At 43.4% G+C, this 61,963-nt stretch overlaps 1 protein-coding gene across 1 annotated transcript; it reads right to left on the reverse strand.

The window, feature by feature from the left end:
* Positions 1-44,139: 44,139 nt before the first annotated feature.
* Positions 44,140-60,534, reverse strand: LOC141108704 (uncharacterized). The gene is made up of 10 exons (XM_073600573.1): positions 60,336-60,534; positions 57,987-59,423; positions 56,236-56,328; positions 54,830-54,934; positions 52,593-52,702; positions 51,726-51,917; positions 49,203-49,365; positions 45,696-45,861; positions 45,292-45,386; positions 44,140-44,796 (listed from the first exon to the last, which is right to left on the reverse strand). Exons 1-10 carry the CDS (start codon positions 60,481-60,483, stop codon positions 44,702-44,704), a joined length of 2,604 nt encoding a protein of 867 aa, XP_073456674.1. The 5' UTR covers positions 60,484-60,534; the 3' UTR covers positions 44,140-44,701.
* Positions 60,535-61,963: the final 1,429 nt, after the last annotated feature.

The raw sequence follows: 61,963 nt of genomic DNA on the forward strand, positions 1-61,963 counted from the left end.
CTCCAAATTATATGGAGCTAATTTTCCGATGTTATTAGAAACATTCCACAAAGACTTACAGAATTTTCAGAAAACACAACTCTCATGGGTAGGTAAAATAGCGGCATTCAAAATGGTAACACTACCCAAAACCTTATATTACTTCCGTACCCTCCCTATCTTAATCCCTAACAATTTTTTTTACGCAAATTGACACTAAACTCTAAGGATCCATATGGAATGGGAAGAAACCTAGAGTGGCGTTTTCTGTATTGATTTCCTCCAAGTTAGTAGGTGGAATGGGTTTACCAAACATAAGAAACTCTTATTGTGCGTCCTTAATGGACCAGCAGTGGCGGCCGGTGCTCAAAATTTTTAGGGGGGCGCAAACAAACTGAAAAAAAAAACCACCCATCAATTGCAGCCTCACTGTGCCCATCAAACGCAGCTACTGTGCCCATCAATCGCCGTCACTGTGCCCATCAAACGCAGCCACTGCCATCAAACGCAGCCACTGTATGCATAAATTGCCACCACGGTGCCTATTAAACGCTGCCACTATGCAATCAAGCAGAGCCACTGTGCCCATCAAATGCAGCCACTGTACCCATCAGTTGCCGCCACTGTGCCCATCAAACGCAGCCACTGTGCCATCAAACGCAGCCACTGTGCCATCAAAAGCAGCCACTGTACCCATAAATTGCCACCACTGCGCCTATTAAACGCTGCCACTGTGCAATCAAGCACAGCGACTGTGCCCATCAAGCGCAGACACTGTGCCATCAAACACAGCCACTGCACCCATAAATTGCCGCCACTGTGCCATCAAACGCAGCTACTGTAACCATCAATTGCTGCCAGTGTGCCCCATCAATTGCCACCAGTTTGCCCCATCAATTGCCACCAGTTTGCCCCACCAATTGCTGCCAGTGTGCCCCCCTCCCTCTCGGCACTTACCTGTTTTGGGTCAGCGCTGTCCTGCACGCTCCCTCAGAGTCCTCGATGTCTTCTCCCGTCCTCTTCTGCTATGATTGGACGCCTGGCATCCAATCACAGCATCTGTTGCTTCAGCCAATCAGGTGACAGGTAACCAGACCCGGTGCACCTGAGTGGCTGAGAGGTGGGTCAGTGTTAGGGAAGCGATTTATTTGATTTGGTAACACAGCATTACGTAAACAGCGAATGCACAGCAGTGCGCCCGCTGTTTACCAATTTGGAAGCCTTAATGGACCAGCAGAAAAAAAAACATCAATTACAGCCACACTGTGCCCATCAAACGCAGCTACTGTGCCCATCAATTGCCGCCACTGTGCCCATCAAACGCAGCCACTGTGCCATCAAACGCAGCCACTGTACCCATATATTGCCACCACTGTGCCTATTAAACGCTACCACTGTGCCATCAAACGCAGCCACTGCACCCATAAATCGCCGCCACTGTGCCATTAAACGCAGCTACTGTAACCATCAATTGCTGCCAGTGTGCCCCATCAATTGCCCCTGGTTTGCGCCATCAATTGCTGCCAGTTTGCCCCATCAATTGCCGCCAGTTTGCCCCATCAATTGCCACCAGTTTGCCCCATCAATTGCCACCAGTTTGCCCCATCAATTGCTGCCAGTGTGCCCCCCCACCCGACCCAGGTGAACCAGACCCGGTTCACCTGATTGGCTGAGAGGCAGGTCAGTGTTAGGAAAGCTATTTATTTGATTCCCTAACACAGCACTACGTAAACAGCGAACGCACAGAAGTGCACCCGCTGTTTACCAATTTGGAAGCCTATTAGAGCCCACGGCTTTAATCAGGCACTTCCAAAACACCCCCGCCGCTGTAATTCAGATGCACGGCGCCCGACAAGGGGCCAGACACCTAAATAGGGGGCGGCAGCGGCGACAATAGATAGATTCATGCAATGCATGAATCTATCTATTGGAGATTGACGGGTGCAGGAGAGAGGGGGCAGCGCTCCTGCGCCCTCTATGGACGCACCGCCACTGTGGATCAGATGAAGCATTGGTTACCCTCTTCGGAGGACAAATTATGGGCCGATATCGAACGAGAAGTAACTTTGGGACACGATATGTATGCGTTATTGCTGGCTTCCTATTCTCTAAAAAAAATTGATATTCCCAACTTAGTATTAAAGCCACTTTAATGGCATGGAAACATATCCTGTCCAAAACTAAAAGTTGGAGTGATAAATCTTTATTATATCTCCCTGCGAGAATAGTAAATTATTGTAAAATCCACGTTAAGACAAGAGATTGGATTATACATGGTTACAATATGTATAAGGATTTACCCTCAAATTATAAAACAATAGTATCGAGTAAAATTGAAAAATGCTCCCGCTTAAAAAACTTTAATCCAAATGATAAGATAAGAAATTTTTTCAACTGTCTGGGAATTTCTATCCAACCATAGGAATCAAAAGAGGAAAGGAGCCGGACCCCATCACCATGCCAGGAGAACAATTCCAGAAGAGGGTGATGGTGGCCACCTCAGAACAGATGAACATGGCGAAGCTGCCGCTGGCTCAGCGGGACTACTGCGCCCATCATCTCAGCAAACTCATGAAGTGTAAGAGGGACATGTGGCCCAATATCTTCGCCTGTAAGGACGAGCGCCACGAGTGGGAGTACTGCCAGCACCTGGATTACGTCCAGCGAATGAAGCAGTACGAGTGGGAACGGCGCCTCCTAGGCAAGCCTGGATTGCTCACCCTAGAGCCTCTCATTATTTACAAACCTGTAATCTTTAATTAATTAATTGTAGATATTATAACATAACCTTCGAATTTATCCTGAAGTTCAAGAATACGTTACCTCTAAATTATTCACTATAAATGTTTAACAGCTTGAACCCGCTTGGGGTAAGCGAAGATTGATATCTTGTAATTAATCTTGTATTGTTGACTTATTACCATTATACCTTTAGATATGATTCGATACACGGAAGTATCTTGTTTTGTTTTATTTTTCTGTTTCTTTTAACCAAATGATTTGTTTAGCACAAATGTTATTGAATGACTGATGCTATATTTACATGAATTTGTATTCTATTACTTGGGAAAATTAAATAAAAGATTAATGATTAAAAAAAAAATGCACATAGACATCAAACAAAAAATAGAGAGAAAAAGTTTCTCCTGCATTCTATAGACGTCTGAGTTAAAGGAAATACTGTAAGCTAGACATAAAACAAAAAGAAGAAAAGAAAAAAAATGTCACCTGCACTTTATAGATGTCATCTGGCATTAGGGGAATCGATGCTCCCCCAAATCCTTTTTTTCCTGAAAGACTCCATGGCAGCCTACGTATGGGTTAATCCCGCCCCCTCATACCTCATAGGACCCCTCTCCCATAAATCTTTGTTCTGGACCAGAGGCTGTGTTCCTTTTTTGTCCTCCTCCTAGGACCAAGCAGTGGCATCTCCAGCTTTCATATTTGGGGGGGGGGGCACATGGGGGGACAAGGACAAAAGTAGGGGGGCAACTATAGAATGCAATTATATATATATATATATATATATATTTATATATATATATATATATCCTGGTCCCCTTTACTACAATCCCACAACGGCCCTTTCACATGTTCTACAGTGAGCTCCCTTCCTACTGTATTGGGGCCCCCCAGGGTGGCAGAAAACAAGTGATATATGTCACCAGCATACCAAGAAAATATAAGGGTCCAAAGCAGTGGGAGAACTATTAGGGTTGCAAAGGTTGTCTTGCCACCGGGCCCTGGTGTTCTGCCACTGTGGGGTTCCCCAGCCTCCTCTTGCTGTCCTGCCCCTGCTATTGACAGCGCTGGTCTGGCATCTCTTGGAATTTACAGGCTGGTTCTAATGTGCTAAGGATGGGAGAAATCAGTCTGATTTTTCAGTAACTGAGAGTCCTGGTGGAGTCCTTCCTGCAACTCGTTCTTCTCCCTGCCAATGAGGATGCCGGGGAAGGAGCAGATCGGGCGGCCATGGTTGTGTGAGTGCTCGCATTATGCAGTGGCAGCGAGCAGAGGGAGGGGGGAGGAATCACCCGCAGGAGCTGACTGGGGACACTCTCCCTCTTAGACATTGCCTTTTTGTAAAAAAAAAAATATTTTTTTTTTTTAAATTGGGGGGCACATGGTGAGGCACAGCATAATGTTGGGGAGGTCAGGGCCCCCTCTGCCCCCCCCCAGGGACGCCATTGGGACCAAGGTGAAGTCTTACCTTTTGTAAATATTTCTGCTATTCAGGCCTGGTGGTGAAGGCGATGTTGTGGATTGAGGCGGTGTTTCTCTGGAGTCCAGCAATCTCCAGCTATTAGCAGGGTGCACCTGGAGGATAAATGCGGTGTCATAAAGAGCTTACTAGCCTGGCCATTGGCAAAGATCCCAGCTATAAGCGGGAGGCCCCTTTCGAAATGCCCTGGTCGTGCAGTGGGTACAGCAGCAGCTCCCAGTTCCAGGTCTGGTCGTACTCGTGCCATGGTGGTAACGTATGAAATTTCATGGCAGCTGTGTATCTGTGTTGTCTGTGTCTTTCTCTAGCTCCTGTGTCCATAGCTATGGTGGCTGGAATGCATCTGTGCTCCACTCCGCCGCTTCAATGTCCTCAGAGCCCTCTGTGCAGCTGCGGGCCCCAAGTGAGACTAAGGCTTGGTCTGCGCGTGGGCAGTTCCAGCACAATGGCGGCGGTCGCGCATGTACACGACCACTGCCGGGCGGTGACGGTCCCAGCACCACTGCACTGCGGTGTCCGGCGACATCATCAACAGGCAGCAGATTTAAACAGCTGTCGGAGCAGCTGATCATGGGATACACTGCGGGCTTAGGCGGCGGTTTCCCCGAGCACTTCTGTCTTTCGACTGAGGTAGTTACTCAGGCTGCAGGCTCTGGCTACTGGCTGCCTGTCCTTATCATGCTCTATCTTATGGCTATCTTGATGGTTACCTTACAGTAACTGAGCTATTCTGCCATGGATGTGTCACCGCCCCCCCCCCCCCTGTGGCCAACCTTTACGCTGCAGGTAGGATTGGGGTTTTTCCTTTCTTTCTGTCTGATTTGAGTTATTCAAACAGAGGCTGTTAACTCTTTCCTTTCCTCTCAGCCCTTCTAGGTCTGAACACCAACATACGGCAGAAGATAAAGACCATCCTAGGTCACAACACCGTCATTCTTCTTCAAGTTCCAGATGCGATAGATCGCCCTGTAGGTCTAGGCGTCACAGAGGAGAGCCCAAAGCCACGTCTGAGTACCGCTCTCACCACCATTCCAGCCGCTCTGAAAAGAAAGCTTGCTGGGGATGTGGGGCTCAGGTCCCTGAGGTGAGCCATGCTATATCCAAGGTGTGAGTGAAAGAGAAGGTGGAGACCAACAGGTGGAATCGCTGGTCAGATGGGTGGTCCAAGGATCCTTAGGTAAATTGGACTCCGGCGTTAACTACAACCCTTCTGTCGACACAGTATCAGCCATTGTGGGGGATGATCTTGAAGCTCCGGGTCCCTCTCAACCGAACGCCTCTTCAATTGAAACCAGCCATCAGGCCAAAAGTTTTCAAAGGGAGTGTCTTCCAGTGGATGAGAAGCCTCTAAGTCCTTTGGATATTGGGCTGCCCAGGCGGAGCAGGTTGGGGCTCGCTTACTCCGCTTTCAGCAAGTCTGTGCAGCCTTGCTCAAGGATTACTGGATTTTCAAAAAAGGTCTCCTCAGGCCATGCCTGGACATTCAGCAGCCCACCCACACTCCGGTTTGTACCAACATCCTTGCCTCACTCGGAAGGGAAAAAGCAAGTTATTCTGTCCAATGCGGGCTCTTCAGAGGCTCAGGGCGCTTTCCATCAGAATCTCCGTCACACAAAATTTGAAAGCTGGTTCTCAAATTTTCTGACAACAAAATCCGTTGTCGTAAATTCCGAACATGTGTACAAAATTCCGATGCACAAAGTTCCACGCATGCTCGGAATCAAGCAGAAGAGCCGCACTGGCTATTGAACTTCATTTTTCTCGGCTCGTCGTACGTGTTGTACGTCACTGCGTTCTTGACGTTCAGAATTTCCGACAAGATTTGTGTGACAGTGTGTATGCAAGACAAGTTTGAGCCAACATCCGTCGGAAAAAATCCATGGATTTTGTAGTCGGAATGTCTGATCATGTGTACGCGGCATAATAGGTGTTCAGCACCTGTAGGTATTTTTTAAGTTTTTTTTTTTATTGAAAAAAAAGAAAGAAAATGTTTCCAAAACCAGCAAAAAACCTGGCAAAACCAAACACAATACATTGTCATTGTTTTTTCCCATCTAAACCCTGACATTATATTTAATTCACCTGCACTCTATAGATGTCGTCTGGGATAAGGAGAATTAATGCTCCCCCCCTCCCCATCCTCCTTTTTTGCTTATTTTTGTTTGATTTCTATGTGTAATTTTGAGTATTTTTTTTTCAGTTCATTTTATTTTATTTTTAAAAATAAAAAGAGAAATTTTTTTTCAAAACCTGAACCTGAAAAAAATGTCACCTGCACTCTATAGCTGTCATCTGGGATTAGGGGAATCAACGCTCTTCTCCTCCCCCTTTCTCTTCCTTATCCTCTTTTTTGTTTCCTTTGAAAGCGTTTCCTTTTTGTTTGTTTTTTATTTGAAACCTTTTTTTTTTCTCCTTTTCCTCTTTTTGTTTGATATCTACTGTATGTGGAATTTTGAGTAGTTCTTTTTTTTTTTCCGTTCATTATATATTTTTTCTTTCATTTTATTTTTTTAAATAAGAAAAATCAAAACAAAAAAAAAAAAAAACAAGAGAAAATGTTTACAAAACCAGCTAATCTGAATCGAGACATTATTGTTCAACTAGACATCAAACAAAAAAAAAAAAAGAGAAAACAGACATGTGCACACTAAAATATTTCGTTTCGGAATTTCGTTTTCGTCCAAAAAATACATTTATTTAGTTACTCCCTAAATTCGTTTTTATTCATTTCGGTTTTCGTTAAAAATTGCATTCGTCCGAAAATCCTAATTAAGGTCGAATCTGTCATTGAAGGCTTATGGTGTCTGTCGAATGTTCAAAGAAGATTCGACGGAGCAGCTAAACTGTACAACGCCGTATACTTTACCTGCTCCGTCTAATCTTCTTAGAACTTTCAACAGACACCATAAGCCAAAGTACTGTGTACTTAGTTCTAGCTATTTTACTGCTCCTCCTCTTTGGTTACAATCAGCCAATAACATTCATCATCATCATTATTTTTATTTATCTTTCCTCCCCTACATCGAATCTTTCCTCCCCTACGTCGAATCTTTCCTCTCTATGTAGAATAATCTTGGACTAATAGAGTTAAGGTTAGGCACATTCGACCACAGGTTTGATGGACACAAATTGTTATTGTCATCATCATGTCGAATCTCCTATCTATATCGAACTGTTGTAGCAACGAAAACGAAAATAAAGCATTTGTTTATGTTGGATCTTTCGTTTTTTCAGACTCTGCACTTTCGTTATCGTTTGTTAAAACAATAACGAAAATACCTGAAATTTGGACGAAAATGCATTCGGACGAAAACGAATGCACATGTCTAGAAAACATTTCATCTGCACTCTATAGACGTTGTTTGGGATTAGGGAACACTCCTCTTTCCCCCCCCCCCATCTTTTCCTTTTTTTCTTTTTTTTTTTTTTACTTTGAAACCTTTTTCTTTCTTTTCTTTTTTTTTACTGTAAAACCTTTTCCTCTTTTCTTTCTTTTTTTTTCTTTACTGTGAAACCTTTTCCTCCTCTTTTTTTTTTTACTTTGAAACCTTTTCCTCTTTTCTTTTTCTTTTTTTTTTTCTTTTTTTTTTTTAACTGTGAAACCTTTTCCTCTTTTATTATTAGTATTTTTTTTTCCTTTTCTTCTTTTTGTTGATGTCTATATGCAATTTTGAGTAGTCCAATGCCTGTAGGTATTTTTCAAGGTAAAATAAAAGTTGTACTACAATTTTTTCTCCTACTCAAATGTGATATTTTGTTCTCCTCATAGAACTTCCGATCACCTCCCGGCACACCAAGGTGACATTTCATAGAGTGATAATATTACTGGATTGACCTTCTCGGGGGTAGGATAGCACTCCGCTGCCCTCTAGGGGGTGTGACATCACTTAGTGATGTCATAGGAAATTCCACAACAACGGTGACATTCCTGGGTGTGGAATCTTTCTCTTCCTTATAGATCTTCTTATCGTCTTCTGATGACTCCTAAGAAGAGGAGAGGTTTCATAGCTCTAATTAAAGTAGATGTAATCCCTAATTGCATGGTGTGTAGTTTACTCTGTGCATTGTGAATCCAAAATCTTTGTTTTCACTTTTTTTAAATTCTTGAATGCACATCAGTGCTGCTGATCTCCTGCAGCTGCTTTGCTACCATTTCCCCCTCTACATGCACTCCAGCGGTGGCTCCATGGCATTCCCCAGGGCGGGTTTCCTGATGGTGGGAACAGTGGGCAATGTCTGTGTAATGTGTGCTGAAACGGTCTCCATTGAAAGCCCTTGTGATGGGGTGACAACACAGAAGCCCCATTGGGAGACAGGGACTGAGCATTGTCACCTTATAACAGGAAGTGCCTGAACAAGGACCACCATGACAGGATCACCGGGATTGTTATAATGAAAGCTGCAGGTTTTGGGAAGACTGATAATGACTTTTAAAATGTTAACATGTTAAGATTTGTGAGATTTTAGTAGAGATTATTATAATGAAAGCTGCAGAATTACAAATATTGAAAATCTTCAGCTTAAAAAAATAATCCCTGGTGATCCTGCCATGGAAGGTCCTTGTTCCTGCACTTCCTGTTATAAGGTGTCAACCTTCTGTCTCTGTCTCCCAGTTGTGCTCCTGAGTTGTCACCCTGTCACTTGGGCTTCCAATGGGGACTACAAGTGACCATTTAAACACCCTGGTGATCCTGCCATGTTTAGGCACTTCCTCTATAGGGTGGCAACGCTCTATCCCTGTCTCCCAACTGTGCCCCCCCCCCGCCCGTTGTCACCCTGTTCCATGGGCTTCCAATGGGGACTAGAAATGGGATTTCAACACCCTGGTGATCCTGCCATGATAGGTCCTTGTTCAGGCACTTCCTGTTATAGGGTGACAACGGTCTGTTCCTGTCCCCCAATGGAGCTCCTGAGTTGTCACTCTGTCCCATGGGTTTCCGATGGAGACTACAAGTGGCAATTTCAAAATCCTGGTGATCCCGCCATGTTCAGGTACTTCCTGTTATAGGACAAAGTAGCAAAAAACTCAGCCAAGCTCTACCGCTATATAGTATAGTTGGTGTGTAGAGTAGTTGGTTCTCTGGGTAATTAAGCTCACAAAAGATCTATAGAAAATACAAACCGGCAACTCGACAGCTTCTCCATAGAAAATATTTATTTAAGCATTACAGCAATAACATCATCTAAAAATTCTGACACGTTTCGGCCTTAGACTTTCATCAAAATGCTTTTGATGAAGGATTAGGGCCAAAACGCGTCAGTATTTTTGGATGATGTTATTGCTGTAATGCTTAAATAAATATTTTCTATGGAGAAGCTGTTGAGTTGCCGGCCTGTACTTTCTATGGGACTTCCTGTTATAGGGTGACAACACTCTGTCCCTGTCTCCCAGTTGTGCTCCTGTGTTGTCACCCCATCACTTGGGCTTCCAATGGAGACTACAAGTGGCTGTGTCACTGTCAACGCCCTAGCGATCCTGCCATCAAAGGTCTTTGTGCAGGAACGTCCTTCTACAAAGTGACAACGCTCTGTCCTTGTCTCCCAATGGTGCTCCTGTGTTGTCACCCTGTCCCATGGGCTTCCGGAAGAGACTACAAGTGGCCATTTCAACACCCTGGTGATCCTGCCATGGAAGATCCTTGTTCAGGCACTTCCTGTTATAAGGTGACAACGCTCTGTCTCCCAATGGTGTTCCTGCATTGTCACCCCGTCCCATAGATGCTGCAATTTTTTTCCAATAAATATACAATTAAAAACATATCGCTATACCTGTGTGATAAACACAAAAGAAGAAAAAAAAACCTCTGTTGATCCTGCCAGAAATCCAGTGCTGTCCTTTTCATTCCGCAGTCATATTTAAGCATTTTGTTTTCAGCCGTGCTGGGTTCACCTGTGTGAATTACAGAACACTTACCAGTAATATTATGGAGTAGAGGATAAGGGGAGGTGTTCTGTAGTCTCGTCACACTTCCTGTTCTAAGGTGACAACCCTGCTCCTTTTTAGATACAGTGTAGTGAGTGTTGTCATCCTGGGACAGGAAGTGTCCTACTGGCAGGATCACCTGGGGAGAATAAAAGAAAAATCCAGACAATGCTTCAATTTTATTCCAATAAATATGCAATTAAAAGCATTTTGATATATCTGTTTGATAAACACAAAAGAGAAAACAAATATCTGTTGATCCTGCCAGAAATCCAGTCATATCTAAAGCAGTTATTTTTCAGCCCTGGCTAGTTCACTTGTTTGAATTACAGAATGCTTATCCCCAAAATTATGGAGTGGAGAAGAAGGGGGTGTTCTGTAGTCCCAACACACTTCCTGTTTAGGGTGACAACCCTGCTCCTTTATAGATGCAGTGTAGTGAGTGTTGTCACCCTAGGACAGGAAGTCTTACTGCCAAAGTAAAGATAAACAAATGCATGAAAAAAAAAGAAAACAAAAGCAGCCACCACACCCAATGTCCCATTCATACCTGAAATGCACACAGAAAACCTGCGTTTCTCCTTGAAAAAAATGTGTGCAAAAGACCAATTGCGCTTTTAGTTGCATTTATTATTAATTGCACCCCAAATCTCAGTGGCATTATAATAATTGCACCCTAAATTGCAGTGGCATTAATTATTAGCTGCACCCCAAATGTTTGTGGCATTAATTATTAAAGACACCCCAAATCTCAGTGGCATTATTTATTCATTGCACCCCTATACATGATGTGTGGGAACACACAAAAAAAAAAGAAGAAACCCCCCCCCCAAAAAAAGCGTGGGGAACGCGTTCCTGCTACACCTAGTGTGAATGAGGCCTCAGGACTGGAAAGTGGCAATATATGGCATTTTTCTTCCTGGGTTTAGATACACGTACCCGGTATGTCACTTTGCTCAAGTGGTTGTACCGGGGTGATGCCCCCCTCCCCTCTCCGTGGGTAGAAAAACACCCAGACAGGGTTTGGGGAGAAGAGCAGTGCGGTGGGTGGGGGGACACTGAAACGGGGTTCAGCAGGAGTGGGGACAGAAGAGGAGGTAGTTGGGGGAACACAGATATGGGGTTCAGAAAGGGGGGGAGGTGAAGCCTGGGTGGGTACGGCAACACCAAAAAGGGGTTGGGGGGGATGTGTGTCCCTTTTCATCATTACTAAATTTTCCCTAGACCATCGGGCAGCACTTTTACATCCAGACTTGATCAACGAAGGGGCAGGAACTTAGACGCTGCCATACCGAGGTCTCTGGGGCCAAACCTGGGATGGTGCCAATGACCGTGCAGGGGTAGAGAGGGAGCTGGTTGAGAGATTTGAAGACGAGAGGAAATGGGAGAAATGAATACGTCAGCATAAAATTGCACACTGGACAGAAACCCTTTAGACTTGGTGTTTTGAGCGGGGTCGCCAGAAGATTAATTTCCGGACCAATAAGGCCCCTCCCATTTAAAGGACTTGAGTTAAGCATAGCTCGTGTAGTGTGTGTCGAAAATGAAAACTCATCTCCCCATCAGGGAAACGAACTCCGGTCTCCTGCGTGGCAGGCGGAAATACTCACCACTATACTAACGGGGAACACATGGTTGAGTGGCCACTGTTGCCGTCTTCCTGCAGTAGAGTATATGGCTGTGGCTCTTCTCTTCTTTATGGAGAGATCTAGGGTGTATTAAAATCCTTTGGTATAGAGTAGAAAGTTACTATGTCTGATATGGCCTTATTTTTGCCCCTGATAGCCTTCCCTATTTGCCACACCCACCTCTAGCTTAGGCATGCACCCCCCCCCCATTACACTTTCCATGGAGCAGCCCAACCTTGGTTGCACCAAACACTCCATCTTTGCAGAACTGTGTTTCCTATCCAACCCCCCTGCCCTACTAATTTCACTTCCTCCAGTGCCTCTTGGCCCAACAACCCACTCCACAAAGGATACTTTCCTCCGTCGGGGTCTCCTTTGATCACCACATGTACCAGCCAGCTTCCTTGCTCATTTTTTTGAGCCTGCACTCTAGTGAACCCGAATTACATTCTCTCACATACCGGTTCCAGGGATCCAAACTAGCAACCTCTTGCTTACAAGCCCGGTGCTCTATTATTTGTGCCACTGTCCAAGGTGCTTGTGATGCTTCTGAAAATGCTGGGGCCTTATCAAGTGTTTTTGAGGCAGCCTATCTTAACCACCTGCTGTATTTGAAGTTGTGGAAAGGTATTGAATTGCTTGAGTTCAGTAATATGAGGATCACCTATCTAGCCCAGTGTGGGCAGATGAAAAAAACAAAAATTAGCATTTGCATAAAAATTACTTAGAACCGCCAAACACCATATCTTTTTTTTATCAAATGCCCTGGAGAAAAAAATAATGTTTTTAAATTATCCATAGGTAAAACTTCAGAGGCTACCAGTTTAAAGTTACACAGGAGGTCCAGTGGCAGAATTATTATTGCAATACACGTTAATGCATTTCATTCATCAAACCCAATCTAATCCCGAATTTTTGGCTAAAATATAAAAGATGATATTGCGCATATTAAATAGATACCTACCATGTGATGCGTTAACATGCCCATGCTTCTTTACAGGCTGCCAGTTTAACGTTACACTGGAGGTCTGGTGCTAGAATTATTGCTGGATTATTAGTGCGCTCGGTCTGACGTTTGCGGTGATACCTCAGATGTGTGGTGCGATTACTGTTAACATATGCGTGCTGGACCTACGTATGTGTTTGCACGTCAATGTTTTGTTTAAATTAGATAAGGTGTTTCTTTGTTTTCATTTATGTAATTTGAATCAACTTTTTTGCGATCACAAGGGATGAACAGCAAAACTGGGGGTAGGTGGGCGAGCACTTAAAAGGGCTTCAGGAAGGACGCTGCCATACCGAGGTCTCTGGGGCCAAACCTGGGATGGTGCCAATGACCGTGCAGGGGTAGAGAGGGAGCTGGTTGAGAGATTTGAAGATGAGAGGAAATGGGAGAAATGAATACGCCAGCGTAAAATTGCGCACATGCTTTAAAGCATCTCTGTCCTCCTTCTGTAGTGTCAAATTTGACACTGAACAGAAACTCTTTAGACTTGGTGTTTTGAGCGGGGTCGCCAGAAGATTAATTTCCAGACCAATAAAGCCCCTCCTAAAAGATCATTTAAAGGACTTGAGTTAAGCATAGCTCGTGTAGTGTGTGTCAAAATTGAAAACTCATCTCATTGTTGGGGAATTGAACTCTGGTCTCCCACGTGACAGGCGGGGACACTCACCACTATACTAACAAAGAACACATGGTGGACTGGCCACTGTTGCCATCTTCCTGCAGTAGAGCATATGGCTGTGGCTTTTCTCTTCTCTTCTTTATGGAGAGATCTAGGGTGTATTAAAATCCCTTGGTATAGAGTAGACAGTTACTATGTCTATGGCCATGGTTTTTAGAGACCTTTGCAAACACTGCCAGTGTTGGTGCAATGGGTAGAGCACCTGATGTGTTATCGCGAGGTTGTAAGTTCAAATCCCTGCTGTGGCATGTTGAATTTCAGGAGGGGGGGGGAAGGTATTGACTTAGTTGTGTAACAAGGATCACCTATCTAGCCCAATGTGGGCCAGATAAACTGGGTGGTATGAGGTGGAGTATAGATGGGGGAAGTGACTGGTAAAAAGGGGAGATGGAGTCAGGATTGTTGGGGAACCTTGACGGAATGGGACGGATTGTGAAGAAGGAAAATCATGGGTGTGCAACCCCAAAAAAGGGGAGGAGGAAGGTCAAAGTGGTTGTGGGAATACAGAATAAAGATAAGCATGTGCGCCCTGAGATAAATTGAGAGTAGGGAGGTCGTTTGGAAAACACCAAAACAGGGTTCAGGTCAGAAGAGGAGGTTGGTGTTGGACCATCAATAGGGGGTAAGAAGTGTATAGGGGAACACCAAAGCAGGGTTCAGAATAGGAGGTCAGTGTTGCAGCACTGTAAGGAGGTGGGGGTGGTTACTGTGTTCAGAAAAGGGGTCTGGTGGTGGTTTGTGTTGGACTGTGGGTAGGAGGGAGAAGAGTATAGCAGAACACCAAGAGAGGGTGGCTCAGAAGAGGGGGATGGGGGAGAACAGTATTGGGGAACACCAAAACAGGGTTAAGAGGAGGATGGTGTTACAGCTTTGTAAAGAGATGGGGTTCAGAAAAGGAGTCTGGAGAGGTTTAGTGAGCTTATGCACCCTTTTTTGAAAACAAAAATTAGCATTTGCATAAATGAACAGCAAAACTGGAGGTAGGTGGGTGAGCACTTAAAAGGGCTTCAGGAAGGGTGAGTGGAGAATAGATGGGTACAGGGCCGACCTTAATATTGATTGGACCCTGGACAGAAATTTTCTTGAGGCCCCCCCCCCATGCAGTTTTGCTCTCCACCTGCTCTGAGACATACAATAAATAGCAGATAGACTCAAAATCAGTTTACTGAATCCGATCAGACAGGGATTGCGATTGGTTGCCAGAGGTTACAGTGTATCATTACCGCTCACTGACTGGTTGCTAAAGGTTACTGTACATCAATACTTGTTTATTGGTTGCTAGAGATTACTGTACATCAATACTGCTCACTGATTGGTTACTGCACATCATTACTGCTTACTGATTGGTTGCTAGAGGTTACAGCACATCATCTCCTCACTGGCTGCACACCATGGACTGGACCTTGCTCACCTGTGCACCCCAAACTGTAATTCCTTCTCTGCCTACCTCTGCACACCACACACTACCCTCCCCCCCACTAATTTGCTTATCTTTGCAGAACAGGCTGATGGTTTGTTTAATGACCACAGTTGTAGGCAGGACTTTCAAACATGCCCCTTTATCTCCCCAGTGGGTAGCATTCAGTATAGGTGATGGTGGATATGACCTCAGGGGGGCATGATATACATACGAATACCACCTCTGTTTACATAGAATGCTGCCGGTCTGCCACTATTTACATATAAATGCCGGTATTTACATGTAAACACAGGGTCTGCAGGTAAGTCATCTGTACACAACAAGGCAGAGCTGGGCAGCATTAATAACAGAACTTCACGCTGAGATATTAGGACACAGCATGAGACTAAAACCTCAAGGGACGAGGGAATTTAAACTGGGAAAGTTGGCAAGTATGAGGCAGCTGCTTTGGGCCCCACAACAATGACAGGGCCCTGGGCAGCTGCCCCTTTTGCCCTGCTTTTAAGGCGGCTCTGCCCCTTCCGCTGGTCTCCAGCCACCAGCCAACATGTCCGCCGGCTGGCCAGGATCCTGAAAAGAATCGTCTTTGATTGGGTCTCCGATGTAGTCACCCGGAAGCGACGCCATGATGTCACAACGTCACTTCCAGTTTACTCGGCAGCCAACGGCGCCATTTAAAAAAAATCCAAAGTATTAAAAAATGCAGATTTTGGCGTTTGGAATGCTTTCAAGTGCAGTGGAGCAGTTTGGGGTCTTATATCCTTCCATAAAGAGGACCGGTCACTGACTATTACTGTCATAAGGGATGTTTACATTTCTTCTGACAGCAATAAAAGTGAACAGAATTGTTTTTTGCAAAAAAAAAAAAAAAAGTGTAAAAAAAAAAAAAGTAAGAATTGTTTTTTTTTAAGTGTCCCGTTCCTCCGTGTTTGCGCGCCAAAGAAAAAGCATATGTAAATCACGCTCAGAAATGTAAACAGTGTTAAAAATAACACATGTGAGGTATCACAGCGATCAATAGAGTGAGAGCAATAATTCTAGCACCAGACCTCCTCTGTAACTCTAAACATGTAACCGTAAAAAAATGTTTTAAAGCGCCACCTATGGAGATTTTTAAGTATCGTAGTTTGCCGCCATTCCACAAATTTTACAGCGTGACGTGTTTGGTATCTATTTACTCGACGTAACATCATCTTTCACTTTAGACAAAAAAAATTGGGCTAACTTTACTTTTTAGTTTTTTTTTTTTTCACTGAAGTGTATTTTTTTACAAAAAAATTGTGTTTTAAAAAACCGCTGTGACATAAAACATTGCAACATCCACCATTTTATTCTCTAAGGGTCTCTGCTAATATACAGTGGGGATGGAAAGTATTCAGACCCCCTTAAATGTTTCACTCTTTGTTATATTGCAGCCATTTGCTAAAATCATTTAAGTTCATTTTTTCCTCATTAATGTACACACAGCACCCCATATTGACAGAAAAACACAGAATTGTTGACATTTTTGCAGATTTATTAAAAAAGAAAAACTGAAATATCACATGGTCCTAAGTATTCAGACCCTTTGCTGTGACACTCATATATATAACTCAGGTGCTGTCCATTTCTTCGGATCATCCTTGAGATGGTTCTACACCTTCATTTGAGTCCAGCTGTGTTTGATTATACTTATTGGACTTGATTAGGAAAGCCACACACCTGTCTATATAAGACCTTACAGCTCACAGTGCATGTCAGAGCAAATGAGAATCATGAGGTCAAAGGAATTGCCTGAAGAGCTCAGAGACAGAATTGTGGCAAGGCACAGATCTGGCCAAGGTTACAAAAAAAAATTCTGCTGCACTTAAGGTTCCTAAGAGCACAGTGGCCTCCATAATCCTTAAATGGAAGACGTTTGGGATGACCAGAACCCTTCCTAGAGCTGGCCGTCCGGCCAAACTGAGCTATCAGGGGAGAAGAGCCTTGGTGAGAGAGATAAACAAGAACCCAAAGATCACTGTGGCTGAGCTCCAGAGATGCAGTCGGGAGATGGGAGAGAGTTGTAGAAAGTCAACCATCACTGCAGCCCTCCACCAGTCGGGGCTTTATGGCAGAGTGGCCCGACGGAAGCCTCTCCTCAGTGCAAGACACATGAAAGCCCGCATGGAGTTTGCTAAAAAAACACCTGAAGGACTCCAAGATGGTGAGAAATAAGATTCTCTGGTCTGATGAGACCAAGAGAGAACTTTTTGGCCTTAATTCTAAGCGGTATGTGTGGAGAAAACCAGGCACTGCTAATCACCTGTCCAATACAGTCCCAACAGTGAAGCATGGTGGTGGCAGCATCATGCTGTGGGGGTGTTTTTCAGCTGCAGGGACAGGACGACTGGTTGCAATTGAGGGAAAGATGAATGCGGCCAAGTACATCCTGGATGAAAACCTTCTCCGGAGTGCTCAGGACCTCAGACTGGGCCGAGGGTTTACCTTCCAACAAGACAATGACCCTAAGCACACAGCTAAAATAATGAAGGAGTGGCTTCACAACAACTCCGTGACTGTTCTTGAATGGCCCAGTCAGAGCCCTGACTTAAACCCAATTGAGCATCTCTGGAGAGACCTAAAAATGGCCGTCCACCAACGTTTACCATCCAACCTGACAGAACTGGAGAGGATCTGCAAGGAGGAATGGCAGAGGATCCCCAAATCCAAGTGTGAAAAACTTGTTGCATCTTTCCCAAAAAGACTCATGGCTGTATTAGATCAAAAGGAGCTTCTACTAAATACTGAGCAAAGGGTCTGAATACTTAGGACCATGTGATATTTCAGTTTTTCTTTTTTAATAAATCTGCAAAAATGTCAACAATTCTGTGTTTTTCTGTCAATATGGGGTGCTGTGTGTACATTAATGAGGAAAAAAATGAACTTAAATGATTTTAGCAAATGGCTGCAATATAACAAAGAGTGAAAAATGTAAGGGGGGCTGAATACTTTCTGTCCCCGCTATATAAATATATATATATCATGCCGTATCTAAAAATAGTAATAAAGGAATGTGGGCTTTTTATAGCGTATTTGCATGGTTGATTTAAAGGCACAGTCCATGTTCTGAAGACCTCTCCCTGGAAATCTCCAACGTTTTCATTGCTGAGACATAAAACCTGAAATCCGGGGAAGGAGACAATCTTGTTACTTTTCCTATTGGGAAATGATTTACAAACAAATGAACAAAGTATTTATAATTAGATAACAATGATTAATACAATTCTTCGAAGGAGCTATTTTTGCATCACCAAGACCGACTGCTTAGGAATGCGATTAACCCAAATAATTGGAACAATTAAGCAATGCAGTTTCCTTTTTTATAAACTGCAGTTCCAGCCTACAGCTGTGTTCACACCTGCGCTTATTATTGTGCCGCAAATCACACTTGTGCGAATCCAAAGTCATTCAATTACCACTATAACTTTGACACCCCATTCTCACTTGTGCGACTCGTCAGGACACTTTGGGCAAGTTGTGCCCCGTGTTTTCCAAGGATAACCATCCATATATACGCGACTTAAAGTCGCATGCACTACTTTGCGCCAACTTTTATTAAACTTGAGGGCCACAGACTTCAACGTTAACCCTTGAAAGTTGTATGAAAGTTGTACCTGAATGTTTTCCATGCGACAGTGGGTCCAACTTTGCAGAGGGACAAGAAATGACATCCAAGTCGCACCCCTCCAAAGTTGCATCAAAGTTGTGCTGAAGTCGCATCAAAGTTGCACGACTTAGGAGTCCTACAAGTGTGAGTGGAGCTTGATGCAACTTTGAAGCATATTTGATGCAACTTTGACTCTTGGATGGGTGCGACTAGGGTTGCCACTTCATCCCTTTAAACCCGAACACGTATTACTTACACATGTTCTGTGACTAATTAACCCTTTCAATACCGGACACATTCCCCCCTTTCTGCCCAGGCCAATTTTCAGCTTTCAGCGATGTTGCACTTTGAATGACAATTGCGCGGTCATGCCACACTGTACTCCTATGAGATTTTTCATCTTTTTTTCCCCACAAATAGAGCTTTCTTTTGGTGATATTTGATCACCTCTGGTTTGTTTTATTTTTTGCACTACAAATAAAGAAAAAACTTTTTCTTTGTTTCTGTTATAAAACTTTCAAAATATGTACATTTTCTCCTTCACTGACGAGCACTAGGGATGAGAAGGCACTAATATGCGGCACTGATAGGCGGCATTGACAGGCACTGATGAGAAGGCCCTAATATGTGGCACTGATAGGCGGACATTGACAAGCACTGATGAGAAGGCCCTAATATGCAGTACTGATAGGCGGACATTGACAGGCACTAATGAGGAGGCACTAATATGCGGCACTGATAGGCGGACATTGACAGGCACTGATGAGAAGGCACTAATATGCGGCACTGATAGGCGGGCATTGACAGGCACTGACGAGGAGGCACTAATATGCAGCACATATAATTGCGACACTAATCATATTGTAATTGAATGTTATTAAAAATTACCTTTCCTTTTCAATCTGCAGCCGCTGTAATTTTATGAGAATACAAAGCAATATGGCCACCTGGAGTTGTTCTGTACACAGAATGTATACTGACCACTCCCCAGAAACATAATTTCCTGCTTGTGTGATTGGCTCCCTGATTTTCCCAGAAGTCTACCTAAGATACAAGTCAGATTTCAGGCATCCCCTGCAACAAAACTATTTTTAGAGAGATACTTTCAATAGGAACACGTATAAAGGGATGCAGGCCCAGCAGATATCCTCATTAGTGCCCTGCAGCTGCACACCTGACAGATAATTATGAAGCCACACCCATTACGCTCACTTTTGAATTTTTGAATTTTAACATAGATATATGTGTAAATCAAATTATTGCAGCACACTGTGTCCGCAATGGGTGAGCTTGTCCTTATCTTTATATGTTTTGTATGAAGTGTTTTGATAATTTGTTAATAACTGTGCTGCAATAATTTGATTTACACATATATCTATGTTAAAATTAAAACTACTTTATGTCATATTGTAGATATGGTTCTCCTGAAGAAGCGGTGCTAACTGCGAAACCGGTCGAGAATAAAAGTTGACACACACTCGCCATTTAAAACTGTGTGGAACCCACTGGCTTAGACTATGTGGTATCTCCTTTTTTATGGTTATATGGAGTGTTGTTGTGTATAATCGCAATTGTATGCAGAATTGTATTTTTATAAACATTTTTTCTATTAAAAGTAACTTTTATAAAATATTTTATATTTCTTCCTGTCTTATACCTACCAATGTATACTGATATCAAGTACCGTAATAGTCCCCCTGTTTTCCTATTGTGGGGGTGGAGATACTAGCTGACAGTAGCAGCAACTGCGGCCACCTCTCTGCCCTCTCACCTCTTTTGATCTTGATAATTTGGGATGATGGTACTACTAGTACCCTTTAAATTCTCTTGGTAAATATAGGCTACGCACTTTATATTATAACAGGAAGTGCTTGAACAAGGACCACCATGGCAGGATCACCAGGGATTGTTATAATGAAAGCTGCAGATTTTAGGAAGACTGATAATGACTTTAATAATGTTAAGATTTGTAAAATTTTAATTGAGATTATTATAATGAAAGCTGCAGAATTACAAATATTGAAAATCCTCAGCTTAAAAAAATAATCCCTGGTGATCCTGCCATGGAAGGTCCTTGTTGCGGCACTTCCTGTTATAAGGTGACAACGTTTGGTCTCTGTCTCCCAGTTGTGCTCCTGAGTTGTCACCCTGTCACTTGGGCCTCCAATGGGGACTACAAGTGGCAATTTAAACACCCTGGTGATCCTGTTAGTTTAGGCACTTCCTTTATAGGGTGACAACGCCCTGTCTCCCAACTGTGCTCCCCCCGTTGTCATCCTGTTCCATGGGCTTCCAAAGGGGACTAGAAATGGCATTTCAACATCCTGGTGATCCTGCCATGGAAGGTCCTTGTTCAGGCACTTCCTGTTAGAGGGTGACAACGGTCTGTTCCTGTCCCCCAATGGAGCTCCTGAGTTGTCACCCTGTCCCACGGGTTTCCGATGGAGACTACAAGTGGCAATTTCAAAATCCTGGTGATCTCGCCATGTTCAGGTACTTCCTGTTATAGGATAAAGTAGCAAGAGAAAAACTCACCCAAGCTCTACCGCTATATAGTATAGTTGGTGTGTAGAGTAGTTGGTTCTCTGGCTAATTAAGCTCACAAAAGATCTATAGAAAGTACAAACTCAACAGCTTCTCCATAGAAAAAAATTATTTAAGCATTACAGCAATAACATCATCCAAAAATGCCGATGCGTTTCGGCCTTAGGCCTTCATCAAAAAGCTTTTGAGAAAGGCCTAAGGCCGAAACGCGTCAGTATTTTTGGATGATGTTATTGCTGTAATGCTTAAATATATATTTTCTATGGAGAAGCTGTCAAGTTGCCGGCCTGTACTTTCTATGGGACTTCCTGTTATAAGGTGACAACACTCTGTCCCTGTATCCCAGTTGTGCTCCTGTGTTGTCACCCCGTCACTTGGGCTTCCAATGGAGACTACAAGTGGCTGTGTCACTGTCAACACCCTGGAGATCCTGCCATCAAAGGTCTTTGTGCAGGAACGTCCTGTTACAGGGTGACAACGCTCTGTCCTTGTCTCCCAATGGTGCTCCTGTGTTGTCACCCTGTCCCATGGGCTTCCGGAGGAGACTACAAGTGGCCATTTCAACACCCTGGTGATCCTGCCATGGAAGGTTCTTGTTCAGGCACTTCCTGTTATAAGGTGACAACGCTCTGTCTCCCAATGGTGTTCCTGCGTTGTCACCCATGTCCCATAGATGCTGCAATTTTTTTCCAATAAATATACAATTAAAAACATTTCACTATACCTGTGTGATAAACACAAAAGAAGAAAAAAAAAACCTCTGTTGATCCTGCCAGAAATCCAGTGCTGTCCTTTTCATTCCGCAGTCATATTTAAGCATTTTGTTTTCAGCCCTGCTGGGTTCACCTGTGTGAATTACAGAACACTTACCAGTAATATTATGGAGTAGAGGATAAGGGGAGGTGTTCTGTAGTCTCGTCACACTTCCTGTTCTAAGGTGACAACCCTGCTCCTTTTTAGATACAGTGTAGTGAGTGTTGTCATCCTGGGACAGGAAGTGTCCTACTGGCAGGATCACCTGGGATGGATGAAAAAAAAAAAATCCAGACAATGCTTCAATTTTATTCCAATAAATATGCAATTTTAAACATTTTGAAATATCTGTTTGATAAACACAACAGAGAAAAAAAAATATCTGTTGATCCTGCCAGAAATCCAGTCATATCTAAAGCAGTTATTTTTCAGCCCTGGCTAGTTCACTTGTTTGAATTACAGAATGCTTATCCCCAAAATTATGGAGTGAAGGAGAAGGGGGTGTTCTGTAGTCCCAACACACTTCCTGTTTAGGGTGACAACCCTGCTCCTTTATAGATGCAGTGTAGTGAGTGTTGTCACCCTAGGACAGGAAGTGTTACTGCCAGGTAAACATAAACAAATCCAGAAAAAAAAAAGAAAACAAAAGCAGCCACCTCACCCAATGCCCCATTCATACCTGAAATGCGCAACAGAAAACCTGCGTTTCTCCTTGAAAAAAATGCAACACTTTGCGCTTTCAGTGGCATTAATTATTAATTCCACCCCAAATTTTAATGCCATTAATTATTAAATACACCCAATTCTCAGTGACAATAATAATAAATTGCACCCCAAATCTCAGTGGCATTATATTTGTTATATAATATATATGTTATAATTAATTGTACCCCAAATTTCAGTGTCATTGATTTTTTAGCTGCACCCCAAATCTCAGTGGCATTATTTATTAATTGCATCCCAAATTTCAGTAGCATTAATTGCACCCCAAATCTCATTGGCATTATATTAATCGCACCCCAAATTTCACTGCCATTTATTAATTGCACCCCAAATTTCAGTGGCATTAATTAATTGCACCCCAAATCTCAGTGGCATTATATTAATTGCACCCCAAATCTCAGTGACAATAATAATTCATTGCACCCCAAATTTCAGAGGCATTAATAAATTGCACCCCAAATCTCAGTGCTATTAATTGCACCCCAAATGTCAGTGGCATTATATTAATTGCACCCCAAATGTCAGTGGCATTAATTATTAGCTGCACCCCAAATTTTTGTGGCATTAATTATTAAATACACCCCAAATCTCAGTGCCATTAATTCTTAATTGCATCCCAAATCTCAGTGGCATTAAATTAATTGCAACCCAAATTTCAGTGGCATTAATTATTAGCTGCACCCCAAATTTCAGTGGCATTAATTATTAATTGCACCCCAAATCTCAATACCATTAATTGGACCCCAAATCTCAGTGGCATTATATTAATTGTAGCCCAAATTTCACTACCATTTATTAATTGCACCCCAAACTGGGCTAACAGACTGGCTTTTTTTCGCATGACAAAATGAGCTAAAAATGCGCAAAGCCCAAAGTGGTGCGGGAGCTTCTTTGTCGCATTTTTCGGGCATAAGGCAGCCCCCTGTGCATGATGTGTGGAAAAAAAACCCCCAAAAAAACCAAACAAAAGAATCGCGGGGAACGCGTTCCTGCTACACCTAGTGTGAATGAGGCCTCAGGACTGGAAAGCAGCAATATATGGCATTTTCCTCCCTGGGTTTAGATACACTTACCCGGTATGTCACTTTGCTCAAGTGGTTGTACCGGGGTGATGCCCCCCTCCCCTCCCCGTGGGTAGGAAAACACCAAGAAAGGGTTTGGGTAAAAGAGCAGTGCGGTGGGTGGGGGGAACACTGAAATAGGGTTCAGCAAGAGTGGGGGGAGAAGAGGAGGTAGTTGGGGGAACACAGATAAGGGGTTCAGAAAGGGGGGGGGGGGGGGGTAAAGCCTGGGTGGGTACAACAACACCAAAAAGGGGTTGGGGGGGATGTGTGTCCCTTTTCATCTCTACTACATTTTCCCTAGACCATTTGGTAGCACTTTTACATCCAGAATTGACCAACGAAGGGGCAGGAACTTAGACGCTGCCATACCGAGGTCTCTGGGGCCAAACCTGGGACGGTGCCAATGACTGTGCAGGGGTAGAGAGGGAGCTGGATGAGAGATTTGAAGATGAGAGGAAATGGGAGAAATGAATACGCCAGCGTAAAATTGCGCACATGCTTTAAAGCATCTCTGTCCTCCTTCTGTAGTGTCAAATTTGAAACTGGACAGAAACCCTTTAGACTTGGTGTTTTGAGCGGGGTCGCCAGAAGATTAATTTCCAGACCAATAAGGCCCCTCCCATTTAAAGGTTAAGCATAGCTTGTGCAGTGTGTGTCGAAAATGAAAACTCATCTCCCCTTCGGGGTATCGAACCCCAGTCTCCCGCGTGAAAGGCGGGGAAACTCACCACTACACTAACGAGGACCACATGGTAGACAGGCCACTGTCGCCCTCTTCCTGTAGTAGAGCATATGGCTGTGGCTCTTCTCTTCTTTATGGAGAGATCTAGGGTGTATTAAAATCCCTTGGTATAGAGTAGACAGTCACCATGTCTGATATGGCCCTGTTTTTTATAGGACTTTGCAAGCATTTCCAGTGGTGGTGCAATGGGTAGAGCGCCTGATGTGTTATCATGAGGTTGTGAGTTCAAATCCCTGCTGTGGCATGTTGAATTTCAGGAGGAGGGAGAAGGTATTGGGTGCCAAGGATTGCCTATCTAGCCCAGTGTGGGCCAGATAAAATGGGTGGTATGAGTTGGGGAAGGGGTAGTGGAGTATAGATGGGGGAAGTGACTGATAAAAAGGGGAGATGGAGTCAGGATTGTTGGGTAACCTTGAACAGGGGAGGGATTGTGAAGAAGGAACATCATGAGTGGGTGTGGAAAGGGCAAAGTGGTTGTGGGAACGCAGAAAAAGGATAAGTACGTGTACCCTGAGAGAAAGAAATTGGGAGTAGGGAGGTCCTTTGGAAAACACCAAAAACAGGGATCAGGAGAGGGGGAGATCAGAAGAGCAAGTCAGTGTTGGGGGAGAGAAGTGCTTCAGAATAGGGGTCTGGTGGAGAAGAGGAGGTTGGTGTTGGACTGTAGGTAGGAGGGAGAAGAGGGTTCAAAGGAGAGAGTGGATCAGAAGAGGGGGTTGGTGTTGGACCATGGGTAGGGGGGAGAAGTGTATAGGGGAACACCAAAACAGGGTTAAGAGGAGGATGTTGTTACATCACTGTAAAGAGAAGGGGTCTGGAGAGATTTAGTTTGCATGCACCCCAATGTTACTATGCCAAACTTTTGCCATGGGGCACCCCCAACCTTGCCTGCACCAAACACTCCATGCTTGCGGAACTGTGTATCCAAAATGACGGGCACTGAGGGGGCGTCAATGATGGGCGGCACTGGTGGGCACTGATAGGTGGGCATTACTTAGAACCGCCAAACACCATATCTTTTTTTTATCAAAGGCCCTGGAGAAAAAAAATTGTGTTTTTAAATTATCCATAGGTAAAACTTTAGAGGCTACCAGTTTAACTACACACAGGAGGTCCAGTGGCAGAATTATTATTGCAATACACGTCAATGCATTTCATTCATTAAACCCAATCTAATCCTGAATTTTTGGCTAAAATATAAAAGATGATATTGCACCGATTAAATAGATACCTACCATGTGATGCGTTAACATGCCCATGCTTCTTTACAGGCTGCCAGTTTTACGTTACACTGGAGGTCTGGTGCTAGAATTATTGCTGGATTATTAGTGCCCTCGGTCTGACGTTTGCGGCGATACCTCAGATGGTGCGATTACTATTAACGTATGTGTGCTGGACCTACGTATGTGTTTGCACGACAATGTTTTGTTTAAATTAGATACGGTGTTTCTTTGTTTTTATTTATGTAATTTGAATCAACTTTTTTGCTATCACAAGGGATGAACATCAAAACTGGAGGTAGGTGGGCGAGCACTTAAAAGGGCTTCAAGAAGGGTGGGGAGCATAGGTGGGGGGGCCCTTCCGCCGCTCCACCCGGGTCTCCAGCCACCAGCCGACACGTCCGCCGGCTGGCCAGGATCCTGAAAAAAGCCGGAATCGTCTTTGATCGGGTCTCCGATTTAATCATGACATCACAACGCCACTTCCGGTTTACTCGGCCGCCAACGGCGCCATTTAAAAAAAATCCAAAGTATTAAAAAACCGCCGATTTTGGCGTTTGGAATGCTTTCAAGTGCAGTGGAGGAGTTTGGGGTCTTATAGACCTCCGATCCCTCCATAAAGAGGACCGGTCACTGACTATTACTGTCATAAGGTTGTTTACATGTTTACATTCCTTCTGACAGCAATAAAAATGAACAGATTTTTTTTTTTTTAAAGGAACAGTGTAAAAAAAAAAAAAAAAAGTAAGATTTTTTTTTTTTTTAAGTGTCCCGTTCCTCCGTGTTTGCGCGCCAAAGAGAAAGCATATGTAAGTCACGCTCAGAAATGTAAACAGTGTTAAAAATAACACATGTGAGGTATCACAGCGATCAATAGAGTGAGAGCAATAATTCTAGCACCAGACCTCCTCTGTAACTCTAAACATGTAACCGTAAAAAATGTTTCAAAGCGCCGCCTATGGAGATTTTTAAGTATCGTAGTTTGTCGCCATTCCACGAGCGTGCGCAATTTTACAGCGTGACGTGTTTGGTATCTATTTACTCGGCGTAACATCATCTTTCACATTATACAAAAAAAATTGGGCTAACTTTACTTTTTAGGTTTTTTTTTATTCATTGAAGTGGTTTTTTTACAAAAAAATTGTGCAATATGGTGACATTTCTATGGCGTGAATGGGCTCCGATTCATGCCGTATCTAAAAATAGTAATAAAGGAATGTGGGCTTTTTATAGCGTATTTGCATGGTTGATTTAAAGGCACAGTCCATGTTCTGAAGACTTCTCCCTGGAAATCTCCAATGTTTTCATTGCTGAGACATAAAACCTGAAATCCGGGGAAGGAGACAATCTTGTTACTTTTCCTATTGGGAAATGATTTACAAACAAATGAACAAAGTATTTATAATTAGGTAACAATGATTGATACAATTCTTCGAAGGAGCTATTTTTGCATCACCAAGACTGACTGCTTAGGAATGCGATTAACCCGAATAATTGTTGCAATTAAGCAATGCAGTTTCCTTTTTTATAAACTGCAGTTCCAGCCTACAGCTGTGTTCACACCTGCGCTTATTATTGTACCGCAAATCCCGGCTCCATTTACACTTGTGCGACTCCAAAGTCGCATGCACTACTTTCTTCCAATTTTTATGCAACTTGAGGGCCACAGACTTCAACGCTAACCCTCAAAAGTTGTATGAAAGTTGTACCTGAATGTTTTCCATGCAACAGTGGGTCCAACTTTCCAGAGGGGCAACAAGTTACATCCAAGTCGCACCCCTCCAAAGTTGCGTCCAAGTTTCAATACCCGACACTTTCCCCCCTTCCTGCCCAGGCCAATTTTCAGCTTTCAGCGCTGTCGCACTTTGAATGATAATTGCGCGGTCATACAACACTGTGCTCATATTTTTCATTTTTTTCCCCCCACAAATAGAGCTTTCTTTTGGTGGTATTTGATCACCTCTGGCTTTTTTTTTTTGTGCTATAAATAAAAAACTGTTTTTCTTAGTTTCTGTTGTAAAATTTTGTAAATAAGTAAGTTTTCTTCTTCACTGACGGGCACTGATTGCCGGGCACTGATAGGCACTGATAGGTGGGCACTGATGGGCACTGATAGGCACTGATAGGCGGGCACTAATGGGCACTGATAGGCAGCAATGATGGGTACTGATGTGTGGCAATGATGGCCAATGATGGGCACTGATGGGTGGCAATGATGGGCACTGAGGAGTGTCAATAATGGGCAGCACTGGTGAGCACTGATAGATGGGCACTGATGGGTGGCAATGATGGGCATTAATGGGGGCACTGATGGGCAATGATGGGCACTGATGGGCAGCACTGATGGGCGGCACTGGTGGGTGGCACTGATGGGCAGCACTGATGGGCGGCACTGATGGGTGGCAATGATGGGCATTAATGGGGGGCACTGATGGGCGATGATGGGCACTGATGGGCAGCACTGATGGGCGGCACTGGTGGGTGGCACTGATGGGCAGCACTGATGGGCGGCAATGATGGGTAGCACTGATGGGCAGCACTGATGGGTGGCACTGATGGGCAGAACTGATGGGCGGCACTGATGGGTGGCACTGATGGGCAGCACTGATGGGCAGTACTGATGGGCAGCACTGATAGATGCCACTGATAGGTGGCACTGATGAGAAGTCAATGACAGGCATTACTGATGGGCACTGACTGGCATTACTAATGGGCACTGATTGGCATCCTTTATGGGCACTGATTGGCATATGATGTGGGTAAAGGTGGGCACTGATTAGCATACAAGTGGGCATCACTGGTGGAGCACTGGTGGGCATTGCTGATGGGTGTGCACTGATAATAAATACGCTGATTATCAGCGCAGACCCCCCCTGTCAGGAGAGCCGCCGATCGGCTCTCCTCTACCCATGCCTCTACCCATGCCACTTCCTGGTTACCACTGTAAGGAGCTGTGATTGGACACAGCTGATCACATGGTAAAGAGCCATGTCAGGCTCTTTACCAAGATCGGAGATGCGGTGTATTGGATCGCCACACCACACCACCAATCGCCACGTTGCGTGCCCCCGGGGGGCGCACACGAGCGGCTTATCTTGCTGGACGCCATACGATGCCCAGTCAGGTTAATGCACCACTTTTTGGCCGTCATTCTGCTATATGGTGGTGGAAATTATTAAGGTGATAATTAAACTCACTTGGTGGAGAGGAGGGACACACAGGGGGGCCCACACATCATGTAGAAGGGGTGCTAGAACCAATCCCCCTGCAGTGCAGCCAGAGGGAGGGAGAGAAGGAAAGCCATCAGCATCGGGGGGGGGGGGGGGGGGGGGGGCACACAGGGGGGCCTGGACAGCAGATAGAAGGGGCACATGTGCTAGAACCACTCCCCCTGAAGGAGAAAGGGGGGGCAAGAGAGGATCGGTGTCTGTATTAAGACAGTACAGCCGGTCCTCCTGCTCAGCCCCCCCCTTTTAAACTGATGGGGCCCGGGCCCAGCATAGTAGGGCTGGCTGTACTGCCTTATCAGCGCCCCTGACCGGGGCTAACAATGTCACCCGTGTTCATCTAAAGAGGGCAGGGTGTCCCTGGTGCGGTGTGGGAAATGCGCACGAAAAGCGAGTGATGTGAGCGGGCCCTTAGGCTCCATTCACATTATCGCATAGCGGGAACGCTTGTCCTCTCTACGCAGATTTTGATATTGTGATTTTTTTAAACGATTCACTTGAACGGGCTGCCCTATGAGTATTTGTCGCCCCTAAAAGAAGCTCCTTTTCGGGCGACAAGCTTCACTCGATTTGTAAAGACCCGGGTTTGCCGCGCGATCCCGGCGCTTGACAATCGTGGCAGAATCGCATTGCGCTTGGGGTGCCAATCGAAGGATAGCGGCACCCAAAAGCAAGCAGCATGTTGCGCTGCGATCGCCAGTTTGGACTTGTGGTGATTCTGCCTGTGATTCCAGACCGCGAAGTGCGAATGGAGCCTCAGTGTTCTCTGCTGCTGATCTGCAGCCCCTCCTAATACAGGAAGCATTGGGTAAATAGGCAAATAGGCTGCAAGGGAATTTCCCCTTAGCTTAGTGAAGCAAAACATTTTTTTTTTGGTTTAATTTTCTGCGCATGTTTCGGTTTTCTTTGCAAAGTGAACTTTAACCCCCTTCATTATGCTAAGGCAAAATTCCCTTACAAAGTGAACATTCTATTTGCCTTTAGATAATCCACCCTTAATGTGTTTTGTCATAGAACACAATAACAGCATCTCCTTGGCAATAAATCTTATGATTATTCAGAAAGCTGTCAATAAAGAAAGATTTCCCTGTCTCTTGAACCTTGTCCAGATCAGGTTCACCTTTTTCTAAAGAACTGAAAAAAAAAGCAGATTATTTCCTCCTTCAGATATTTCCGGGTATAATGGACAATGTCTTTGTTAGATAAGACAAGCAAAGCTGGCAGAGAATCCGTTCTCAGTGTCAGCAAGAGCTTCTTAAAGTACAACTAAAACGTATTTTTTCATTTCATCTTTTGTGTCCATAGAAGGAATAGTGCCCCATCATTAGTATCAGTGGGAGGAATAGTGCCCCATCATTGGTATCAGTGGGAGGAATAGTGCCCCATCATTGGTATCAGTGGGAGGAATAGTACCCCATCATTGGTATCAGTGGAAGGAATAGTGTCCCATCATTGGTATCAGTGGGAGGAATAGTGCCCCATCATTGGTATCAGTGGGAGGAATAGTGCCCCATCATTGGTATCAGTGGAAGGAATAGTGCCCCATCATTGGTATCAGTGGGAGGAATAGTACCCCATCATTGGTATCAGTGGGAGGAATAGTACCCCATCATTGGTATCAGTGGAAGGAATAGTGCCCCACAATTGGTATCAGTGGGAGGAATAGTGCCCCATCATTGGTATCAGTGGAAGGAATAGTGCCCCATCATTGGTATCAGTGGGAGGAATAGTGCCCCATCATTGGTATCAGTGGAAGGAATAGTGCCCCATCATTGGTATCAGTGGGAGGAATAGTGCCCCATCATTGGTATCAGTGGAAGGAATAGTGCCCCATCATTGGTATCAGTGGGAGGAATAGTACCCCATCATTGGTATCAGTGGGAGGAATAGTACCCCATCATTGGTATCAGTGGAAGGAATAGTGCCCCATCATTGGTATCAGTGGAAGGAATAGTGCCCCATCATTGGTATCAGTGGGAGGAATAGTGACCCATCATTGGTATCAGTGGGAGGAATAGTGACCCATCATTGGTATCAGTGGGAGGAATAGTACCCCATCATTGGTATCAGTGGAAGGAATAGTGCCCCATCATTGGTATCAGTGGGAGGAATAGTGACCCATGGTTGGTATCAGTGGGAGGAATAGTGACCCATCATTGGTATCAGTGGGAGGAATAGTGCCCCATCATTGGTATCAGTGGGGGAGGAATAGTGCCCCATCATTGGTATCAGTGGGAGGAATAGTGCCCCATCATTGGTATCAATGGGAGGAATAGTGCCCCATCATTGGTATCAGTGGGGGAGGAATAGTGCCCCATCATTGGTGTCAGTGGGAGGAATAGTGCCCCATCATTGGTATCAGTGGGAGGAATAGTGCCCCATCATTGGTGTCAGTGGGAGGAATAGTGCCATTATTGGTAATAGTGGGATAAATAATCCCCATCATAGGTTTTAGTGGGAGGAATAGTGCCCCATCATTGGTATCAGTGGGAGGAATAGTGCCATTATTGGTAATAGTGGGATAAATAATCCCCATCATAGGTTTTAGTGGGAGGAATAGTGCCCCATCATTGGTATCAGTGGGAGGAATAGTGCCCCATCATTGGTATCAGTGGGGGAGGAATAGTGCCCTAAGGGCCAGATAAAGGCGAGCGAACTGACACATCTGGCCTGTGGGCTCCAGATTGAAGACCAACACTCTAGACAAAAAAGGTTAAAAAAAAAAGAAAAACACAAAAATAGTGAGAAATTTGATAGACGACTTGGTCTCCATCTGCTGTGGTACTTCAATGTTTCCATCATATCTCGGGGACACAGAAAGTGGGTCTGAATGGTGCTCAGTGGAAGAGGACCTGTGCCCGAGGACAGAGGAGTGTCTGTAGGAGGGATAAGAGGTTTGTTTTGCAGCAACAGATTTATTTTCTTATTTCAACACCTGCAATGGTTATTACTTTTTTAGTTATTTTCCCCAAACTTTTAACCCTGACTTGGCAATGTTAAAGAGGAACTTTTCTTAGTTAAGAATATACTGTATACTTGGATAGAATATATATATTTTTTTAAACCAGAATTTATTGCCAATAACTGCACGTCTGTCGCAAGTGTGAAGCAATGACGTCATGAAGAAATAAAAAAACCTACGTCTTGTGAAGTAATAAGAAGGGATCGGTGTGTTTGTTCAGTTCTATTTATATCCCGGTCTTTCCCCATCAGTCTCCCCAGGAACAGGAAATCTGCTGCATTCACTCTTTATGGTTATGACTTCACTAGTTAAAGTGTATGTGAACCCTCACCTAAAACAACCCATTCAGTTTAAAATAGAAAGGAAAGGCAAAACATTTATGCAAACAAATAAAAAAAAAACATTATAAATACCTTTTCCCCCTTTTTATTTAATTTTTTTTTAATAAGTGTTCACATACCAGCTGTTCTCAGCTGCATAAGGAGCTCAGAGAGCTGGAAGAGGAGAAACAGCAGCACACTGTGATTGGCTGGGGGGGGGTTTGTCCGCACAAGTCTGATTATTGGAGGAGAAAACTCACCGTGCTGGGAGGGATGGAAAAAAGTTCCCGGAGGTCAAAATCGCACTCCAGGCTCTGGGAGGCCGAAAAAGTTCCTCAGAGGTCAAAATCGCACTCCCGCCTCTGGGAGGCCGAAACAGTTCCCCGGAGGTCAAAATCGCACTCCCAGGCCTGAGAGGCCAAAAATGTTCCCCGGAGGTCAAAATTGCACTCCCGGGCATGGGAGGCCGAAAAAGATCCTCGGAGGTCAAAATCGCACTCGCAAGCATGGGAGGTCAAAAATGGTCCCCAGAGGTCAAAATCGCACTCCCGTCTCTGGGAGGCCGACAATGGTCCCCGGAGGACACAATCGCACTCCCAGGCCTGGGAGGCCGAAAATGTTCTCCCGGAGGTCAAAAATCGCACACTCCCGGGCATGGGAGGCCGAAAAAGTTCCCCGGAGGTCAAAATTGCACTCCCGGCTCAGGGAGGCCGAAGAAGTTCCCAAAGGTCACAATCGCACTCCCAGGCCTGGTAGGCTGAAGATGGTCCCCGGAGGTCAAAATCGCACTCCTGGCTCTGGGGGGCCAACAATGGTCCCCGGAGGCTACAATCGCACTTCCGGGCATGGGAGGCGAAAATGATCCCCGGAACTCAAAATAATTTTTTTTTTCAAATTCTTTATTTAACAAGAAAGTGCCCGACACTCTGTATCTAAACATGTTCAACACTAATCACTGTACAGAAAAAGTTCAAGTCGAAAGGTCACAATGCACCATAGCAAAAATGATTATGCATAATGAACAGGGCATACCATGATAAAAATATGGAACCTGGTTTGAGCGGGACACAACATTTTTACTTTAAATGGAAAGCGGGAGAAGGTCCGGGATATAAAAAGGGAATGGAAAAGGGGAAGAAGCTAAAGGGGGGGGGGAGAAAGGGGGGAGAGGGGGTGCGGAGAGAAGAAAGGGAAGTGGCTAGGCTGGCATATGCAGATATGCATATGCCAGTTGTGGGTCTTGGAGCCATCACTCCCCAGAGTAGTCATGCATAGGTGTCAAACTTGCGGCCCTCCAGCTGTTGCGGGACTAAAAGTCCCATGAGGTATTGCCAGGCTGACAGTTCCAAGCATGACTCCCACAGTCAGAAGAATGATGGGACTTGTAGTTTTGCAAAAGCTGGAGGGCTGCCAGTTTGACACCCCCGCAAAGGTCTTCCCCTCATCTGAATACACAAACATATTCCAATGGAGCCATGTATTGGCGTATCGTTCTCGTCTACCTTGAGCAGTCAGCATCAGGTGCTCCATCCTGTTGACGTCTTCAAGCTTATGGAGCCATAGCAAGATAGAAGGAGGTTTCGGGTCTCTCCAACGTAGAGCAATGCAGGCTTTGGCAGCATTAAGTAAGTGATGAAGGACCAACTTCTTACAAACTGTAACAGGGATATCCGAGCAGTGAAGAAGAAATAAGGCAGGGTGGTTTGGAACTGGATAGTCTGTAAACTGTTGGGAGATTCTTTGCATCTCTTTCCAGAAATGGTCCAGTCGCGGACATGACCATAAAGTATAGAGGAACGTCCCCCATGCCCTTTGGCACCTCCAGCAATGATCTGAAGCTTCAGAGGAATATCGACACACAACCGCAAGGGGTGCGATGCTATCTAGTGAGCAACTTGAAGTTGCTCTCTTGAATACGGGTGCATATGGATTACTTCAGGGCAAATTGGATGATCCTCCGACATTAATCTGTCGAGTAGGTCCTATCAAGGTCAGCCTCCCATTTATGAATGCAAGGTAGCGTGAAGTCGTCTGGTGGATGCACCAAAAGTGAGAACATTATGAAGAGGGAGTGGGGTAGGACATCACTGCCTACGCAATATGTCTCGAACGATGTCAGTGGTGTGCTGGAACTATGTCGGAAAAGCCAACGTGTAAAAGAAGTGATGCGATTGCAGCGCTTTCCAGACTCCCAGGGCAAAAGGCCCTATCAGGTGCATTAAGGCCGAGATCGAGGGCCAGGCATGTGTGGTCAGTTTTTAATAGGAAAGGAGAGGGACTGGTAGGAACACAAAGTAAACAATACTGTACAAAAAGAACACAATACTTCTTCATACAAGTACATGGTACAGCAGCCACATATCAGGAATATGAAATGTTGGGTTTACGGATGAGGTTGGTTAAAATAAATCCGGGCTTGATTCAGTAAAGTGAAAAAGTGAAACACTTTGTGGTGGTCAGCGGGAAGGATCTTTCCCTTACAGCTAACATGGTCATTTTGTCAGTGATAACTTACTTGAGAACTGAGAAGCTGGTGGTCCCATGTCACTGGCTCGGTGGCGCGCCCTTGGTGCTGAAATTACCCAGGTAACACCAGTCATAAGGTTAATCTGCCACTACTTCATGCTTAGGAACCCCTAACAACCTCTGGAAGAACCTTGGTTGAGAAAGCCTGATTAAGAGGGTATGCTTGTAAAAAACGTATTTTATTTAGTGTTCTTTGTACTTGTGTTTATTTACCTTTTTTGTGTATTTGATCGTTATTTGTGTATTTGTGCGCTTTTTTTGCTTTTTTGCCCAGGATAGTTAGAAGGAACATCTGTAACTCTCATGAGCCATTTAAAACCCAATAAAGCTCCATTTAAAATAGATTTATACAGCACATTGCACATCAGTGACCTTACTGGGAAGTGAAAGGAAAGGGCACACAATGCTGTTTTTTTTTTTTTCTGTAAGCTACTAAGCCCATCACCCCACCATGTAAAGAAGATAAAGGGAGAAGACTTGTTTGAAGTCCAGCTTGGGTGACAACCATAACTCCTTCCATAGATACAGTGGAGCAATGGGTGTAGCCACCCAAGAACATAAAGTATGATATTCATCACCAGATCACCAGGTAAAGATAAAAAAAAGATTAAAACATTTTTTTAAAAAAGAATGTAGATGCCACTTCTATGGGTTGGTAAGCTGATATATATTATATTTTTTGTTTTAGGCTTTAGATACGCTTTAACCACTAACGGACCACCCGCCGTCATTATACGGCGGCACTTTGAAGAGGGGTATCGTTGTTATGGCAGCAGCTAGCTACCATCTTCTTTTTCAGTGGGCGGTCAGCTTATATATATATTTATATATATAAAAAAAATTAGGCTAACTTTACTGTTGTCTTATTTTTATGATTAAAAAAAGTGCATTTTTTCCAAAAAAAGTGCGCTTGTAAGAACCCTGCGCAAATACAGTGTGACAGAAAGTATTGCAACGACCGCAAAAAAAAAAAAAAAATTTAACTTGTAAACAACAAAAAATTTAACTTGTAAGTGGTTAATATTCACAAGAGATGACAATCTACATTATGTCCACCGACTGACATCAAACCGCTCAGCACTGTACTGGGGAAAGAAATTGTCTTTTGTTTGCCTAAGTATTATGCCGCGTACACACGAGCGGACTTTACGGCAGACTTTGCCCGGCGGACTTTACGACAGACTTTCTGAATGAACGGACTTGCCTACACACAATCAACCAAAGTCCGTCGAATTCATACGTGATGACGTACGACCGGACTAAAATAAGGAAGTTCATAGCCAGTAGCCAATAGCTGCCCTAGCGTCGGTTTTTGTCCGTCTAACTAGCATACAGACGAGCGGACTTTTCGACCGGACTCAAGTCCGTCAGATAGATTTGAAACATGTTTCAAATCTAAGTCTGTCCAACTTTTGAGAAAACAAAGTCCGCTGGAGCCCACACACGATCGAATTGTCCGACGAAATGCCGTCCGCCCGGGCAAAGTCTGCCGTAAAGTCCGCTCGTGTGTACGCGGCATTAGGCTTGTCAGAGAAAGAGCATACTGATGGCGATCATAATGCCATAAAAGACAAGAATTTTTGGATGTGGCAAAAGACCATGCTAATGTCCCCTCTACTCCATGGTGGTGAGTTTTGTGATGGCAACCCATACAGCAATCTTCAGCTCACAGCAGCCGTTCAAAAATTAACCTGCAAGCTATCAAATAGATGACTTATTCACTTATTGATCATCACAGTCACCTTAAGCTCTTGCCAAACATTTACCTCCATTTCCTGGTAGGAGAAAGTTTATTCTTTTGTTTTGGAGATCTATCCACCCTTTTCTGTCCATCCCATCTTTGCCAGTTTTAAATTGATCTGAGTGGTTGCCATTCTTCTTCTCAGCGTCAAGACAAGGTCAACCATGCCCAGGGCAAAGATTGGAAACTGTGACCGCCCCCCCCCCCTTTGCATGGATGCAGAGCTCCCACCTTCTAGCACTCCCCAATACACAGAGCTCCTTCCGACTCCTAGCCCCCCTAATAAAAGATCTCCCCCACCTCCTAGCAATCCCCAGGAATTGGCCATCAATCATCTCAACCAAATTCAGGAGAGGTGGAGATAGAGAATAAATATTTATAAAGATGAGAGAAAAAAAAAAAACAGATATACAGTAGGACTTGAACATTTTACAGTTTGTTTCCTCTGTATGCAAATTCAGCTTCATATAGAAATATTTTGACCAATTTGGTGTGGAGGAACTCGAGTGTCCTGCACAGAGCCCTGACCTCAACCCTACTGGAATTGAAACACCAAAGTGGGAGGTTTCCTCATTCAACATCAGCACCTGACCTTGCAAATGGACACAAATTTTATATAGATAGTCCAAAATCTTATGAAAAGTGTTTCCAGAAAAGGAGAGGATGCATATTAATGACTATGGGGGGAGAGGAGGGACAATTCCATATTAATGGACATGGGTGGAAGGAGAGGGGGACTCTTTATTAATGACCATGGGAGAAGTGGAGGAGCAACTCCATTTGAATTGCCATGTGGGTAGGGGAGGGGCAATTCCATATTATGGCCATTAGTATGGAGGAGAGGGGCGACTCCATACTAATGGCCATGGTAGAAGGGGACGAACAACTGCATATTAATGGCCTTGGGTGGAGAGGAGGAGCAACTCCATATTAATGGCCATGAGGGGAGGGGCAACTCTATATTAATTACCACGGGGGGGAGGGGAGGGTAAAATCCATATTAATGACCAAGAGGGAGGAGAGGAGCAACTCCATATTAACGGCCATGGGGTAGGAGAGGGCCATGGACATGTAGTAGAGGAGAGGGGGGACTCCATATTAATGGCCATAGTGGGAGGGGACAAGCAACTGCCTATTAATGGCCTTGGGGGAGAAGAGGAGCAACTCCATAGTAGTGGTCTTGGGGGGGAGGCACCTCTAAATTAATTACCAAGGAGGAGGGAAGTGGAAAATCCATATTACCAAGGGGGAGGGGAGGAGCAACTTCATATTAACGGCCATGGGGTAGGAGAGGGCCAACTCCATATTAATGGCCATGGGTTAGGGGAGAGTCAACGCCATATTAATGGCCATGAGTGGAGGGGCAGCTCCATGTTAATGGCCGCAGGTGAGGGGCAGCTCCATCTCAATGGCCATCGGGGTAGGGGATGGGCAACTCCATTTTAATGGCCATGTGGGTGGGGGAGGGACAAATCCATATTAATGGCAATGATAGGAGGGGATAAGCAGGAAGAGCAACTCCATATTAATGGCCATGGGGGGGGTATTGGACGGACATGAGGGAAGGGGCAGCTTCATTTTAATGGCCATGGCGGAGAGGCAATTTCATGTCAATGGCCATTGGGATCGGGGATGAGCAACTCCATATTAATGGCCATGGGCCGTGGAAGAGCAACTCCATATTACTTACCATGTGGGTAGGGGAGGGACAAATCTATAAATCTATATTAATGGCCATGGTAGGAGGGGACAAGCAGGTCTATATTAATGGCCATGGGGGGTAGGGGAGGGGCAACCTTATATTATTGGCCATGGTATGAGGGGACAAGCAAGTCTATATCAATGGCTAGTGGGGTAGGGGATGGGCAACTCCGTAATAAAGGCGGTTCACTTGCATCACTCTCTGACCCATATTGAGGTGACCATTGCAGGCCCTTCTATTCTGGACCTGCGATCCTTCTTTGCCCTTGGCCATTGACCCCCCCCCGGCCGGGTCTGGCTTTTTCTGGCTGTTTTCGCTGCACTCCCCAGGGGTCCTTTTCTTGTACTCCCACATATGGGAACTTGTAACAATGGCCCTCCTGATACGGTGATGGATGTCCTTTTTGTTTTTTTAATCTATTTGACTGACGTGTAAGTATGCTTTCACCTTTAAAGGACATAAGAAACTCTTCTACCATTATAAACCCCTGAAGAAAGAATTCCATTCTGAAACGCGTTGGGTTTCTCTTTGTATCTGTTATGGTTATTCTTCTGTGATTTTCACAGTATATGTAGAACATAATGCACTTTATTGTGCTTTCTTAAGGTGATCAACCTGTTACACCAGCCATTTGTATTTTTAAATATTTGTGACAAATAAAAATTTGCTTACTATTTTTACTGACATTTCCTATCTCTACTTTCTGCTTTATATACTATTTGGGCCCATATAATCCTGTTAGCGGGGGACCCCCTTCCTGGTTTTCTATTAATGACCATGGAAGAGCAACTCCATATTAATTTCAATAGGGAGTAGGGGAGGGACAAATCCATATTAATGGCCATGGTAGGAGGAGATAAGCAGGTCTATATTAATGGCCATCGGGGGATAGGAGGAGAAACTCCATAATAATGACCATGGGGGAGTAGGGGAGGGACAAATCCATATTAATGGCCATGGTAGCAGAGGACAAGCAAATCTATATTGATGGCCATGGGGGGAGGGGAGAAGCAACTCGATATTAATAGCCATGGGGGGTAGAGGATGGGAAACCCTATATTAATGGACATGAGGGGAGGGGCAGCTTCATATTAATGGCAATGGCGGAGGGGCAACTCCATATCAATGGTCATTGGGGTAGGGGATGGGCAACTCCATATTAATGGCCATGGGCCGTGGAACAGCAACTCCATATTAAATGCCATGTGGGTAGGGAAAGGACAAATGCATATTAATGGCCATGGTAGGAGGAGACAAGCAGGTCTATATTAATGGCCATCGGGGGGAAGGGAGGAGCAACTCCATAATAAAGACCATGGGGGGGGGGGGAGGGGGAGGAAAAATCCATATTAATGGCCATGGTAGCAGAGGATAAGCAAATCTATATTGATGGCCATGGGGGGAGGGAAGGAGCAACTCCATATTAATGGCCATGGGGGGTAAGGGACGGGCAACCCTATATTAATGGACATGAGGAAAGGGGCGGCTTCATTTTAATGGCCATGGCGAAGGGGCAACTCCATATCAATGGTCATCGGGGTAGGGGATGGGCAATTCCATATTAATGGACATAGTAGGAGGAGACAAGCAGGTCAAAATTAATGGCTATCGTGGAGGGGAGGAGAACCTCCATAATAATGACCATGGAGGAGGCAGGGGAGGGGCAACCCTATATTAATGGCCATGGTAGGAGGGGAAAACAAGTTTATATTAATGGCCACGGTGGGAGAGGAGGGGGCAACTCCATATTAATGACCATGGGGGCAGGGAGGATCATCCTTATATTAATGGCTAGAAGTGGAGGGACAACTCCATATGGCCATGGTTTTGGAATGAGAAGGCCAAAAAACTCATATAGGTGTGATAATCAGACACATTTAGCCACATAGCACAGCATTAGATACATTGTATGTATAAATAGAAAAATAAAATAAATACAATGTTATCTGGAGATTAAAGTGTCAGTTTTGTCTCCAGTTATTTTCAGCCAATAAAGTAACTGCGCCTCGATGGCAGTTATTTATCAGCAGAGAACGATTTTACAATGTAAATAAATAACATTTATTGATATAACTATAAAGTCCATTATATGAAGGCTGAGATATGATTATGTAGGAGATTAATAAAAGGCAATATGCTGAAACCGGTCTATTTCAGATATCATCATTTCATTTATTTCCTAATTTCTTATACACAGATAAACACCCTTTGAATTTCTGTATCAATTTTATTTAACAAAAAAGAAAACTTTTCCGTTATTGCAGTTCATAGTATCTAAATTGATGTTCAGCCTTGGTTTTCCCTGCTGTGGAGCCATCAGATACATTATTATCATGCTGCATTTAACATGAAAAATATATCAGCGTAACACTCCAGGTATTTATTACCATTACTTCCCTCTGTTTTCTCTGAACATACCCTGCCATGCCAAGGTGTTCCAGCTGGAAGTCCCATTTTGCTGATGAGCCAGTGTTTAACTGTCAAATGTGAGTTGCCATTTGTCTTTTACTACAATACATACAGTCAGGTCCATAAATATTGGGACATCGACACAATTCTAATCTTTTTGGCTCTATACACCACCACAATGGATTTGAAATGAAGCAAACAACAACTGCTTTAACTACAGACTTTCAGCTTTAATTTGAGGGTATTTACATCCAAATCAGGTGAACGGTGTAGGAATTACAACAGTTTGTATATGTGCCTCCAACTTTTTAAGGGACCAAAAGTAATGGGACAATTGGCTGCTCAGCTGTTCCATGGCCAGGTGTGTGTTATTCCCTCATTATCCCATTTACCAGGAGCAGATAAAAGGTCCAGAGTTAATTTCAAGTGTGCTATTTGTCTTTGGAATCTGTTGCTGTCAACTCTCAATATGAGATCCAAAGAGCTATCACTATCAGTGAAGCAAGTCATCATTAGGCTGAAAAAAACAAAACAAACCCATCAGAGAGATAGCAAAAACATTAGGTGTGGCCAAATCCTTACATCCAACATCCTTAAAAACAAAGCACGCACCAGTGAGCTCAGCAACACCAAAAGACCACGGAAAACAACTGTGGTGGATGACCGAAGAATTCTTTCCCTGGTGAAGAAAACACCCTTCACAACAGTTGGCCAGGCAGGAACACTCTCCAGGAGGTAGGTGTATGTGTGTCAAAGTCAACAATCAAGAGAAGACTTCACCAGAGTGAATACAGAGGGTTCACCACAAGATGTAAACCATTGGCGAGCCTCAAAAACAGGAAGGCCAGATTAGAGTTTGACAAAAAACAACATCTAAAAAAGCCTTCACAGTTCTGGAACAACATCCTATGGACAGATGAGACCAAGATCAACTTGTACCAGAGTGATGGGAAGAGAAGAGTATGGAGAAGGAAAGGAACTGCTCATGATCCAAAGTATACCACCTCATCAGTGAAGCATGGTGGTGGTAGTGTCATGGCGTGGGCATGTATGGCTGCCAATGGAACTGGTTCTCTTGTATTTATTGAGGATGTGACTGCTGACAAAAGCAGCAGGATGAATTCTGAAGTATTTCGGGCAATATTATCTGCTCATATTCAGCAAAATGCTTCAGAACTCATTAGACTTCACAGTGCAGATGGACAATGACCCGAAGCATACTGCAAAAGCAACCAAAGAGTTTTTTAAGGGAAAGAAGTGGAATGTTATGCAATGGCCAAGTCAATCACCTGACCTGAATCCTATTGAGCATGCATTTCACTTGCTGAAGACAAAACTGAAGGGAAAATGCCCCAAGAACAAGCAGGAACTGAAGACAGTTGCAGTAGAGGCCTGGCAGAGCATCACCAGGGATGAAACCCAGCGTCTGGTGATGTCTATGTGTTCCAGACTTCAGGCTGTAATTGACTGCAAAGGATTTGCAACCAAGTATTAAAAAGTGAAAGTTTGATGGATGATTGTTAATCTGTCCCATTACTTCTGGTCCCTTAAAAAGTGGGCGGCACATATACAAACTGTTGTAATTCCCCCACTGTTCACCTGATTTGGATGTAAATACCCTCAAATTAAAGCTGAAAGTCAGCAGTTAAAGCACATCTTGTTCATTTCATTTCAAATCCATTGTGGTGGTGTATAGAGCCAAAAAGATTAGAATTGTGTCCATGCCCCAATATTTATGGACCTGACTGTATGTAATGTACTACACTTAAATTGTGCCCTCCTAATCTCTTTATTTCCCTTGATTCATGCCTGCCTCTCTTGCCTTTTTTGGAATCAACCTGGTCATACACTTTAGAGTCAAACTGTACAACCTCACTACAAAATACACTATATTACCAAAAGTATTTGGACACCTGCCTTTACATGCACATGAACTTTAATGGCATCCTGGTCATAGTCCATAGGATTCAATATTGAGTTGGCCCACACTTTGCAGCTATAACAGCTTCAACTCTTCTGGGAAGGCTGTCCACAATGTTTGGGAGTGTGTCTATGGGAATGTTTGATCATTCTTCCAGAAGCGCATTTGTGAGGTCAAGCAAGGATGTTGGACAAGAAGACCTGGCTTGCAGTCTCCGCTCTAATTCATCCCAAAGGTGTGCTATCGGGTTGAGGTCAGGACTCTGTGCAGGCTAGTCAAGTTCCTCCACCCCAAACTCGCTCATCTATGTCTTTATGGACCTTACTTTGTGCACTGGTTCAAATAATTTGGTGGAGGGAGGATTATGGTGTGGGGTTGTTTTTCAGGGGTTGGCCCCTTAGTTCCAGTGAGGGGAACTCTTAAGGCGTCAGCATACCAAGATATTTTGGACAATTTCATGCTCCCAAATTTGTGGGAACAGTAAGTGGATGGCCCCTTCCTGTTCCAACATGACTGCGGTTAGGTTTCTGTGCAGGCCAGTCAAGTTCCTCCACCTCAAACTCACTCATCCATGTCTTTATGGACCTTGCTTTGTGCACTGGTGCGCAGGCATGTTGGAACAGGAAGGGGCCATCCACTTACTGTTCCCACAAATTTGGGAGCATGAAATTGTCCAAAATATCTTGGTATGCTGACGCCTTAAGAGTTCCCTTCACTGGAACTAAGGGGCCAACCCCTGAAAAACAACCCCACACCATAATCCTTCCTCCACCAAATGATTTGGACCAATGCACAAAGCAAGGTCCATAAAGACATGGATGAGCGAGTTTGGGGTGGAGGAACTTGACTAGCCTGCACAGAATCCTAACCTCAACATGATAGAACACCTTTGAGATTAATTAGAGCAGACACTGCAAGCCAGGTCTTCTTGTCCAACATCAGTGCCAGACCTCACAAATGCTCTTCTGGAAGAATGGTCAAACATTCCCATAGACACATTCCCAAACCTTGTGGACAGCCTTCCCAGAAGAGTTGAAGCTGTTAGAACAGCTTTGGGATGAATTAGTGTGGAGACTGGGAACCAGGCCAGTCAAGTTCCTCCACCCCAAACTGGCTCATCCCCACTATATTATATTTTTTAGATATCCAGGCAGGTAGACTTTGTACTAACAGCCTTCATATCTATAGTCTTGCCTCCATTTTCACATTACAGCAGATGTTTCAGGTGTCCGGGGCTGTATCCACACCTGAGGCATTTTCAGCCTTCCCAGGCCCAGGAGTGCGTTTTTCGGCCTCCTGGGACCATTTGTGCCTGTGTTTCCGGAAACGCGCAAAAAATGCATCATGTTGGTGGCGCCATTATTTCTTAATGGCTAAATGCGGGTAGCAGTTGTGTGTTTCATTGCATGGTTTACGCATGACAAACTGCGCAAAAAAATGAGTGGTGCCAAACGCAAAGTTTGGTACTGTAGCTTCTTTGGTTCGACCAGATGAAAATCAAAAGCTTTTAATTGTAAAAATTAAATGGTTTGGGCTGATTGGAATTATAATAATAATAATAATCATTATCATCATCATAATAATAATCATAATAATAATAAAAAATATAATTAAATAGAAAATAAAATCAAATTAATATTTTTTATTTATTATTATTACTACTATTATAATGCAATAATAATAATCATAATGATCATACTAATAACTATTATTATTTATATTATTATTATTATTATTAATTATTATTATTATTATTATTATTTATATATATATATATATATTTAGGAAGACCAAGAGACATTAGTTTGTAAGACCTCTTTATTGCAAAACAATAAAAATTAGTGCAAAGAGGGAAAAAAAATCAAACATTACAATTAATACCACAGTACTTCTGTAGGAAGCAGCTGCAATAAATCAGTTTACACCAATATTTTTAATCATGACAATAAGACTGATGGCGCACAGGTGACTCTGTCACTAGCGATCCTGTCGCTGACAATCTGTCAGAATCAGCAGTGGCAGGATCTCCAAGAGGTGGCCAGTTTGTCCCTATGGAATTGCGCCCTCTGTAGTTGAGACAGTGAAATGTCGCTCCCATCACTAGCGCTGGGGCCAGCGACAAAAGAACATCTCGCTGCATCTGGCTACAGAGGGAGCGATTCCATAGGGGCGCACAGACAACCATTTTTAACAAGCCAGAATCACCCGTGTGTCATCACAATAATCAATAAATACAATAAAATACAATAAAATATAATAAAATACAATATAATGTTATAAATTAGCACTAAGAACGCCCGCATTCTTCTTGTAGCATTTACTTCATATCAACACGCGTCCTTTTTTCGACTTTTTGTTATTTCTACAACACACTGTGTTCCATGTTCTTAGCAGTTTCAAAGATCTGCATTATTTTCGCAGCTGGCACACATCCTTCCCGTAATATGGTGATCGATCCTGGAAAGAGACAGACACATGTTAGAGAATATATCCTGGAATCAAATCGCTTTATTACAAATAAATTGAGAAGCTTTTGTTCCCTGTGGTTTCTTCTAGCGTTCTAGCCTTTGTGGTTATGAGTCTGATGTGTGTGGGATAGTGCTGGATCAATAGCAGTGAGGCTTGGCTCTGATGGATATACAATGGAGTATGTCTTCATCTGATGGACACAGAATGGAGTACCTCTTCCTCTGATAGATATACACCATATTACCAAAAGTATTGGAACGCCTGCCTTTCCATGCACATGAATTTTAATGGCATCCTGGTTTTAGTCTATAGGATTCAATATTGAGTTGGCCCACTCTTTGCAGCTATAACAGCTTCAACTCTTCTGGGAAGGCCATCCATAAGGTTTAGGAGTGTGTCTATGGGAATGTTTGACCATTCTTCCAGAAGAGCATTTGTGAGGTCAGGCACTGATAATAATAATTATTGATTTATAATATTTACCTTCATCTATTTTGGTACAGATCACTACAGTTGATCCCACAAGCTCATTAGAATTGCCATCACACAGAACTGCATCAAGTTTTTCACTTAAACGTCTGTTTTAAAAGAAAAAAAAACTTATTACAGCAATTGGGGAAGGAGGGGGGTGAAATAAAGCATGATATACAGTAATACGCATTATAACATGAAATGCTATAAAGCCATTGCTGACGTGATTTTAAAGGGGAAGGGATTGGAAAGGGGTAGCAGTAGATCAGCAGCAACAATGAAACAAAAGTGAATAATCTAAAAAAAATTGCAATTATTATTTATATGCATATCGACACAGCAAACTAAATTTGATTCATTTAGAGTTTACATTGTCTTAAAAAATTCTCATATAAAATGCCTTAGTTGCTACTTACGATATGACATGATCATGGTGAGTGCTGTCGCTTTCTCCACTGGGGTTGGCAGAGGTGATCGCCAACGGTCCCGTCATATCGGTAAGATGGGCTGTGACGGAATGGTCAGGAACTCTAATCATGATGGAGTCCGGTGTCCCAACATATTCATACGCGGGTCCCACACCTACAAAGCATAGTCTAGTTAGAGTATATCAAATCGACTAAAAAATGTACTGGCAGGTCATCAAGGGTGACGAGTACACAGGCATTCTTGAAACAACATACTTAGAAAAACATACTCAAAGAGGAACGTTTGAACTTCCAAGTGTAGTCAGATTGGTAAATATGTTATATACAAATATTGCAATAACACATTTTCATCAGGGCTCAACACAGGATAACAGTCCAAAACAACATACTCAAAGAGGCATTGGGAACTTTTGGACTTGTATGTGTAGCCAGATTAAGGAAAACTTCAAACAAGCTCAATAGCTTTGGCGATTTAGCTCCTGCAGATCAAGGCTCCCCCCCCCGATGGGCATCAACCCAAAGCATAGAAATACAGAAAGGAGCACTAAGCCAAAATCGGATAAAAGAGTCCAAGATAATTTTAATTGTTGGTAAAAAAGGTCATACAGAAACAGCCAACGTTTTTCGGTGGCAACCACTCCTCCTTCATCAGGGATCAAAATAGGATAGACCTTGGATGGTCTCCACCGGAACGTCCTGTCAGGACTGGGATCGAAAACCCAAGACCTTTGCTGTGTGTGGCAGTGGCTCTTCTTACTTAGCCACCTGAAACCCTGGAAAGCTTCCTGTCTGATCTCTTAGAACAATCTTGCCTTGTCTCTTGGTTCTCGTAAACCTTGAACTCCTTTCTCCGCCCATGAATTTCCTATTTAAACCAAGCCTTTGCATTTCCTTTTTGCCAGATTATTGTGCTCTTCTCCAGCCAATCTCTTGCGCCTTTCTCTTCTACTGCCATCCGTATCTCTATCATCTGTATCTTCACCATCACTCATAACCAACCTTGGCTTGTTCCTCGATTACTCCTCCACTTGATCCCAACCTGTAACCATTTGTTATGAACCTTGGATTGTTTCACAACTACTCTTCCATTTGATCCCACTTGTTACCAACCTTTGGCTTCTTTACTGACTATGCTTCTGCTTGATCCCTACCTGCTATTTCTGCTACTGGACCCTGGCTCGCTCATCTCTGAGTGGAGTGATCACCCATCTCCACCATCAGGAGCTCTGGTGAATACCAGTTAGTGCTTAGACCCCGTATCTCAGGTAAGCCCACATCATCTGCCAGGGTGACCTGCTTGTGTACTTATTCTTCTGGTTGATGGGAGCCTCTCTACTGCAATAGCTATTGGTTTTCCAAGCCTGACCCCGGACTGTGGCAGTTCCATTGCTGCTCAGCAACTACTGTCAAGGTGTTACTTCATGTGTACAATTCAATACGGGTTCTAATTCAGACCAGTGAGATCTTTGATGGACACGGAGTACATCCAAGTTCTATCCTGTGTTGAGCCCACTGGTGAAGGAAAAGTGGCGTTGCCCCCGAAACGCCTTGGCTGTTTTTATATAACTTTTTTTTATCAGCAATTAAAAATAGATTGAGTTCTTTAAACCAGTTTTGGTCTAGCGTTCCTTTCTGTATTTTTATTCTTGGAATCCCAGACAGTGAAGCTAGTCAACATTTTACCATTAAACTCAATGGAGCGTGAAATGTAGTTTAATTATTAATACAAACTATCTCAAGTTTTATTACACAGAAACAGAACGGCTACTGTTGACAGGTTTACTAAGGTATCGTAGAATAATCTTTAGCTAATTTGCTTTCACCTTGTACACCGTGACTCATTATTGTATCACAAATGAAATTTGTCTTCTGTGAGCAGGAAGATCTGCGAAGTGCTAATAGCTGTTATTAGCCACACCATTTGGCCAGGAGGGAATCTGAAGTGGTTTCAGAGGTGGGAAGATGCTGATACTTGTGAAGCTGCTTTAACAGTTTATAAGCATATACAGTATATGTGTGTTTTGTTTTCTGCTTTTGTTTTTTAAGATATCAAGGATACAGCCAAACAAAAAGAATGGAACTTTAGGTGCTGTGAAATGGAAATAGCTGGGAGGCGGGGGCGGGATTTATGATCGGAAAGCTCCAGATCGCAAGTAGCGATTGTAAGCTTTCCGTTAGCCGCCAGTAACTGTGCCGGGAGCACGCAGGGCGGGCGCTAACGGCACAGCTGCATTCACCACAATTAACGAAAATATGCGGCCGCTCGCGCCAAGGCCCATCCGCTGAGAGGGGTTAAGATTACATAAGATGGTAAGAGGAGGGAGGGAGAAGGAGAATAATTGGACACTCCCGGAAGAGGAAAGGTCCACGATAGGGAGTTGACTCTTCCCAAATTAGTCAAAATTTTCGCGCAAGTTCAAAGGTGCCATTTAGAGAAAGAAAATGTACTAATGGAAAAGAAAAATACTTTTAGTATTTAAAGTACTTGATTCTTCTGTGGTTTTACCAGCAATATTTTAAGTTGGTGACAGGGTCTCTTTAACTATCTTACACCAGCTGAATTTCTCCTTCCCCATTGCATTTTGCTGAAATGGAGAAATTTTGACAAAATTTTGGCAAATTGAAAACTCAGTTTTGCTTATCTCTTATTATGATAAGGACAATTTACTGAAGGCAAATGGGCCGTTCACCTTGCAAGGGAAATTTCCCTTATCCCTTAGCTTAGTGGATCTGGTGAAAATTGCTTTGCAAAGGATACCCAATCACTTGAAATGAAATGAAAAATGAAAAAGCTAGATTTTTACTTGCACACAGCTGAATGATGGACCTCAGCAGAGCTTCTCCTCATTCAATAGGCTCTCTTGCAAATTGATCAGCCTATTCGCCCAAAGGGTTGATTTACTAAAGCAAAGACTATTCACCAGTGGCGGTCGTGGACATTTTTATTTGGGGGGGGGGGCAGCAAACAGTATTCATTCGCTGTTGTAACACACCTGGGTGGGATCGGAGAGCATTCTCTGCGACCCGAGGCCCACCCTATTTTGAAGCCTATTAGAACCCCTGGCTCTAATCAGGTGCTTAAAAAAACCAAAACATGGCCACTGTAATTCATGCGCCCGGTGCCCTAAAAGGTGCCGGACACATGAATAGGGGGTGGCCACGGCGGCGGTGGATAGATTCATGCTATGCATGAATCCTTTCATTGCATTAGGGGGTGGTGTGGAGAGAGGGGGTGGAGCCCAGGTGCCCCTAATGGATGGGCCACCACTGTTATTCACTGAGCTTAGTAAATACGATGAAGCTGTGCTCACCTCATAACACAGGTTATTTACTGTCATTCACTTTCGCTAAGTAATTAGTCTCTTTGCCTTTAGTAAACCAACCCTGGTGTTGCAACAGCTTCCACTCAGCTTGGGTGCACTTAGCAGCAAAATGTCCCCAGGCACTATACTGATGTAATGACAGGCTTGTTTGACAATATTGCAAATCACTTACCTAATCTTTTGAGCCATTCGCCTTTCTTTACTATGCAGCTTATCCCTCCGGGGTATACCATGTCCATGAATCTCCATAGAAGAGGGCTGAAAGGGGGATTTATGACCCTCAGCTGATCCAGGTTGGAAATGCAGATGCAAATAGGTTTTTCTGAAGGTCTTTCCTGTAACATAAGCCAATGTATCAGTAAATGAACTGTAAAGGAAGCCCGAAATATTCTCATCCCTAATGTACATGGACTCCCTTTTATATGTCATATCTACACTATATGGCCAAACATATGTGGACAGCCTCCAGATGATGGACTTCAAAAGAATATTGTTAATACTACAGATTACAAAGACATTTTAGACTACTGCTTGCTTCCAATCTTGTGGTAACATTTTGGTGAAGACCCTTCTATATTCCAGCATGACTGTGCCACTGTGTAGAAATCCAGCTTCATAAAGCCATAGTTTGGACAGTGGAGGAACTCAAGTGTCCTACACGGAGCCCTGACCTCAACCCTACTGAATACCTTTGGGATCAGGTCTTCTCATCCAACATTCGGTACCTGACCTCAACCCTACTGAACTCCTTTGGGATCAGGTCTTCTCATCCAGCATCAGAACCAGACCTTAACCCTACGGAACATCCTCTGGGATTAGGTCTTCTTTCAACTTCAGTACCTGACCTCAACTCTCTTGAACACCTTTGGGATCAGGTGTTCTCATCCAAAATCAGTACCTGTACTTAATCCTACTGAACACCTTTGTAATCAGGTCTTCTCATCCAACATCAGTACCTGACCTCAACCCTACTGACCACCTTTGGGATCCTTTAGCTTCAATCTTGTTCACATTTGCACTCCTGGTGTTCCAAGACTATTCTCTTGGAACACCAAGAGTGCAAATGTGAACAAGATTGAAGCTGATGAATCCCAAAGGTGGTCAGTAAGAGTACTGTTACTGGTACTACAGATTACAAAGACATTTTAGACAATTGGTTGCTTCCAATCTTGTGGTAACATTTTGGTGAAGCCCCTTTTCTATTCCAGCATGACTGTGCCCCTGTGTACAAAGCCAGCTCCATAAAGACATGGTTTGGACAGTTTGGTGTGGAGGAACTCAAGTGTCCTACACAAAGCCCTGACCGCAGTCTTTGCCATGAATTTGAACGCTAAATGTGAGCTAGGCCCAACATCAGTACCTGACCTCGACCCTACTGAACACCTTTTGAGATCAGGTCTTCTCATCCAACTTCAGTACCTGACCTCAACCTTACTGAACTCCTTTGGGGTGAATTGGAACTATAACTGTGATCCAGGTCATCTCATCCAACATCGGTACCTGACCTTAACCCTACTGAACACTTTTGGGATCAACTGGAGCACCGATCGTGAGCGAGGCTCTGTCTTCTAAGATCAGTAGCTGACCTCCAAAATGGAAACAAATCCCCAACAGACACATTCTGAAATCTTGTGGAAAGCCTTCCCAGGAGAGTGGAGGCTGGGATAGATAAGGGAAGAGTGGAAGCTGGGATAGAAAAGAGGGGCAACTCAATATTAATGACCATGGGTTTGGGATGGGATGTCCAACAAGCTCATTTAGATGTGATGGGCAGTTGTCTAAGATCTTCCAAGATCAGAAGCTGACCTCCAAAATGGACACAAATCCCCAACAGACACATTCTGAAATCTTGTGGAAAGCCTTCCCAGAAGAGTGGAGCCTGGGATAGATAAGGGAATAGTGGAAGCTGGGATAGAAAAGAGGGGCAACTCAATATTAATGACCATGGTTTTGGGATGGGATGTCCAACAAGCTCATTTAGATGTGATGGTCAGTTGTCTAAAAAAAACTTTGATATACCTGCATGTAAATTGCTAGTATTCCCTGAATAAAATTTACAAACAACAAGTTAATCCCAAATATATTAGTATTGCAGCAATATGCGGTTCTGAACATGTCTTGTAAAATACATTAACCCAGTAAATCCACCCATTTTCATGTGTAGTCTGTCAGACATCAAATCACAAAGCCGGTTTGTTGGTTTAATAAATGGATAGAGTAAGAAAGGGTTATAACTCCTGTCAGTTGTTTTTTTGCCATCCCTGCCCCATTGGGGAGATTACCCTTTATTTCCTGTCCCAAAGCCACAACAGGAAGTGAGAGGAAATCCCTTCAAATTGTAGGAAATCCCATGGTTGTCACCAGAACGAATGTCCCCTTTTCAAAGTTTCCCACCTATTCCTATTTTTGTTACAACTCAAATTTTCTTTTACGGTCACCAGGACAAATAGAGGGGGTGAATCTCCCTAACAGGGACACACAGAAATAAAAACCTGAAAGGGGTTCTAATCCTCTCGACTCTATCCAAAAAAAAAAAAGTTCTGCCTTTAGTTATACTTTAACTGTTTATATGATATCATGGAAGACACAGGCAGATCAACGTTGTTATCTACTTGTATGCACTCTGCTTGATTATTTATATACTTATATAGTCCAGGAAACTAATTAATGACGACAGTGAAAATGTTTTTCTTACTTTGATCGAGTAAATCCTACTGATGGCTTCTGGGTGTTTGCAAGAAGCCGCAAGCGCGTAGACCGTGTCTGTTGGAATCCCACACACCCCTCCATCCTCTAATATATTCGCTATTGTTCTCAAACCACTTGTACGATGAGACTTTGGCAGGGCGCATGAACTGGAAGCTTCTTCCTTCTTCTCTGGTTCTTTCTGAAAGACAAAATTAGAGAATTTATTTACCTTCATTTCCATTTGGGTCATTTCCATTTTCAAAAAAAGGGTCGTTTTTAGGATTTTTCGTACTCTTCTGCCATTTTTATTTTAACAGTAAGTAATGGAGACAGGCTTCTTTTTTTTTTTTTTTTTCAAAATGAATAGTCTTTTTTTTTCCCTTTTTATAATAAAAATTTGAAAAAACCCAGCAGCTATTAAATACCACCAAAAGAAAGCTCTATCTGTCTCAAAAAATTATATAAAATTAAGTAATTGTCGGTTAAAGTATCACAGTACGGAAAATTGAAAGGGGTATTACAGGTAGGCATGCAAGTGGTTAACCTCTAAAATTTTTATAATTTTTTTTACAAAGAGAAAAACAGACATTCTTAAAATATAATAAAAATTTTGAAGCAACAGTAAATACATAATCAAATACAATAAAAAAAGAGGGGGAAAAAGAAATAAAGAAAAAAAATATAGCTTATTATTTCTTTTTTTTTTTTTTAGTTAATATCACCTAAGCAGCATAATAAGCTGCAATGCAAGGAATTTTTACCAACAGAAAAATCAGTAATTAGATGGCAGAATCAATATTTGCCTAAATCGCTCCGCTCATCCCTATTTCTAATTGAAAATGCATATTATTTTTTTTTTTACATTTGACAATACCTTGAATACTGCGGGTCCCATCGGGATGAGCTCTTTGTTGAACAAGCAGTTTGCCAGAGAAGCCAAAAAGCCATAGATGCAGATGATGCTAAATATGGCCAGCACGGTTACTAGAGAGATGGGAACATGAACAGGATCATGAATATAGATAAATATAAATATAGAAGAGCCTACTGAAGGAAAGCCTTAGGCAAAAGGCCTGATGTATAAAAGTGCAAATTATTACATTGCATAGAAATAGCCACAAATATAGGAGCTTTGTTTTATATAAATAAAAGTATTAGTGACAACAAGTAAACATTTTTTAATTATTTAAAATTGTCTTAAAAAATATTTACAATTGTTTTTAATAAGTATTTAATAATTATTTTAAATTTAAAAAAATTAACCTAATATGAATAAAAAAATGAATCAAATAAGGACAGAAATCTGATTTTAGTACTTGCGATGCAGAGTTGTACCTGTGCTTTTTTTAAATATTGTAATTGTTATTTTTTATAGTATTGTAATTGAAATGTATCTTACAGCAATTTTTGCAATCCCCTGCACAGCAGAATTAAGGCTGTAAGAGGGCGGGGCATGACTGGAAGTTAATCAGGTGAGGTGCATGCAAATATGCTGATAAGAGTGGAGAGCAGAGTGTGCAAAGAGATAATCCTACTGCTGCTCTTTTATTGTCCAATCAGCAGGCTGCGGGTGGAGAGAGGACACTAATGTGAACTTTGCTGTAAGTGATGTCATCCATTGGGCTGTGCCTCGTGTCAGAGCTGTGTAAAGCTCAGGGCTGGATGGACAAGCGAAAAAGGATATTTACCATGTTAGCCAGGAATAAATACAAGTGCAGAAGGCATGAACGTGTCATTTTTTTTTTTTTTAACGGCTAACTAAAAAATATTAAAATATGCCTTTTCTGGATGAACAGAGATACAAATAAAAAAAAAAATCAGTTCTCCTGTCCTGCCAGACAGGACTGGGCTGTGTAGCAGAGCAGTGTAAATCTTGGGATTGATAGAAATAATTTTGAATCCTTTGGCAGGTAAAACAGCTCCATTATATGTATTTCATCTCTATATTTAGTTCTTTGTCTGGAGTTCACTTTGGATAAGTTACTATGCTATGCTGTGCTGTTGCAGAAAGTTTGGCTTTTAAGGGATACCTTTTATTGGTTTAAATATTATATTATTAAATATGTGGTTTTCAGAACCTTTTTTCAGAAATGTATAAAGCCTTTAGAAGGGAACAGAGTTATCCTGGGTGCTTGCATCCTAAACCTTTGCCTTCTACATAACGTGACACGAAGAGGTTAGGCTATAACACCCACGTGCCACAAGAACCTATTTAAAGGGCCCTGGGGTGGGGCGGGAAGGGATAATGACCAGCATGGTCAACAATGGCCAAGGTCACCAATGGTCAATGATCACCAATGGTGAACAATTGTCAATGTTGGTTAATAATGCTCAAAAATGGTCAGTGATCAACAATGGTCAACAATTGTCAGCAAAAGTTCAACAATGGCCAACTCTACTTATAAGGTATTATTGAAAATGCTTTCAGGTTATCCAATTAAATAAAATAATGTAACAAGTCGTTTGACATTCAAAAGAACCTAAACACAGTTAAAATAGTAAGCTAATTGAAGGATCGTTGTTAAATGCAGTTGAGGGCCATCTTTCCAACAAATGACCCTAATATCCATACTATGAGAGCATTCTGAAACGTTCAAGGCCCGACTTGGAAGGAGTGACCACACAGACATGAAACTTTATCACAGCACTGAAAATGGTGCATGCATGCTATATGGTTTTCATGCGCTCTTTGCAAACAGTTGGCACCCCCCATAGTCTAGTTGAAAATTGAGAAAGTGGAAGAAGAAGCCTTAGAGTGTTCCATCAGTGGGTAAAGCATTCTGGGATTCTGAGAGTGTAAAGCAGCAGTACAGAAGACTGTTGTAATCACTTTGCCTGCTGATGGAACACTTTGAGCCTTCTTCTTCCACTTTCTCCATTTTCAAGTTGCCTGCGGGGGGTACCAATTGATTGCAAAGAACACACGAAAACCGTATAGTGTGTATGTGCCATTTTCAATGCTGAACTTCTGGAAGAGTGGCTTGTGATAATGTTTCATGTCTGTTTGGTCACTCCTTCCATGTCAGGCCGTGAACTTTTCAGACTACCCTTGTATACTATACCCCTTCTATATAATTACCCAACAGTCCATTACAAGTACTTAGCACTTACTTTCATACTGAAGAGGAAGCTTCTCCAATGTGAAGAGCAGAAAACTGACTATCACGGCCTCCATCATCACACCGACAAGTAGTAGGACAGTGTTGGCATGAGCGGCTAGATAAAAACAAACCCAAAAAAACCTTCATATTGATGTCATGGAAACAGAATATAATAATACAATAATCAATTATCAATTCAGAAATGGACATCTTGTAAAATTAGAAAGTCGAAGTTTCGGCTCTACTTTAACACAGGTTATTTTTAGGGATGAGAGATTTCAAGGAAAATTATTTTGTCCACAATTTACCAATTTTGTTTTCATCAAACTAGCCTTAACTGACAGCTACCCCAATATTTCTTTTAAGTGCATTGATGCACAGATAGAAAGAAATATTTTTTTTAAAGGACACCTTCACTTTAAGGTAAAAAGCTCCCAGCCCCCTAAGATAATAGACTAGAATGGGTTGTACCTATACTGGTGGGCAACGCCACACTAGGTCTATCTGGCCAAAAAAGTAAACAATGCAGGAAGAGGACACCATTATAGGAGGTAACAAAGGTAATTGAGGAGGGCTTCAGCTTAGGGTATTATAAGGGGCTGAAGTGGGAGGGCTTTACTTAATTGTAAAATCGTAGAGTCACCTTTATGGTGGCCATGATAAAGGCAGGATGTGACTCACTAAAGCATTGGTGTAATAAAGCAAACTTATTGTCTTCGTCATTCTCCATTGCAAAATCCAAGAGTATCCAAGAGAATGGGCACTCAAAGGACTTTCAACAGAGAATCCAAGAGATAATGGTATCTTATTAAGATTTTCACAGGTTATCAAAATGCAGAAAGTTTTTCTTGACCCCAAATGGCCATTATTCAGCAGCTCACCAAAAAGACAGAGACCCCCCACCCCAAAGAGAACATTCTCTTGAGTTGAATGTAATAGGTCAAAGAGCGTCAAATGAAAAACAAGCTTTTGCTGTCTTTTGACCTGCTTGTTGTAACCAGTTGCACAAAAAAAAAATCTTTGGACTCCCAATGATTTTTTATTTGGCACTCTCATTGACACTTGGATTTCTCAACTTGGGTGAATGTCCTCTTTGGGGGGGAATCACTGTCTTTGGGTTGAGCTGCTGAATACAGGCCAACTGTGCTCAGGTATTAACTTTGCCCACATTTTGACAATCTGTGAAAATCTCTGTCTCTGCCAATATCTCTTGGATTCTCAGTTGAAAGTCCTTTGAGTTCCTACTCTTTGATTTCTCAAAGGAGAATGAAGAGGACAATAAATTTGTTTTATTACACCAAGGCTCTCTTGGATTCTCAGTTGGAAGTCCCTTGAGTGCCTTCTCTACCTTTCTCTAAGAAATATAACTTCTTTGTTGAAGAAAAAAAATGTGAACTATATATATGTAATACTCACCAAAGGCAATCATGAAGATGTTGACTACCAGAAATGAAATCGCTCCTACTGTGAACCCAGCATCATTGTTTGAAGCAATTCCTAGCAGAGGACCTAGGAAAAAGTATAAGATCTTTTAGACTTTATTAATTACAGAAAAAAATGGGCAATGGTTCATATTTATTATTTTGTGTATTTAATATGTTTTTGTGCTATTTAAAGAATACATGTATTTCTGAGTGGTTATCCTTTAACTGACCCCCTCTACCTTCCTCCCCCTTCCCCAGCACTTGCATAAAAGTCTTACACACACACATGTCCATGCTACTGCCAGATTTTAGCTATATGGGCCACTGGTAGTTGTAAAGTCAAGGCCAAGCAGCTTCTTGTTCTGGACAGGAATGGATAAAATCCAATTTGTTCCTATGGCAATCCACTAATAAAATTCTTAATAGAGATAGCCTCTCCGTAGGGTTGGGTAGAGATTTTTCCATGCTTGCACAAAAGAGGAAGCCGCCTGACTAGGAGAATGGTGAGCTGCACAGCAAAGTTCTGGAAGGAGTGAGGACAGGTAAGCAGGGTTGCCATTAGAAGTTGTGGGGTTCCATACAGCCTACTTGTCAGGGCTTCCCCCATACAGCCTGCCTGACATATAGAAAAAGAGGCCAGAATTTAATGGTCAGAAGCCATGGCAAAGAAAAAGATTCCATTGCTCACAAAATAGTCCCCTCTCTGTCCCTGGCCCCTGCTGCTCAACTGATGGGGTCTGGGGAACTTTTATTTAAACCACTGGGAGCCACAAACTGTGGCATTACTGTGCATGCACCCAAAGTCCCTTCTCTGCAGTTGGACTCCCTGTTGAACTTATTGGGCCCAGCCCAGGTTCAGAGGAGTTGGCTCTACTACACCCCCCCTATTCCTTGCTCTATTGAAAAAGTAGATGTTGTGATTGATCCAGAGTGCACCAAGACTGAAGATAATGGAGGTGGACCCAGGGGTTGATTTACTAAAGGCAGTTAGGCTGTGCACTATGCAAAGTGCAGTTCCACTCTGCAGGTGCAGTTGCTCCAGAGCTTAGTAAATGAGGTAAGGCTTAACTTTGCAAAGAATACACAATCACATGCAAGGAAAATTGAAAACAACAGCATTTTCGCTTGTACATGATTGGAGGATGGAAAGTCAGCAGAGCTTCTGCACATTTACTAAGCTTTGGAGCAACTGCTCTTGCAGAGTGCAACCAGTAATGGAAAATGTGTGACGCTCAGGCTACAAGGGAAAGCAATCCTGTGTCCACCACTGTAAGTGCAGGCCAGGGAAGGAGCTAGTCTCGGCTCCAAACAACTGTTGAGCAAAGGATGGATCCCTTGAAGCTGCACAACCAATGAAGATGCACTGGTATTGGAATAAATGGCCTGGGCTCCCACTAGGCCATGCTCCCAATGTGTTTTGCTCCGCCCCTCGGAGCTTAATCATGGGGAGAGGATTAAGCTCTGAGGGGTGGAGTGAAAAATGTTGGGGGCGCCATTCATTCCAATACATTGATGTGCTACTTCAAGGGATTTATCCTTTGCTCAATAGTCTCCTGAGACCTTGCTCTATAAACATGATTGGCACTCAATTTTCTATCAATACAGGGCAAAATAAGACTTAGGGGGCACTAGGAGGGAAGGAACATCAGTTAAAGGATATCTGTTCTAAAGAACATGTATAGTACTCCTCAATAAGCACATAATAATGCTTTTTTGTATTTAGAAATGTGGTCTATTTCATACCTGCAAACCGTAGCCACACCCAGGTTGCCCAGACAGCAGAATAACAAAATGGAAGAACTGAGCCAAATCTTCTTCCCCCTTGGACGTCGATTCTGCAAATGTATAGTTGTATAATAGCACCAGGTATAAGGACCCAGGGAATTGATAAATGTGCTTGGGTTGAGTAGTTTAAAGAACTCTGGATAGCAGCAAGGGCAGCTAAACCATTGCATATGTAGAAGAGAGGGTCCGAAGAGAGAGAGCTGATATTTTCTTTGACCGTTAGCTCCTGTCCCGGCTTCTTTAGACACTGTCTGCCCCATAGCAGCACTTTCTGGAGCTTGTCACTTGATATCACTATGTTTCCAATGGGTATCAGAACTTTCTCCGCTATGGAATTTACAAGGCTGGCAAACGTTGTGTAAAGGGAGACCAGGGTAAACAAACTGCAAGTCACTCCGAAGAATATATAGTAGGCTTGGCTTGGGATTTGCTGAATGGTGGATACAGTTATGAGAGCAAATGCAACATTATGTGCTACTTCAAGGGTGTCCTTATTCAGTGATAAAAAGCAGAACACACAAGCTGAAGCCAGGAAGAACCAGTCACCAACCAGTAGCTGTCTACTATCTGAGACCTTTGTAGAGGTGAGGACAACTGTGGCGGTAAACTCTTCCCATGACTTGACCAGCCAGAAGATAGAGTGGAAAGCAAACTTTGTGGCATGGTAGACGTCATCCCTCAGATAACTGTAGTAACTGGAAAGCAGCTGAGACAGGACATTGATGCTGATCCAGATGGCGCCTACATAAAAAGTCTTCATATAACCAAAGCAGTAGAATGCCATGATGAAAGGAGAGATGGTGTCGCAGAGGTAGCCCAGGGCCATTGGCTCAGCATACTTTGTATTTTTCTTTTTTTCTTCTCCTGCGGTCTTGGAAGTCTTCCGATTGGCAGATCCAAAAAGTAGGACGTTAAAGAGGGCATTGCCGAAGCCTGGAAGCACATATCTCTGGGTGATGCCTTTGAGTAGTAGGGCTGCTGCTCCGTAAAGTCCACACAACACGATGATCAGTTCAAGCACACCAGAGACCACCAAAGCCCACCGACCGAACAGGCCCACCGCCTCAAAAATCAGTGTTAGTGTTAGCGCTCCAAACACAAAAGGCATGATATAGTTAACTGTTGCTGAGCAGAAAGCCAGAATAAATGCAATCATGATGTAAGAGACAAGCCCAGCCACTGCACTCTCTTGCACTGGAATCGGAGGAAAGTCCGGCACTAGTGAACTGTTCTGGGTGTTTGATTCTGTACCAACAATGATACGAGTAGCACCATAGCTGCTCCACAATGCAGAGAAGGCTATGAAGGCTGTACCACTTAGATGGTCATACTTTCTGAAAGACAGGAATCCGGCAATGAGCTGGGTGATACCGCCAATCAATATCAGATGGACACCTATAAAAATTAAGATGAGAAATATAAATAATTTTACCACTTCTTTATTACAGAAATATACACTATATTACCAAAAGTATTGGGACACCTGCCTTTACACGCACAAGAACTTTAATGGCATCCCAGTCTTAGTCCGTAGGGTTCAATATTGAGTTGGCCCACCCTTTGCAGCTATAACAGCTTCAACTCTTCTGGGAAGGCTGTACACAAGGTTTAGGAGTGTGTCTATGGGAATGTTTGACCATTCTTCCAGAACAACAGGCAATGATGTGGACATGAAGGGCTGGCTAGCAGTCTCTGCACTAATTCATCCCAAAGATGTTCTATCGGGTTGAGGTCAGGACAAATAATTTGGTAGAGGGGGGATTATGGTGTGGGGTTGTTTTTCAGGGGTTGGGCTTAGCCCCCTAATTCCAGTGATGGGAACTCTTAAGGCATCAGCATAACAAGACATTTTGAACAATTTCATGCTCCTAACTTTGTGAACACAAGTTTGGGGATGGCCCTTTCTTGTTCAAACATGACTGCACACCAGTGCACAAAGCAAGGTCCATAAAGACATGGATGAGCGAGTTTTTGGTGGAGGAACTTGACTGGCCTGCACAGAGTCCTGACCTCAACCTGAGAGAACACCTTTGGGATGAAACAGAGCCAGGCCTTCTCATCCACATCAGTACCTGAACTCACAAATGCGCTTCTGGAAGAATGGTCAAACATTCCCATAGACACACTTGTGGACAGCCTTCCCAAAAGAGTTGAAGCTCTTATAGCAGGGTGGGCCAACTCAATATTAAACTCCTACGAACGAAAACTGGTATGACATTAAAGTTCATGTGCGTGTAAAGGCAGGCGTCCCAATACTTTTGATAATATATTGTGTATATGGGCAAACTGCCATGACCTTATATTTACCTGCAAGGATATTTTCCACTCCGCCAATGGCAAGTGAGGTGTTGAAGAGAGAGAAGTTTTGCATACAAACGAGGAAAGCACTGACAGCATTGGCAAGTAGTCCCAGCGCCGCCGGCTCGCTGTAGAACACAGCAGGAAACCCCTCCATTATAGAGACTTCACAAAAAGGACTTGTCGAAAACTGTAATGTCCACCCCCAAATATATATTTATTCAGAGTTGCTTCTGCACCGATTTGGGGTTCCTGAAAACAGATTAGATGTCATTATCATTTGTTTTACCACTCAGGTCTTAGAAGTTTCTCATATATTCAGGTCATGGTATACAGCTAGTAGTAGTTAGTCGCATTCAACTGGACTTGTTCTGTAATGTCATAGACCAGGGGTATTAAATTAAAATTCACGGAGGTCTGATCACTAAAGTTTTCTTCCACCAGCAGAGGTCCAAATCGCATGTTTGTGTGATGACTTGGGTCCTTCACATCACAGCCCCCCCCCCCTCCACTTATATCGCAATCCAGTTCTTACATCCTCAGTCCCCTTACATATCAAAATCCCCCCTTCCTAGCAGTGTCCTCTGTCATCCCCTTCACACCCCCCACAGTAGTGTCCTCTGCCTCCCTTTCATATAACCCCTCCCCCCTCCACAGTAGTGTCCTCTGCCCCCCTTTCATATAACCCCTCCCCCCCTCCACAGTAGTGTCCTCTGCCCCCCTTTCATATAACCCCTCCCCCCTCCACAGTAGTGTCCTCTGCCCCCCTTTCATATAACCCCTCCCCCCCTCCACAGTAGTGTTCTCTGCCCCCCTTTCATATAACCCTTACCCCCTCCATAGTAGTGTCCTCTGCCCCCCTTTCATATAACCCCTCCCCCCTCCACAGTAGTGTCCTCTGCCCCCCTTTCATATAACCCCTCCCCCCTCCACAGTAGTGTCCTCTGCCCCCCTTTCATGCCCGCTCTACATCACCACCCAATAGGTGTCCTCTGCCTTCCTTCACAGTGGCGTCTTTTGCCCCCTTCACAGCTCTGCCTCCCCACAGTGGTGTCCTCTGTTTCCGCCTTCATATCACAGCCCCCCGTAGCTCTGTTCCCCACTTTACATCACAGCCCCTGCAGCTTTGCCCCCCCACTTCACATCTCAGACCCCCGCAGCTCTTCCCTTTTGTTCTCCTACCTTTACTCAGGTGTACAGCAGAGCATAGAGCTGAAGTCAGAACAATTTTGGATGGGGGGCAGAAGCTGGAGCTGCCAGAAATAACTTTTCCGATTAACGAGTTGATTAATGGTTGCTAGGACCACTTTGCATCCCAGCAACCAATCACGGGCTGGTTGACTTGAAAAGTTAACGCCAGTAGCTCTTGCTAGCTAGCTCTAGCTCTTGCTCTCTGTCCAGAATGGCTCTGCCTCCAGCTCTCTGTTTTGCTGTGATAATGATGGTGGCGGATGCTGTGGGAAGAACCGGCTGCTAAATGGCGGGACTGTGGCGGTCTGAAAGGGACAGTGTGCTGGTCCGGATCCAGACCGCGGTCTGTCATTTAGTAATGTCTGTAATAGACCTAACATTGCCCATCCAAGTAGCATCTTCTGCTCTAGTGAGTGTTAAGAGCATACCTCAGAATTTATAACCGC

This window comes from Aquarana catesbeiana, linkage group LG09, assembly GCF_042186555.1.
Source record: "Aquarana catesbeiana isolate 2022-GZ linkage group LG09, ASM4218655v1, whole genome shotgun sequence".
Classification (NCBI taxonomy): Eukaryota; Metazoa; Chordata; class Amphibia; order Anura; family Ranidae; genus Aquarana; species Aquarana catesbeiana.

Coding starts and splice junctions, on each gene's coding strand:
- LOC141108704 (XM_073600573.1), bottom strand. CDS start 60,483: ATGGAGGGGTTTCCTGCTGTGTTCTACAGCGAGCCGGCGGCGCTGGGA. Junction 54,935..56,235: donor CATCTTCATGATTGCCTTTG/GTGAGTATTACA, acceptor GTTTTTATCTAG/CCGCTCATGCCAACACTGTC. Junction 44,797..45,291: donor CTGTACCAAAATAGATGAAG/GTAAATATTATA, acceptor GTCTCTTTCCAG/GATCGATCACCATATTACGG.